This window comes from Drosophila tropicalis, unplaced genomic scaffold, assembly GCF_018151085.1.
Source record: "Drosophila tropicalis isolate 14030-0801.00 unplaced genomic scaffold, ASM1815108v1 contig_393, whole genome shotgun sequence".
NCBI classification, from domain to species: Eukaryota; Metazoa; Arthropoda; class Insecta; order Diptera; family Drosophilidae; genus Drosophila; species Drosophila tropicalis.
In genome coordinates, this window is record NW_027172855.1 from 5,026,024 (window position 1) to 5,082,839 (window position 56,816).

Below are 56,816 nucleotides of genomic sequence, written 5' to 3' on the forward strand. Positions count from 1 at the left end.
GATCGGACCACTATATCATATAGCTCCCATACAAACCCCAAAGTCACGAACAGTGACTTTTCTCAATAACTTCGTTATTTTCTATGCTATTATCGTGAAACTTAATATTAGAGAGTTTACTACGCCTATAAGCGACTATGCCAAATTTGATCAAGATCGGGTGACTATATCATATAGCTCCCATACAAACGGCCAAGTCACGAACAGTGACTTTCTCAATAACTTTGTTATTTTCTGAGCTATTGTCGTGAAACTTAATATTAGAGAGTTTACTACGCCTATAAGCGACTATGCCAAATTTGATCAAGATCGGGTGACTATATCATATAGCTCCCATACAAACGGCCAAGTCACGAACAGTGACTTTCTCAATAACTTTGTTATTATCTGAGCTATTGTCGTTAAACTTAATATTAAAGAGTTTACTACGCCTATAAGCGACTATGCCAAATTTGATCAAGATCGGGTGACTATATCATATAGCTCCCATAGGAACGATTGGTCGAAAACAGTGACTTTTGTAAATAACTTCGTTACTTTTAACGCGATTGCTTTTAAATTAAACATGTCTTAATTTAATATATATGTTAATGACTGTGCCGAATTTGATAAAGATCGGGTGACTATATCATATAGCTCCCATAGGAACGATCGGTGGAAAACAGTGACTTTGATCAATATCTTCGTTATTTCCTATGATTGTAGGCCATTCTTTCGCAAGCATAGATAAAACGTTCTTCCACATTGATGGCTAATAGGTAAGGAAAGAGTTACCAAAAAGTTGCAAGGGTATACAAACTTTGACGCGTTCGAAGTTAGCCCCGGCCCTCTGGTTAGTTGTCGCTTATCTGGCCTACGCATCAGCCTATCGATCAGGACATTGGTCATTTGGAATTGGCCGATCAAAATAAGAAATAAAAAAATTATTAAATAACATAGAAAGCTTTAGATTGATATTTTTACAAAAGTCTTTTGGATTTCAGTGAATATCTTGAACACCATATTTATTGTATATTCAGCAAATGGAAACGCTTTAATAACATTACACGGCCTTTTAGAACTAGAATTAACTTTCTTCAAAAGTTTAAAATAATAAAAATGGCAACGCAGCGGGAACTGGATCACCTTATTATGAATTTGCTAATAGTAGTCCTTGTGATAATTTCCGCACTTGGAAATCCTTCAAATTACCTCGACGAACTGGAACAAAGTCCTGAAGAACCTTTAAGAGAACAAAGACCCAAAAGATCATCATCACTTATGGAATTGGGATGCCGCGGTCAGTTAAAAGCTCCATCAAAAAGAAGTCTATTCTGTAGCTACAATCTTACAACAACTCCCTTTCTGCGATTGGCTCCCTTTAAAACGGAACAGATTAGCCTGGATCCATTTATATTACTATTTCACAATGCCATCTACGATAATGAAATATCATATTTTACCAAGGTCAGAAGAAAGGATATGAGAGAAGCTCATACAGACAACTATACCACGCCGAATAAGGAGTATCGCATTATGCAGGTGAAAGTTTACGAGGGAATCGGTGATAAAATGGATAAAACTCTACTTGAACGTTTAGAAGATATATCTGGCCTTATTGCCGGAAACAAATCAGAATTGGCCGCTGGAAATTATGGCCTGGGTAGTTATTTTCCTGAGCATTCTGATTATAGGGACATTAAAGTATCTCCTGTAAGTAAAGTCTTGCTTATCCAAGAAAATTTATAATGTATTAAAAATTTAGCAACTGAATGAGACAGGGGACCGACTAGCCACAATTTTGTTTTACGTAAGACCAACTGAATTTTTCTTATACTTTTAATAGTTAATAAAAACCTCCTCTTCTTCTTCTTCTTCTAGCTTTCTGATGTGGAACAAGGTGGTCAGACCATATTTCCACTTGCCAATGTCACTGTGCAGCCAAAGAAGGGTTCCGCTTTGTTTTGGTTCAATTTGCATAACGATGGCGAACCGAATATAAAGAGTTTACATGGAGTCTGTCCTATAATTGAAGGCAACAGATGGAGTAAGTATTAATGATATAACCATGAAATCTTCTGGTAAAAAAAAGCGTTGAAATTGACCTTTAAAAGCCCTATTGCGTTTTGCTGCCAGATCGATAATGCAAATTAACAAAAAGAACATACGCAGAAAGAAAAAATGTATCCATTTTTATAATAACGAAAGGAAACTTTATCTAAGACCGGGGCTAACTTCGACCGTTAAAGATTACATACCCTTTCCTTACTCTTTCCTTACCTAAAGCAGTCAAAGGGGGAAACAATTTGTATTTAAAAAGTCTAATGTTTGAGAAAGATCTGTAATCTTAGCACAGGAAATGACAAAGTTATTGATTAAAGTCACAGTTGAACATGGATTGTTTCTATGGGAGCTATATATGATACAGTCGCCCGATCTTGAACAAATTTGGCACAGTCGTTTATAAATGTAATAAACTCATCTTTATTAAATTTCAGAGAATAGCTCAGAAAATAGCGAAGTTATTGAGAAAAGTCACAGATTGTGACTTTGCCGTTGGTATGGGAGCTATATGATATAGTAGTCCGATCCGGCTGAAACCGAAAAACTGTACAATATATACAAAATTTCAATCCTGTAGCTCTAACGGTCTATCAGGACTTCGCGTTGAAACAGACGGACGGACATGGACATAGTTATAAACTATCAACCTAACTATATTTTACAAGCACTGGCAACTAAGGCCTTCGGCTTAGACGAAAACTGCATCCATACACTAGCCTGGGATTCGAACCTAGGTCCTCGTTGTTCAGTTGCCCAAATGACTGGGTCACTTAGACAACTCATCTACCGAGGACTGCGAGAACTGATCTAAAACAAGTGAAGCTTCATTTGAGCGAACTTATTTTCGGGCAACTATTCGATTTTATCTTGAAGCCTTGAAAGTTTCACTTTTGACTTGCCCGACATTTATGTTCTCTCAAAAATATTCGTCAAGGGTTTCTGTTTGTCGTGTTTTCCGATTTTGAAAAGGCCAACTGAGTCGATACACAAAAAAGAGCACCTTTTATGCTTTCTTTATAGAGACCATTCGCCTAATGTAAAATTTTAAAAAAAAATATAAAGATTGCAATAATATATATTAGTTTTTTAGAAATACTGAGGCGAATGAAGTAACACAATAAAATATGTCTTATAGAATTCGTGACCATGGGCAACATTGTGTGAATCATGGCTACTCCTGGCATTCCTTTATAATACATCCTCTTTTATCTCAGTAATGCGATCGATTCTGAAGTTAGAAGAGAGGAAATATTTTGAAAATAACACTTATATTAATTTCTATTCATATCGATCTATTTTCAGTATTGACCACGACGTTTTTTGAGTGGGATCAAATGTTCAGGAAACCGTGCTATAAATAATTTATGTAATTTAACTATGAAATTCTAGTAGTTTTATTTCCATTAAATTTCTATTAAATGAGCTTAAAAACATATAAATATTAAATACAATTACGATTACTGATTGTGAGACCTAGTTGACTTACTACGTATGTATGTTAAAATGTAAAATATATTAAGTGAGAGAAGTCTTATTATATGATGTAAGTATTTTACACGAGATATTAGTAAAAAATTTTTGGCAGTGTCTTTGATATATTATTTCTTATGAGTTAAAACTCTAGATCTCTGCACTTTGGTTGGCGGTGCTGGTATCCAAAGTCTTGGGATTGGGTGGCTTATAAAACCACCAGGCGCATAAAAAGAAGATGACCGAGCTTAGCTTACAAATCAAAGCCAAAAGCCACATATATCTAGAATTGAAAAAAAAAACTAATCAAATTAATGATTTTGCATATAGAAATTTTGTTAAAGACTTGCCGACTGATGTAGAAATTGTCATAGACCAAACAGGCGCCGCCTTTCTCTGTATCACAGGATTCATGCCACAATATGCAAGATTCATCAATTAGGGCGCCAAAAATCAAAGGAGCTGGAATGGTGCCAAGTAAACGGACTTTGATCCATTGCAATCCCAAGGCGAAAGAACGCTGCTCATCTTGAACACATCTGTTAAGGGAATATAAATTGCAGATTAGCCAATTTATTATCAGTTAGTTAGTTTACCTCAAAGTAGCCGAAAGGGCTGGCATGGTGGCCACAAAGGTGAAGATCATCAATACAAAGCAGAGACCCACAAATACGGGTAAACTGTCACAAGTCGAGTCGCACATTAAGTTTGTGGCATCTGGCAGATCCGCGAAATCCTTTAATCCTCGCTCAATGCAACTGCAATTATGATAGTGTTTCACCATATCCACTTGAGACTCCCTTTCACAGCCAGCAAAACAGGGGCTGTAGTACATAATTCCATCGATGCCACAGATTGGATCATAATTCGAGCGAGTGCATCCACAATTCTCATTACATTTGGCCTCCAAACTGAAGCCGGAACTGCTTGGGTGATCATGTGATGTAGTGACACCAGCAAATGGAGGATTCGGGCATGAGACCAAGAAACAGAATGTAAACAAACTGGCTATCAAACTGGCCAATAGACACATCTTAATGATGCCATTGCAAGCTAGCTGCCATTTCTTGACCAAGTAGCCACCCAGAAATGTTCCACCACCGCCAGCTGGGACGGTAATTAGGCCCATAACCAAGGCCGACAACATGGGTGAAATACTAAATTGATTCTCAATTTGTTTTGGTAAAAACGCTGCAAACCCGGCAATAACCAGACCCTCGGTAGCTCCAGCCAGGTTAAGAAAAAAGAAAGTGGGATTCTTGAGTAGTGCTAATACAGCTTTGGGCAACTCTCCCAAACGGCGTTTGCTGCCCTCTTTGGTTTCCGTTGTTGTCTTTTCCTTGGTTGTGACATGGGCCTCTGATATCTTAGCCAATTGCAATTTCTCCGAGCCAGGCAAAGATTTTGGATAACCAAAGATGGGTATGGCTATGAGAACACAAATGAAAGCTGCAAAAATGAATCCCATCCACCAGGCTCCTATCCAAACTTTACTCTCACTGGTTAAACTAAGTCTAAAAAAAAGACATAGAAAGGAAAAAGTAATTATGTCACATTACGTTATAAAAGTTTAAGTAATTTAAACAATTTATTGGGAATTTGGTATATTTTCAAATGGTATCAACCACTTGAATAAGATGATCATGTATACATCAGGATTTTTCGAGATTTTTCTTACTGTGACCGATCTTGAGAGTAGGTCGCTCTTCCGGTGAAGTAAGCAGAAACGGGTTGGTTAAAAAGCTTGGCAGAAAAGGTCAAGCATCAAAGTCCTTACTCCAGGTATAGGAAGTCGTTAAGGGGTCACAATTAACCTAAGCTTATGGGATGTGTGAGTTGTTACCGCGACTTTTAATAAGGGCGGGTATACTACCCGGAACTCAGGATTTAGCGGTTTCTGGTATTGCGTTCCATTTACGTCTCTCTATATCATAATTTCTTTGAATCCTTGCGAGTTGTTGAGGATTTTAAAATTAACACTTGGTCTTAAAATTAGTTTCTTAAACGGAGAGAACGTTCTAAACAAAGCTTTTTGGTTTCTTATAGAAGTAAAAATAAGGACAATAAGGAATCTGGGAACTACATATTTATAATAATAAGGAATCTGGTAACATAATCTTTATAAATCACGTTCCATAGTAATTGATCCCTTATTAAGGATTCATTAGTTAAAAAAGTTGCAGTTATCAAATTTTTGTTATATTATAAAACAAAAACAAAAAAGGTAAACAAAATATAGCTTTCCTGAAACAACAATCAGAGTCATGGGAGTCATCATAATCATGTTTTCCTTTCATGAAGTATTAGAACATAAATTAACTGTGAATGGGAATTTATTTTGTAAGCATCAGAGACCCTTAAAAAATGCCCGCAAATAATATTAAGCTTATAAAAACAAATGGCATACAAACAAAGAAAGCAAAAAACCAAAAATAAAACAAAACAAAACATAAAAAAATAAACATAAACCAAATTTTCATGTATTTCGCATAATTTACAGCAACAACAAGCAAAGAGCGGAGGCAAAAAGTCACTCCCAACATTATGACTTATGGCGTCACCTTGACAATAAGCCATGCGGTTTATTTACACACTCCTGGCCCAGGACCTGATCCTGAATGTTGAATGCTGGGTGACCCACCCACCCCATATATTTATTTCTCTGCAAATGTGAATCAAACAAATGCTCTCCGAGTCTCTCATTCGCACCTTATTTCCTCGTTGTCAGCACGAAATGTTGTTTTATTAGTCTCTGGAGATATTTACCCTGCATCGTGTACTCTACGCCTTGTGGGCATGTTACAGCGCCAAGGTTTCCAAGGTAACAAATAAGCTTCAGCTCTGCCATCCCTCTACCCACTATTTCTTCTCTTTGATTCACATCTACCTTATGTTGTTTGCCTCTGTTTGAACACTCAACACCCCTTCATCATCATCATCATCATCATTACTATCATCGTCTGGTTTGATAAGTTGTGCAATTTATAACAACCATTATCAGCTTATCAATTTGGTACTCACTGAGTTGGATCCACGGTCATCCAATCGGTATAAATGAGCAACAATTGTCCACCAAGCACATAGCCAATGGCTGGTCCCACAGTAGCCATGGTATAGTAAATGCCTAGGGAAAAGGATTTGAATTAAAAGTTTCAAATTGCTTAAAGATATTAATCACTAAACATAAGCTAAGATAAAGGGGTTTTTGACACTTTGCAGATTTCTAAAACGCCGAAGTAAACCGACTGCTTAGAATAATAAATATGACTCCGTTTAATACCACTGACACTAGTCACTCTTATACTCATAAGGATTTCCAATTTTTAATTCACAAAAGCGGAAAATTTATATTGTCAATATGTGAAACAATGATTACCTTCTTTTTAATAAGCCCGAAGGAGTAAAACAGTCAAATTTATAATAATGAATCATAATATTATTTATTTTTGGGATTCATAATTTAAACTTTATACCATCTTCAGATAAACGTACATTATCTATGGTAGGACTGAACACTATCCCATTGCTCACTCCATTGGTAAACTACCTTTCCTATCTTAATTTATTTAATTTATTTCATACACTAATTGAAACTTTTCAGTAAGTAAATGATTATTTTCTTTATTCAATATTATCGTCAAGAATATTTTCTAATATGGAAAAGAAAACTATTAAAAGAAGTGGACTGTGCTCCTGTCAGCTCCTTTACCAAACTTTCCACATCTTTTAAGTAGTTGTGATTCCCAACTAGTTTATCTATACGGTCTTTAAAAATGTCTGCTAATGACAGTTTTTGGTGCATTATAAAATAGTTAAGCTGCTGAAAAATTTGTACTTGGTAAGATGAGCCTTGGTAAGATTGCTCTCGATCCAACCTAAGTTTTTGTCTAACTTGTATGTACAGTATTAAATAGCCTAGGATATATCTTATGTATCCTTGTATAACTCCATACCTATAAACGAATTCAGAAAACAAGCCTATACTTCTTCTATTGAAATTTCAAGATCGTAGATGCATAAATTAATGGGTTTCGGTATTTTGAAATACCCAACTAACTATGAGCGAAATGAAGTTGGTAGTTCAATTAAAATTTAACGTACCGCATTATATTTAGGTTTAAAATAAAACTACTCCAAAAAAATATGTTAAAATCTGTGAAAGTTTCTGATCAAAGTGTTTATACAGGATTAAGGGCAAGGCCCATTACCTTAGTTTCGTTAAATCAAAAAATAATTTCAATAGATTGCCTAAATTCTTCTGTCTTACCCATAATGGGCAATCCTGCTTATTAATGTCAACTAGACTCTAATATGTGTATCCTATCATATGACTGCATCTTAATTTGCATGCCAAAACTCCACAAAATGACAACCAACGGGCATAGAGCAAAAGGGCAAAGCCTTCCAACCTTTGATCTCTGACAAAGATAGGGTCTGAAGCTGGAGATACAAATAAATTGAGAAAAATGCCAGAAACCAATTTCAATTGTCTTTCAAGGAGTCAGATGAAGCAGCTAAAACTGAAACTGAATGGCTTTGATAATTTGCTTGACGTCTTTGCTTTCTTTTTGCACGATAAACTTAACTAAGAGGCAATAAATTTAGCTGGCGTTTACTTGTCTCCCTTCTGTATCCTTATGGCCCGCCTTAGTCAGCAGCTCTTTAAAATTGGGTCAACAAGGGAAAGACGATGCAGACGATGTCCTCATACTTATACCCGGAAGGGCTGTACGGAATAGTGTACACAGTATTTACATCTCTTTGTAGCCCGACAAATAAAAATAAATATGCATGTGTGAGTAACTGATACTGTTTGATATGTCTAGCCCGGTCTAAGCTCCCCTTCGCCCCTCTAACCATTGCCACTTTCTGAGTAAGACAAAAGTTTTTATCAATGGAACTGCGAACTTGCTGTTTAGTAACTTACCCAAGTAAACAGATGACATCTTCTTGGAGACATTCTCATCGATATATGTAACGCCCAATGTAAATAATGGCGAAGCTCCGGCTCCATGCAAAAGTTGAGCACCAAAGAATAACCACACGGTCCAACTTAAACTCTCGTTCGCCTCCTGTTCCATCCCCATGTCCTCGCGCGGTTCACAGGAGTGCTGCTGCTGCCAATACAAATATTTCCGATTACGTTGCAAAGCAATTCGATTTCTCTTTCAACTTTACCATTGTCTGATTTGGATTTAAGTTCCCCATTTCACAGACATTTGCCTCGGCTATGGTGGCCCGATAATTGCCAACCAAGAAATTTGGCATAAGAAAAACCAACGAACCAAGTCCCATCACCAACAGTCCAATAGCTATGAAACGCGGCTTAGATGCTCCTTTTCGTCCGCCATAATATGTAACCGGCACCAGGCAGACAAACGAGGCCAAGTCATAACCACTGGCCACCAAACCCATTTGCCTCGACCGCAGTCCAAAACGTCTCTCAATTGTGGATATCGAGACATTAATCAGACCATTTACAATTAAACCTGTAAAAGAAATGTTCAAACTTAATACCAAACTGAATTCAATTATTAAAAGTTAAAGTTAAGCTGCTTAGCTGATAGCTTCAAAAATAAAAGCCCTCTTATTACTCATTTATAACCCATAATATTAATTCATATTTAGTATTTGTTATAGTAAATGTAAGTTATATTTTTTGGACCACTTGAAACATTCAATCTGATAGTAAAAAACGACAGACAGTTATCCAAAATCACTGATTAAGAGGTAACTATGGAGGACAACTAAATTGATCTCATAAACTTCTTTATCGCAAGTGGATTCAATACAGTTTATAATCTGTTGATTAAAATTAAAAAAATTATTTGCATAAATTTTCTGATAGTATAATACAGTATAAAAAAATTTCAGTTCCTGATTCAATCTAACAAACTTTTTATTATTCAGCGAGAATTGAATATTGAAATTTGTGCACTTTTTTTGGTTTTGATCAAAATATAGCTTTGGTTTTCTTAAGTTTCCGAAAAACTAGAGTTAATCGAGAAAAACCAGTTGTTTGCTTATTTGGTTCATAAAGTTTCATATCCAAATGAATCCAAATTCATTGACCACAAACTACCCTAAAACAGGATACTAGATCCTGGGTGGCTGGTTTATTAATAGTTATTGAACTGTCAGAATATCAATAATACAAAAGATTTAAACCTAAAAAATTAACTCTATTAACACACTTAAAAAAATAATGAAACAATGGAATATATTTCCTTAAAAAAATTTATGAATTCTTTTTTTCCAAATGAAATCCAGTTAAGCTTTTTCTATTTACAAATACCTATTCTAAATTAGTTGATAACAATTATTGCCAATATCTGAAGAAGTCTGTTTATGAGTTTTCTTTCAGCTCAATAGCAAACCATTAAAATGATACTTAATCTATATAGCCTCATGAGTCGATCAATTTGGGATATTCTATTCATAAATATTTGATAGCTCGTTTCTCTTTAATTATTGACTTGGCTAATTAAAGGAAATTTCACACATGCCAATAAATGTAAAAATAGAAGATTGTCACGTAGGCGTCAGCACTTCACTTGAAGGCAAAGGTTAGCTACATAGTATACCCCTTCTCATCGTCATCCCCCCCACACTCATTTTCCCTTCATCCCCAGCTTTTAGCAGCTTCTTTACTTTAGCTCTAAGGAAATTGAGCAATATTATATTATTGCACTTACTTCATGGGGTAAACGACTTGTGAGTACTTTTTCCTTTCTTCCACTTTTGCCCCCCTCAGTCTAGCAACTCATTTTGGAGTGGGGAAGTCCTAGACCTGTGTCCAGTATCAAGCAGGTCGATTATTGAAAAATAAATTGAATTTGTTGTTGAAAAAAAAAAAATAAAATCATATTCTATGCAACACAATAGACTCTGCTTTGGAACGTGTGACAAATATTTATTTATAACAAAATATTGCCCCTAAGCGCAAAATCAATTTGTCGTAAAGATATTTAATTTATGACCCCACATCCCCGCTGTCCATTCTTCTCTTTGTACTTATTGTGTTAAGATTTGTTGTTGGTGACAACTTGCCTCTGGAGTCGTAAACTCATCGCTTCCTTTATGACTCTACCAGTCAAGGGATGATGTCCGAGATAGAGGGATGAATGAAATAGCCAAAACATCCATTTTTATCTACTAGAAATCCAGGTGAAAAATCATCTGAAAATCAATTTTGACTTCCCAATAAATTTAAGTGCAAAAAGTTTGAAACTTTTTAATTTAAGAACTTCTTTCTTTTCGGTTTTAATGAAAATTTCAGCTGTTTTTCAAATCACAGTGAAATTAGAATTAGAAGTGAACATGAAACAAAACTAAATTTAACTTCAAAGGTAAAAATTTCAAATATTTTTACGTTACAGCCTGTTTATGAATAATCAGATTGAACAAAGAAATATAAAAAAAATAAAACAAAAGTAGCTGATACAGATTAATATTTCAAGTATGGCTCAAAAAACCAAACAAAACATGCGTCCACACTCTGTGGAAAAGCACTTAAGATTGTAACAGCGGCGCGGTATCAAGTAGCCGACGCTGTGCATGAAATATAAACATTAAAATAAGCATTTTTAAGAACAATTGTCGTCTCATAGATTTTATAATTTCATTTATATACACAAGACTTTTGTTAATAAAATCAGTTCATAATTTGAATTCAAGAGATGAAGATCGTGTTTTAGTTTGTGGTGTTGAAACCCTATTCACACCCATTAACCCTATTTGCTTAATATTTTCAAATTATAAATTTAATGACATATATCAGATTGATATAAAGGGGTTAAACAAAAGTTATGAGGCTTATAAAATTTGACGGCTTTTGAATTAAAAGAAAGTAAGAAAACACTCCTTTTTACGTTGTTGATCTATGGGAACTCTTAGGGCTAGCATGACTCAAATAAAAGTCCGACTTTAAATATTATTACGGACATTCAATAGTCTAACAATAAGATGAAAACTTTAAACTAAAAATTTTAAGAGATTTTTAGATCACTTGAGAGTTAGTTAAGAAATACTTGGGTTAAGCTTTATCTAACCTTTTATTAATAAGTTGGGAATTTAGTTCTTATAAGCCAAATGCTTGGTTATTATATCTAGAATCTAGATCTAAATTGGCGATGATAATAAATTTATATTTATTAATTTAATTTCTAAATGCATTATGTATGTAGACTAATGGCCTAATGAAAGTGTTAAAACATCCTTTTATCCTTCTAAAACATCCTCTTATCCTTCTAAATAAAGAACAATATTCAATATATGTGATGGGTTTTGTTTTCACCATTTTGTATTGATTGTGTGCATCCAATTGCATCTGTAAAATAATTATTTGAGAAGTTGATGCTTTTAACTGATGATTTTAATATAAAATTTTATTCGAATTTTCATATTATTATTCTTTTTTCATTTATTGATAACTAGTTTTATTTCAGTAGCTTATAAGCTACTATTAATTAAACATTTGACAAATACGCCTATATTGACTGACTATTAACGCTGATCAAGAATATATATAGTTTATGGGGTCGAGAAAACATTCTTCTCTGGCTCTGACTAATCTTATAATACTCTGTGAAAAGGGATCAATAACAGGCTCTTTTTTTTGTAGAAAGATATTCAAATATATATATAGAAAATGGAATTACATACTGATGCACTTGCCTTAATTGGTAATTGGTAAATTGGTAATATCTCTTTCTACCACTTTGCTGTAGAATATTTTATGAGTTGTTCATGGCTAATAAATGAAAGAGCTCGCAAGAACCAACTACATCGAATGAGAAAGATTTGTTGACCAAAGACTTCAATGATTCGTATTCACACACATATACAAAAAAAAACCATTTGATCCATTTAAGATTTTCCTTCTCATTAACATAAAAAGATACATTTATGGTATGAATCTATGGGATAAACAATAAATTTGATGCACAGCGAGAGCGAGTGAACGCGGCAATTCAAAATTGCGGCGGATGATTTATGTTAATGCCATGTCAACTGATTAATATTTTCGGTCACGTGCCGGCCATCCATATCCGTGGAGTGTACAGTGTGGACAAACACCGAGGCGGAACAGGGAGGCTGGATCGGAATTGGTGTCATAGCGAAGTTTGGGCCAGATGCTGGAGTTTGGGGGGTGTCGTCACATCGAGGAACAATTCTCACGTAATGCAACAGATGCCAGGAGCCAATCCAAGCACATAAACTGCATCCAAGACATAGCTTTTACTACTACAACATCTGGCAAGAGAACAGAACAGAACAGAAATACCTCTCCTGCACTTTGCTTAACGTTAGCTAATCTCTGTAATAGAGTCTAATCTCATGGAACAGGCATCATCCGTGTGTCGTCAGTTTTTGGGTGAATTGGCGAATTTTAATTAACCGCATGTGCCCATTCCATGATTTTGCCATGGTTACCATATTTGGGAGTTGGGCACACACCGATTAACATTGTCTTGATTTATGCCCCTATGCTTCCTACCCACACTTTCTATTGCTGGAGTGTCCTACTATGACAACGTCAAGAGCCTTTTCCCTTCTCCATCTTTGCAGTTTAAACTATTCAAAGTGCTTTTTTCTCGTATTTTTTTGAGGTTAATGCATCCTCGGGCTAAACCAAGCGAGTGTCAACCTCAACACAGTGCCTGACTGCTCCTGGGCTGATATTAATTTTTAATTTGCTCCTTTTCACAAATGGGTGGAAAAAAAAAAACACCAAACCAAACTCCACTGACCTCCCACTAAACACCTCATTCAAGTGAAATTCTTATCTGTTGCACACAGACTTGGGCTTGAAGAAGAAATGCTCGGGATGCTAATGAAGCGACGCGGATGTTTCTCATCCTTGCAAGCATTCATTGTCTTAGCATAAGTTTCCAAAGCAAAAGGAGTTTCTGGTTTATGGTCCAGATATGTATGTATGTATGTATGTTTGTATGTGTGTAAATAAGTAAGTATGGCAAGCGAGCTACTCAGGTGGCTGCAAATATTCATTGGCTTAAGCCAATTCTATTAAATAACTGCCCAAGGATTTCATTTTAGAATTTTAAGAATTCTAGTAATAACAATTCAATTTTCTTAACTACATGAAGTACAATCTATCCGAATAGTTAGCTTAGCTTGGCTGCTTATTCATTTAGTTAAATACCTTTTGACCTCTAACTTCTTAAACAATTAGTTTACATTTATCCCCTATATCTTAACAGAATCTGAGTAAACCATCTGCTTAAATGATAAAAATCCTTCTATTTAAATATTAAACTTTTTTATACACATAATTTCAACTCCAGAAACACAATAGTTATCTAGTTTTTATGAAGGAATCAAACAAAGTGTCGAATTGCATTATTGAAAATGTTACTAAATGTCTTATTAGTTTTTACCCCGTAACATCTACAGTAGCTATCCAATATTGATGATCTTATGCTTAGGGAGTCAAGAAATGCGCTTAGAACTAGTTAATCGCAAAGATCTCAAAATAGATTTCACCAAAGTGGAACACTAACTTCAACTTATTAACACGAAGGTCAATATTTGGTGTAAACTGGTGTTATTGACAAGAAAGAAGACCTAAAAATCTGGGCCACATTACGAATTTTAGCAACCAGAGAAACCGTTAAGTATTTTGGCCCTAAATGGCAAATGCTCACAGAACCACTGACTTCTGAGCTTAAAGACCTTTACATATATGCTGTTTATTGCAGATAGAAATGATTCAAGTTGAAAAGGTTTTTTTTAATAACCGTTTCCAAATGAAGTATTGAAATGTTCTATGCAAATTTAAATGCCTAATATTTAAACAAAATTTAATAATCTCACATGAATTTCGAAGGTCGACCACGACTAGGAGTCATTCTATTTCTTGGAAAAACTAAAGCTTACACATAATTTTTAGTAATTTGGATTTATATTCTTAAACGGCAGAATTAACGTTATCAATAAGGCGTTGTTTAGCAGTCTGATTTATCTGAATATAGAACTTTATATCACTTGAAAAATAATTTTGGATTTTTAAAGGAAACTTCACTATTTATTATTATTATTTTAAATATTACCTTTTCTAACTAATAATTTAGCAGAATTCGCGTCGGTTTCGATGCAATAAGAAAGATTATAAACGATTAAAAAACGAGAACAAAAAACTATAAATTAATCCTTACTACAAATTTTTTAAAGGCCACAAAAACTAGTTTAATGTTCATAATAAAAAAATACTTAAAAAAAGGTTTTGTAAACTTAACAACAGCAATTTGTATATTGGAAAGTTTTGAGAGAAAACATGTGTTTTAATTTTGACCTTGAGCTATTTACAAGCGAACTAAAAACGGTGTTAAGTCTGCTAACTAAGTGTTTTTATTCTGAATTTTGAAACACAAGTGTAACGTTTATTATTATTAGAACCTGTCGGAGTATTTTTTATTATTTTATATAAGACACCGGTGAATATCTTTATTAAAGAATGAGATTAGATACGAAGAAGATACATATACAGATCGTAATACGTAAGTAGACTCTGGCGGTGATTAAGCTGGGTAAACAAAAACATCTACGATTCTCAGTTCAGAGAAATTCCACAATGAAAAATTCTTTTTTGTGTGGGTGGGCGAAGAGACGGCAGAGTTAAACGAATTAAGTGTCACGGCCCACATATGGATGTCTGTAGAGACAGAAAGTCTGAAGCGATATTACCTTGGAGAGCACCTCCCCAGCAGAGCCAGAAGAGAGCCCATTTGGCTGAGCAAAAGCATTGCAGCCACTGCGGTGAGAAATTGAACCAGCCGAAACGTTGGTCTACCAAGACGCCCTCAGCGTTCTTTTCCCGATCCGATCCCGATGATGAACTACCCACACGACTTGACCGAGCACTATTATTATTATTCACATTCGAACGTTTTGGCGGAACACTTATAGCCAATTCACTGGCATTGGCATCAGTTTCAGCATTTGGAGCCATGGTTTTCTCTTCTTTTTTATCAGCGGGAACTTTACTTGGCGTTTTGCGATCCGCAACGAACGACGCACCAACTGCAACTGAACGTAGATTTTATTTGAATGGAGAAGCGCCAGCATCAGAATCGCTGTTAACAGCCTCAAGGACTTAACATTAACAGTGCTGTGGTTGTGTGGGTGAGATGGGCGTGATGTGTGTGTGTGTGTGTGGCAGGCAAAAGCCACCCCCACTGTTAGTCGAGACGGAGAACAGCCCACTCACACACAGTCTCACTCACACACATTCATGTACTGAATCGTTTTATGAATGAAATTGTAAGCTGCCTTTTGGCACTTTTTCCTTCTCTGTCCCCCACTCTTCACACACGATTCCATTTGACGTATCAACAGTTGTCATGACTCTGTAATGACATTTAACATATTTTCACTTGCTGTTGCTCGGAAGGGTTGAGGACTTTCTTTCATTTTTTTATTATGTTTTAAGTGTATAATTTATTTTATTTTGATTAACATTTTCAGTACCATTAGAATTTAATTGAACTCTATATAAATATTATTCATTATGGAAAGCTGTATATTATAATTAGCGTTATAGGTCTTGGGCTATGAAAAGAACCCCTTACCCCTTAAAGTATGCTATAGGCTTGAAAAGTGTTCAATAAATTTATTACTTTCAATATGACTTGCAAATTTTAAATTCTTTATAAAGAATCTTTGCTATGAGGATTACATTGGATCCATAAAACATTTCAAAATTTTTTATGTAGTTTTCACACTTTTTCTTATTGCATACTTTGGGGGGCAAAGTCCACCATTTTACAGCCCTATTTCTATCATTATTATTTGCCTTTATTAAAAGTCTACTTGACTATATTCATCTCTTTGTGGCTTCTTTAAACTAGCTTCTTTCTAATTTCAATTTATTAATTATCATTTATTCCATTTAATTCATTCAAAAAGAGAAGTAATAATCACAAAAAGGCGGAGAATTTCATCAGGGACGGACACAGTCTTAGAGACTTCTCCGTAACTTTAGTTTGAAAGGGAATTTAATGGGTATACAAATGTATATCGAAAGGATGAAGAATATTTATTTTGTACCCTTAAAACAACCTGTTTACAGTAGAAGACTGTGATTATAAGGATATATATAGTCAAAAAGGGACAGCATTTCATGGGTCAACTTCTTCTCTTTTCAGAAATCCTTTATATGCAGAGTTTATTTGTGAAGATAATAAGAAAAATTACTTTAAGATTAATAAGGAAACTATATTTTGTCATTATTCTTTCATATTCCACTTTAAAAGAAAACAGACTGCTCATTTGCCAGCATTTCTCCATCACCTTACTCATGCTGTTTCATTCCAAAGTCCACCGCATTTCTTTGTTGTCAGCACGTAATATTGTTTTATTACACCCTGGAGATATACCATTTACTTGATGGCAGTTAAGGTTACCTGGTAACACTCAGCCACATCCCTTACCCCAGGGCCCTGGGGGGACAACATAAAAGTCACTTTTCCCTCATTCCTCATTTCGCTGATACATGATGCGTGCAATTAATAACAATCAGTTGAAGGATAACGCATTGAAGTCTCAAATTGAAAATCATTTTTACGGCTATGTTTACTCTTTGCCAATGCGTATGCGAGAAAGGCAATTGGTTAAACAAAATCCTCGATACTCGAAGTAAACATAACTTGTTCTTTTCGAGTCCTTAGAGGTGGAGGTTTATACTACTTCGATGTTACTCTCCATTACAAAAGAGCTATGACAAATGTAAATATAAGTTCCAGCTTAAATTGACTCAAAATTGATCCTTCTTGGCAATGAAGACATAGGATGTCCCCTCTGGATATTCTGTTAGTTGCTTACACATGTATACATTCCTTTTTTGTTTGCCAACAACAAATAAAAGAAAATATTACATATGTATTTGTCGACATTTAGCCCCCCTTATCATCTAGAGAAGTTTTTGCACATCTTCCCAAAAAAAAAAGCAGTACTAAGATTACAGATAAGAATGCACAAAATGGCACAAATAAAAATTCAGAAAATAGATTTCAACCACTCTTTCCAAATGTATATAAATTTTGTTGAATATTCTGGAAGGAATTTCTTTATGATATAAACATAAAATTAATGAGATCTAATTATCAATAAAATCGATCAAATTGTTAGTATTGTTTTGATGTTCCAAACAAAACTTGGGCCTTTAATTAAAATTACACATCCGCAGCGTGGGCCCCATATGGGCTCTGATGGTTGATTAGGCAGAATCTGTCAATGACTAATGTAATGTAATTGAAATGATAGCTTAGGCCAAATAACAAATTACATATCCTCGCCCTGGCTGAGGTGGATGAAGTTTTATGTGATGGATAAGAAGAACTGTGATTCTAATGCAAGACTAGTGAGGACCTGGCATATATTCCACATTTCCACCTAGATCCTTCAATATTTTGAAGTAATAATTATAGTTGAAACTAGCTTAATCCCTTGGTAGCGATTAAATAAAATTTACTTCGAAAAGTTTTTTTTTTAATTGTTGACATAAAATTTGACTTTCACTATTATACTAATATATACATATACTAATAAATACGTGCTACTTAAATAAATGTTATTACTATTATAAGTAATAAAATCGGTTTAAAAGATTTCATATCAGTCTTCACTTTGTTTGATTGATCCACGATTGACAACATGTGGAATTTTCTTGGGCACCATGCGGATGCAGTCGATGATGGGGCAAACGGAATGGCAGAGACTACAACCAGTACAATTATCGCCCACCAGAGGCTTGTGGGTGTCCTTATCAAAGGTGATGGCCTGATAGCCGGCATCGCAACAGGCCATATAACATTTTCCACAATTGATGCACAAATCATCATTGATTAGGGACACCTGCTGCTGTTTGACATCCAGAGCTTTAAAGGATCCAATGTGCTTTAGAGCGGCACCTCGTAACTTTGCCAACTTGGAAGCAGGTTTGGGTTCCATACACATTACAGCCAAATGCTGCTCTTCAGTAGGAGGATCAGGTTGGGTAAAATTACTTCCACATATGTCATATAGTTGCTCCATAGTCGCCTCGCGCTCACATAGATCCGCACCAAAGAAGCCTAATGGCTGATTTTTTAAGTTTCTTAGGGAAAGAATTGGTTTGCCACGCTGATGCAAGGGTTGGGGCGGACTCTGTCCATCCCAGAGGTGACCATCTCCAGGTGGAGGATTGGCTTTAAGGTAGAGTAATGCACGAAGACTACTGCAATAGTTTTCAATTATGGCAAAGTTCTGGTTCAGAACGGCTGAAGAAATTTCAACAAGTGAGGCACCAGCGTGAATGAACTGGAGAGCAGTCTCTCCCGACTGAACTCCTCCAGCTCCTAGAATAGAAATACTTGGCAGTTTTTCAGCAATCGCTGAAATAGCTCGCAAGGCCAAGGGACGAATCGCAGTGCCCGACATTCCACCGTAGGAGGTAAGTTGTTCCGCTCCCACAGCAGGCCAGGGAGATCCATCGGCACGTAGATCCATCAAGGAACTCACCGTATTGATGGCAGTCACACCATTGGCCATACCATTAACTGCTGCCTGGGCTATTTTCACAATATCCGTAACATTGGGTGTCAACTTGACATAGAACGGTATCTTGATGGCACCTCTCACCCATCTGCATATGTCGGCAACTACTTTCGGATTTTGACCCAATCTCATGCCCAAACCTTTCTCGGTCACTCCATGTGGAGAGGATAAATTCAATTCCAAGGCATCTGAGCCACAATTGGCTGCTAGTGTGGCCAACTCCACCCAATCGCTCTCTCGGTAGCCACACATTATGCTGCATATAATCCTATGCTTAGGGAAATCCTTCTTCAATTGATTTATGGCACAAAACCAATAGTCGGCTTTCTTCTCTGAAACAAGATCTATGTTCATAAATGATCCCTGTTGATGGTTGACAACTCTGGCGATTCTGGGTGAGACATTTGTCACCTCATCCTTGTCGAGCACCACTGTCCTGGTCACCGCAAAGGCCCAACCATCTTCGAAGGCTCGCCGACACATGGCCGCGCTTGTTGTCGTCGGACCTGAGGCCAAGCCAAAGGGATTCAAATATTTAAGACCATTGACCTCTACAGAAATATCCACCGTGTCGATCTCTGTGTGAAATAAAGGTAGCTCAGCTGGCTCCATTCCCAGTTTCTTTCCCTGGAGCATACAGTGTATACTACAAGCTGCCACTTTGCCATCGTTAACCGCCTCGACGACTGTGTGACCAATGCCAGCCAGATCTCCGCCGCAAAAAACTCTCGGCACATTGGTGGCCAATGTCTTGGGGTCCACCTTCACCCTACTCTGTTCATCTATTTCCACAGGATATAGGGCTTTCTTTAGTTGATTGTTGGCCAACGTTGATCCAAAAGCCGAGATCACGTAGTCGACCTGCAGACTCATTTTCTCATCTTCTACCATTTCAATGTTGCCCTCTACAGTCTGAGTGGTGCGATGAAATTCCATGCCTGCTATTTTGTCATCACGAACTACTACCTTGGTGGGCATTAGATAGGGTAGCAGCTCCACATATTCCTTCTCGATAGCCTGACGCACTTGCTTGGGAATCACATGTATGTTAGATGTGCCATGTAGAAATGCCACATACACACGTTTGGCACCACAACGCAAGGCACAACGAGCACAAGAGAAGGCAGTGCGTCCGCCACCAATCACCACCACATTGCCATCTAGCTCGGGTATTTCAAACTGTATACTAGGATGGGATTAGATGAGAAATTTTATAAGAATCGTTAAACTTTCTTGCAGCCGAATACGAACTTGTTCTTCTTGCACCCGGCACACAAACCCAGCTTGGAGCCTCTGGAAACTTTAGGAAGAAACGTCTTGGATGAGTAGTAGCCCATCTGCGCAGTCAAATCCTTAAAGATGGGCAAAGATACGGGATCCGGTAGTCCTATGCCCAAATAAACAGCATCAAAACCTTCCATCAGTAATTTCTGCACACTCAAATCTTCACTTCCCAGCTTAATGCCATATTTGAATTGAACACCCAGTTGCCTAACAAGATTCACTTCGAAATTTACAACATCTATTGGCAAACGATATTGTGGAATCTCCAAGGCACTCAGTCCACCGGCATATTCATTTTCCTCGTATATGGTAATGTCCTTGTAACCCAATCGACCCAAGAAAGTGGCACAAGATAGCGAGGTGGGTCCACCGCCTATGAGGGCAATCTTTTTATCGGCATTCTTGAGATTCAAAGCCTCTGGAGGAACCACTTGACGAACACCCATGCGTCTAAATACATCGGTGGCGAATTGCTGTAGGCCACCAATATTAATGGGTCCCTCTTCCGTTGCATGGAGATTACAACTGCTCTCACAGAGATCACCAGTGGGGCACACCATGCCGCAGGTTATCCCCAAGGGGTTATCCGAGAATATAGCTTTTGCTGCTCCATAATAGTTCTTACTAGCAATGCATCCAATGAAATGGGCAATGTCTATCTGGGTTGGACAAGCCTTTTGGCAAGGAGCATCAGCACATTTAAGACAACGTGCTGCCTCCTTAAGGGCAGCCCTCTCCGAAAGTGTGGTATCACCAACAGCCTCGAAATTGTTAAGCAGTGAGGGACGCTCCTGCAAACCTTTCTCTCGCACACGCATCCAAAATTTACGTTCCTCCTTCACCTGAGCAGTGGGCACCATGCGACACTGACGTTTCGCACGGGGATTAAGCTCCAAAACTTTCTAAAAACACCAAACTAAAACATTAATACATCTTTTTGTTGAGATTAGCTCTGCCGTTCACCTTGATCTCTGGAGAATCCTTGCTGACATGATCCGAAAAATGTCTTAAACTCCAACCCTCTACAAATTTCACCTTGACTCTATCAGCGCAAAAACGGCGATACATATTTTTCCCTTCTGTGTAAATATTGTGTAAAAAAAAAAATAAAATTTATTCCAGATATAACTTAGTGTAAAGCCTTCGGAAATTGAGTCAAATCATTCCATTAAACAAATACTCAACATTTACAAAAGCAAATATTACTTTAATTGCTCCTTCTAAAACTAAATACAAACTGACAAGTTTTGAGAAATTGAATACAACAAAAAAATCAATAGTTATTAGAAGTGATTCAACTGGGCTCATAGCCATTAAAACCAAATTATAAATTTATTGGGCTCCAAGTTAAAAAGCAAATAAAAATCTGTTAAAAAAGATTTGCAAAGATAAAAGTCTTTTTTTTTTTTTTTGAGAATTTTTAAACATAAATTTTTGGTTAATCTGCCTTTTTGTCAGGCTGCTTTTTGGTTAATTTCTATTTGCTTTGTATCTCAATTATATTTTAATCATATTTTAAAATTATATTAAGCATTTGGATTTTTGAAATACATAATTCATTTCAATCTAATTTTTGTATACATGCAAATTTTGTTCGAAAATTGGTAAATATTGGTAATGAGTTCTTAAGATTTTAATGCAGAAGACAAACATTTTTCAAATACTCCGAAAACTGACTAGCTTTGAGCTTCAAAAATTCGAGAAAGTTTTCAGAATATTGTCATTGTCATTTTTTGACTCCATTATTTTGTACAGATGTACTTGAACCCTTGACAGAACATTCGAAATATGTATGTATATTAAATGATTTTTAAAGCAGAAATAATCGACATTTTAAAGTTATGATATTAAAGCCAGGAACCGTAACTGTTATAAGATATTTTTAAAAATATAAATAAATACAATACTTTTAGAAATTTGTATAAATTTGTTCAGTTGATGCAAGTTGTATACTTTTTATATTTGAATTTCCATTTCCATTAGAAATTGGTCAGAAAACGAATCAAATATTGTTTTAAAGCGAAATATCTACCCTTTAGTCTACTTTATACAAAATTTAAACAAAAGAGCTCTATAATACCGCAATTTAAGATAAGATTAGATAAGATCCCAATCGACATAAACATATCCTTTTATCCCAATATTTAACCAATTCAAAATCAAAACCAAATTTAATTATTTCATTACAACTTTCAAATATTTATTCAGTAAATTGTTTAGTAATTTTTTGTTTCTTGTTGTTTTTTTTTTTCTCTTTTAATTTTTTGTTTGTGTTGTTTCTTTTCTTATTAATTTATAATTTTCATACATTCATACATTTTGAAAATTTTTCACAATAATAATATTTTTTTTAGTATGTATTTAATATAATTTTGAAAAACACAAATTTTCACAAAAATAATTGCTGAATAGTGTAGATCTCTAGCTATAAGGCGAATTTTTAGTGGATCAAAGTGAAGTACCAAGAAACACACAAAAGAAAAAAAACGAATAAAATAAAATAAGAAGAAAAAAATTAAAATATATACACACAAATTTACACCGATATATATATATATGTATATATATTTGAAAACCCGACATTTATTTTGGTTTTTATTTTGTAAATTAAGTACGATGAAATATTAGAGTAAGTGTTTACAGTTTTCAGCATTGCATAATATTTTGGAAAAAGTTTTAAACGGAAACGAAACAAAACAAAGAAAAAAAAAAAGAAAAGATAAACAACTTATTCTTCTGTACTTTTGTTTTTTAACTACTTACATCGATATACATAGTTACAATTAGTTTATATATATATATTATAATAAGGTGGAGAACAAAAAACAAAATAAAATCCACATAACAAAGAAATAAAAACTCAAAGTTTAGATTTAGTTGTAAAATTGTTTATATGCTGTTGCTGTAGCGAGGATTATAGGATCCCCACTTAACTTATATCATAAAATAGAGTACACACACGCGATATTTACAGGAATTCCATAGAAACGAATTTGATATTCCATGAAAATTAAATATATGTATATATATTAGTTTGTAAGTGGCAAATTATCAGATGTTTCCATAAATCGAGCAATTTGAAAAGTTGTAACTAGGTTAGTATAACAGATATGCATGAGGGTTGGGGGTTTTGTGGGAGGCGGGGTGTTCGGGCGGGTCTTGTGCATCCATTAAGGTATGCACTCAACTTAGCTTTTGGTTATAGAGGCAGATACATTTCAATGTATCTTTGTATGTACGTATAGTGAACGTTTTGGGCACTACGACAAATATCACATAATGAGATCAATTGGATATATTTTGGGCTGTTTGTTTGTTTTTGTTTTTTGTGAAATGTAAAAAAAATTAACTTTTGTTTTGACTGGTGGGTTAATTATACAATAAATACCGACTATCAATCAATATTTTTCGTATCTCTCTCTTTATCTTTACATATATATATCTGTATTTTCATACTCTGAAGCTAATGCCAATTTCTTTATAGATGGAAATAAAAGTGAATTAGAAATTATGTTAAGTAATTGAAGATTGAAAATTTGAAATAATTTTAAATAATCCAAAAATTATGTAAAGGAAAAAATGTTTTCTTTTTAAAATATGCACAAACAATTAAAATGTAACATTTCCAATCTCATTATTCTAGATATTGGCATTATACTTCACAATCATGATCAAGAATACAATATATATATGACCTGAATTTGAAAGTTGCCTAGAATTAGAATTAAGCACTCGATATTTCAATATTCTTTGATTAACTTAAGTATTCCATATTTCAACATAAAGTATCTTGGCTGATCATTTCAAAAAGAATTTAAGTACAACATTTCTTTGTTTTCTTTGTTTTTGCAAATTTTCAATTTTACATTTTCGTTTTTGTTTTTTCATTGTTTTCTGTTTTGTTTTACAACTTTTCAAATTGCCAAACGATGGAGAACAACGACAAATTGCCCTTTCTGTTTAATTTTTTTATTTACCATTTGCGTGTGTGTGTTTAAGTGTTTTTTTTTTTTTATAATTTGTTTTTTGTTTTGTTTTTATACAATATAGAAGTTTTCCAGTTGGATTTTGTTTTTAATTTAATTTTAGCATTTCATATGCCGTATTTACCATTAAAATATATATTCATATTTTTTTTTTTTTTTTGTTTGCTTGTTTTCGTTTATCATAAGTATATATATATATAAAACTTAAAATGAATTTAACCAAAAAGAAAAAATATATTAATAATAATAAAAATAAAACAAAAACGTTAATAAAAAAATGTTGTGTACTTGTTTTTTGTTTTTGTTGGTATTTGTTTTTGTTGCTGTGGGCCGGAGGGGCGGGGTTGAAACCCATTCGTTTCCTTTCTTCTTTGTTGTTATTTTTGTGTTTGGTTTTCCCATTTGTTGTTTGTTTTGGTTTTTTTTTTTTTTTTCAAGGCGGGTTTTGGGTAGTGTATAAAATAAAGGAGAGACATGGGAATGCTGGGTGGGTTGCGTATTATTTGTTGTATCCTGCTGCTGAGCTAATCAACCATCGACAAGGACATCGAAAAGTTTTACAAACAAATATTTATGGCCGTTTTATAGTTCGATATTCCAATGCTTCGATTTGAATATATGTTTAACAAGAGTTTATTGATTTTCAAAATTTTGGGTAACCAATGAAATGTTTGATAATTTTGATTAATTCTCAAATCGAAAATTTTATCAAATTGTAAATAATTTCTATAATTGTTCGTATTTTGCATTAAGTTTATGACAATTATCAGTGTTTGCTTTGATAGTTAAATCAAATGATTTTTATTTCGAAAAATTGAAATGTTTGCGGAGCCATCTAAAAAGATGCATTTCTTTGGCAAATATTTCGAGTTTTCAGAATTTATCCATCGAATTTGAAGACTTTAAGTTCCGAACATGCAATTTTGATACGATTGTAAAAGAATTTAAATCAAAAATGATCGAATGTGTTGAAAAAATAAACTACATATAAATTAATGAGTTAATCAAAAAATAGATTAATTTTGAATATATCAAATGTTTTTAAACTTTCGATTGTTAGGTTAGCTCGAGCACAACATTGTCAATTGCACACTTCACATTTGTGGTCCTTATGTCCTGGCAACTAGCAACTGCAAATACATCTTAAACAGTAGTTTGTGGCGCTGCCAAATCCTCTGGTTGTTGTTGTTGTGGTTGCTGCTGCTGTTGTTGTTGAAGCTGTTGTGGTTGCTGTTGTTCGACCACTGGCAGACAATCGACCACTTCGCTATGCATGACAATCTCAATGTCGCCCAATTCAGCGGCATCCTCTGCTGCTGCTGCTGCCGCTACTGCTGTATTTGCTACCACCGTCACATCCTCCATACGTGAGAATTTCTGCAGGGTATGCAATGTCTCCTCATTAATTGTATGCTCTGGGGAAATATTCTCTTTGAGCTCTCGCTTTAGACTAGATGGCATATGCACTGTGTTACATTCCTGTGACAACGCCGGCGATGTTGGCATCTCAGCGCTTGTCGACGATAATGATGACGATGAAGTTGTGCCGCCTGGTGCCACCGATGACAATGTATTGCCATCAGTGTTTGAGTTTGCGGCAGCAGCTAAATCGCAACTATTATTGAACGACAGATTCTGGCGAAAGACTTGTTTCCCAAAATCCCGAACATGCCGTGAGGCTGACTCCAGGAATGAGGTGCTTGCCGTATTGGATCCCGTTTCTCCTTGATTTAATGCTGAATTCGTATTGCAACTCCATATGGAGGGTGGTGTGGTTTTACGTGTCGCAGATAATGAAGAATTTTGGTTTTGTCCTTGATTATCAACTCCACAGTTTCCAGACATTGTGTTATTGGTTGTATCTGTCAACAAAATAATTATAAAGGTTTTAGAAATAGTTTTTTTTTTTATTATTTATAGGAAATATTGTCAGTCTATTGTAAAAAATTCTATATTAAAAGTTTTCGTAGAGCGAAATTGTCGTTTCACTCCGATTTGGTATCGAAAATTATTATATAAAACTATTGTGAGATCTATTCCAGTTCCCAAATAATGTATGGAAATTCGAAAACTGATTCTTTAAGCCGGTTTTCATTAAGCTAGATAAACTGAATTTTAACGACTATACTCTTAAATCGAAACAAAAAAATTTATTTAAACTTTATTGTTAATTAAAAACGGCAATTATTGTTGTATCTATTTCTTTCTTCAACTACTACCGGATACTCGTATGATGATATTTTGTAGGCCCTCCTAGAAAATGGCTATAAGCATGTTATTTACAGATTGTAGGACTTTTCAGATCTAAAATAAGACCCTCTAATGAGTCTTGAACTTAAAAAAACCTTTGTCCTTTGAAAAACTTATTGACATTTTGTTCTAATTAGATGATTTCCTAATGAGTAAAATATTCAAAAGTATTATTTCTAAATGAGAATTCAGTTTTGAGTCCTTTAAAGTTGTCTGTTAGCCAAGGCTTTGGATGTCGACTTAAAATAGAAACATACTCTGTGCGTTATTTGTGGCTGTTAATGGTGGAGGTGGTTGCGCTGCTGCTGCTGTTTGGGCCTGACTATTGACCTTTGACTCTGGCGAGGAGCTGCGCTGAAATATTGTGCCCGTATTGAATAGGGTTAGCAATTTGTCCACTGCTGAAGGATTTGCTATCCATGAGGTTTTCCTTGCACGGGCCGGCTGCTGCTGCTCGGGCGTTGCTGATGCTGGTGGAGGGGGGTGGTGGTTGGGCTGCGGCTGGTTCGGGATTAATGGAGAGAGCCACCACAGCAGCTGATTCTTTGGTCAGGGTTATGTCATTGTCACCAAATACTGCCAAAGGACATGGCTTGGAGGCGGTGAAGGAGGGCGAAGATGATGAGGTGAACGATGATGTGGATGAAGAGTCGGTTATGTCGCTGCTGGTAACGGGTGAGGTGGAACTCGAACTGGATGAGTTGGTCGTAGTCGGTGATAGCTTAGCAACACTTGCAGCAGATTCTGACTCCTCCGGGGCATTTGTACTATTAATCGGTTGTGCGTCATCAAGAGGTGGCTCTATAATCACCACACTGCTGGTGGTTGTATTGGTGGCGGTGGTGGTACTGGTCAGAGGTTTAGATGCCTCTATTTCGTTCTGAGACGCTTGAATTGCTTTGCGAGCTGACTTCAGCATTGGTGTGGGTGGCAAATCCAGGGGAGGTGTATGTGGCGTTATGGGAGGCAGTTGTCGACTGCCCACTGGTACCTTGGGATCCTCATAGATGCGAGAGACATGGAAACGCGAACGCGGTGACACTGAGAGTCGCTTGATGGTCTGTGTGGATGAGGAAACAGATGCCATGGCTGGCAGAGAACTTGATGTCGGTAAGGCACCAGCACTGTCTGCTCCTCCAACGGCTCCTGGTGAACTAATGGTGGGTATGGACATGCAACTGCTGGCCGGCGGCAACTGCGCTAGAGTACTACCAGGAACACCCACTTCTGTTACACGCGACACATGAAATCGGCTGCGATTGGGCGAGGATGACGGCGATATCGTGGGCGGACTGGGACCCGGTGAGCGGAGGCGTGAACTTGTCGCTGTTTGTGCCGTCGCTTTACGCTTCACCTCCAGTTGATTGGCGGTGGTTACTGCTGCAGTTGCGGTCACTGTTCCCGTTCTCGCATCAACCAGCGGCCGGCTGTGGCAGGTCAGCGATATCTTCCGCGATCCCAAGTAGTAACCACCGCGACAACGATTGTTCCTCAAGCTGCCCACGTTCGCCGTCGTCTTCTCCGCCAGCTCCTGGGCTTGCATTTTCTCATTACGCGAGCACAGTGAGCGCACAGTGCCGAGTACTCGTGTGTAATCCAAATGGGCATCGCTACCAATCTGCAAAGATGTCAAAAAGAACAGAAGGAAAACACAATTGCTTTATAAATTGGAAACTGATAAACATTTTCTTTTTTTTTTTTTAGTGCTCAATTAAAGGTTAGCTGGTGATTCTGTAACTTTTTCAATAGCTCAAGGCAGCGAAGTGCTTTGTCAGGTTTTAGTTTAGCATTTGTTAGGCAAAGCCAAAGCCAAAGCCGAAGCCAAAGCATAGGCAAAGGCATAGGCGGCGAGCGAGCAATAGGGGAAGAGAGAGAGAGACAGTTAGGAGCGTAGCGAATTATTGAGAATTATGGTAAAGTCTAAATTACGATGAACTGAGTTTATGGAGGAGGAGGATTTCTACTTACGCTCTCCTGGGGCAATGGTGTTGGCGGTATTACATTTACTATCGGCACTATCGGTAACTTTAGAGAACAAAGATGATAGAGAGATAGAGAGACAACAGGAGGCAACAACAACAGTAACAACACGAGAATGGAAATGAAAATGATTTCAAATTAGGTAAATGAAAAGTTTTCAAAAATCAAAATAATATTCAAATAAATATATACTAACTAAAAAAACAATTAACAATTCAATTATACTAACTAAATAAACGATTAACAATTTAAGAACACATAACACAACTAACTATACGTTTTCAATTCGGCTAGATTGCAGGGCCGAAAGCTCAAATAAATGTCAATCTCAATTGATAATGGCAAAGTTTTCGCCATATCATGCATAATTAGATTATAATCAGCCCTGGATTTACAGCAGGGACAAATGCCCATGAAAAGGCTTCAAAATTTCTAGAATTTTTCTATTACTTTTATATAATATTTTCTGTAATTCAATTGTTTTTTATAATTTAGAGCTCTCTATGTTAAAAAAACGTTTTGCCAATACATATGGATCATATTTGTACAGTGTCGGATTAGCTATGTATGTATATAGCAGGATTCGAAATTTTTACGGTCCTCGCACCTTGAGTGGCTCCACTGAACCTTGACTTCATTAAGTTTTATTGTTGTTACTTTCGTGCTCTTCTAATTTTCAATACGACCCCGAAAACTACATATATTGAATTGCTACACGGTCCTGACTCAATCCGGCACTGCTTACTGTAATAATTCTTGTAAACTTTAACAAAATCCTATCCGTCTTTGGTTTTTTGTTATTGATGTTTTAGCTGTATACTTTTTCTTTCCAACGATTTAACTATTATTGCATCTTGTTTCAAATTCAACTGAATATTGCATTTTTCTTAAACAATCATAGTCCTAATAAATGAACAAGGTTTTTTATGAGCTTTGAAAAGTTTTGACCAATTTAAAACAGGTTCTTTTAAACATTAGAGAATTTCGTTCCTTACTGTTTTAAGTTTGCTGCAAACCACTATTTTAAAATGTATTTAAAGTATTTAAGATTTTATGGCTTTCAAAATATCGAAATTACGAAACGGACAAGCAGATTAATTGACCTCGCAAACATTAAAATTAAGCAATTTCTTGAAAACTTTATCCATTGAAGATTGACTTTTAGATAAACTCAACTATAGAACCTGAAAATGTCTAAGATTTGTGTTTAGATTTGAAATTAAATATTATACTGGCATTGATTATAAGTATAACTTACCGTTAGACGTTTGGGCTCATCATTGATGTCGATTTGAGTTAACGTCTTATTCGATTTGAGCACCTCGGCTATAATGTTCAGACTCTCCACCTCCAGTTTATTGTCCCTGATATCGATCCGCTGGAGCTTGCTATTGCCACCGAATGTCAGAATGGAGGATAATATCTCAATGCCCTTGGCACTGAGATGGGCACTTTGAAGACCCAAAGTGGTAAGCGTTTGATTTTTGGTCAGACTATCCTTAATAATCGAGACAAACTCATTGGATAGACAATTTTTGCCTATGTTTAGCAGCTCCAACGAAGTGGTCGTCTCCAGCAATTCGGCTATGTTGGCGGCACAATTTTTGGTTAGGTTATTGTTCCATAGGGTGAGAGCCTTCAGGCCACTAGGCGAACGTTGTGCTGCCTCAAGATTGGCATCGGCCAGTTGGCGGCGGGAGAGCGTATCGTTTTTGGTCAATTTCTCGGCAATGGCACTGTTGGCAATGCCATCAAGTGAAGTATCACTGGACAGGCTGTCTGAGCTCTGGGAACGATTGCGTGTGGACTGATTTAGGTAGGCACAACTGGATTCAGTGCGTCTGAGGCCGATGCCTGCACCTCCCGGCGATGTGGATGGTGGCGGCGGTGTGAGCGTTGGACTCGGACGTGGACTAGGACTGCTCTCATCCTTCTCTTTTATCAGACATTCCTCCGCTATGGTCACTTTGGGGGCCAGGAATGTTGCGTCCTCCTTGGGAGTAGGTGTGGAGGACGGTGTTACTGCTGCCTCCTGGGCCACCAGTAAGCACTCTGTGGACTCTGATGCTATGGTAGCTGTCTCAATGGTCATCTCCTTGGCCATATTGTCATCGAGTCTGGTGCTCTCCAGCAATACCGATAGACGACTAAATTCATCGGGCAAATGCCTGCTTATATCACCTTCGGAAGCACTTTCGAAAGCCGAATCCGTACTGTGTGTGTCTTCGAAATCATCCCCAGCCACATTGGCATTCTTATTTACATCTAAGGGACGCGATGATGCAGCTGGAACTACTCCATTACTGGCCCCACCATTGATGCAATCGCTCTCCTCTGCTGTCACCTCGTAAATGGGTGATGAGTTGGAGCATCCACTGGGACTGGCTTCAGGCGCTGGAATACCAGCTGCATCTATTTGAATTGTATTATTATTGTAATTGTTATTGGCGTTGTTGTTGTTGCTGCTGTTGTTGTGGTTGTTATTCTGTACACAGGTTTCATTGGGTTCAACGGGTTTAGCCTCTGTTGAAGGAGTAATATCTGTGAAATTGTGAAATAGTTAAATTAATCCTACTTGAAAAAGTATTTGAAATCTAATTTGAAATAGATTTTATAGTTCGGTCTTACTAACTACATTAAGTTTAGTTATTATTACCACATAAGTTGCGTTCGATTTGGGAACTTTGCTGTTGCTTTTGTTGATTTGGAGACAGCGTCTCCAAGTTTGGGCTTTCTTCGGCTTGGGAAGCCATCACATCTGCCACAACTATCGTCGGTTCAGTTTCCTCTGGTGGTGGTGCAGTTGATTCTGAACTGGAATTGGAGTTTACTATTGCCCCACTTTCTGTTGATGTTCCTGTTGTTGTTGTTATGGATGTTGATGTTGTGCTTGTTGTTGTTGCTATTGAGAGATCCTTCACTTCAGATGGGAAAATTTCATTGCTAATCTCGCTAATATCCTCGGAGCAGCAAGCAGCCAGAGTATCGGTGGATATGTTTGAATGGGCCTCATCACTGCCACTGCTGTCGCTATTCATTGAGAGCAGTTTGTCCAGCATGGATTGACCACCGCTGGAATTTTGTGTGGAATTTTTAACAGTGCGTACGGTATCCTCGGTATTATCATCATCGGGATCATTGGAATCGGTATCTAAATCAATGAGGACACCCCCGGGAGAATGCGTTGGAGTGGGAATTGTATTAGTAGTCGTAGGCAACAACAATGTCTCCTCCTCCGTCTTGGGACAATTCGGAGGTGTAACAACAACAATTTCGGTGATGGCCTCTTTGATTATCTCAGCTTTTGGAGGACTATCTTGTTCTGGTACTGATGGAATTGGACTCAGTGTGGCGGCATTTAAAGGAGACTCTGTCTCAGGCTCTTTTGTCGGTGAACCACATCCATCATCCACCTCAATGGCTCGGGCTCGCTTCAAAGCACCCAATCGACGTTCCAGTTCTGCTGATTGCAATATTAAAGCCTGCACCAGATATTGGGCCCCCTCATCTCTGATATTATTATTGCTTATATCAATTAGCTCAATGCTATGATTAAATCTCAATGTATCGGCTATATGCTGGGCATCCACACAATCCAAATCGTTGTAACCCATCCACAGTTCTTTGAGCATTTTGTTGTGATACAATCCAGTGCATAATTTTACCAATGGCGTCCCTCTAAGACCACAATGCTCCAGCTTGAGGGTATGCAAATATGATGAACGCAAAGCTCTGCCAAGGTGTTCGGCCCCTTGCATTGTGATGGGATTGCCTTCGGCATTGAGCAATTGCAACTGTTGGCTACGTTCCACCATATAGGCGCATGAGTCCCAACTGCGTTTAGTCATGGCTTCTCTATTATACGATATATCCAACTCATTGGCAGCCTCATAGTATTCAATTATCTGGCATAGCGCACTCAGGCAGCTCTCATCCAAGGGGCATTCAGAGAGATCAATGGCCTTGTATTGCAACTGTAAAGAAACATACAAGTTTAGGATTAGACAATCAATTATAATGCAAGTGCATTTTTTTTTCTTACCGTCTTAAACAACTCCTCGATGGCCTCACAGTCATTGGGCGTGAGCTGAACTCCTTTAAGCGATAACAGATTTTGTCGCGTTTGGTGCAAATCCAGAAACTTTAGGTTCTCCATTACGTTCTTCAAGGGCTCCGTATGATGCTTTCGGCAGGACTTTACATATTGATCCTCAATCTCTTTTATACTTTTCGCTTGGCAGACTGCAAATAAACATAAAATGAAATTCGATTACGTTTAGAAATATGAAATAGCGCATCGTATTTTGCATCTCATTCCTAGGTAAGATTGCATTTAATTCGTTTAAACTATTGCTCATAGCTTAAACATTTAATATAAAATTAAAATTATCTGAAAGAGTCACTGAAAAATGGAAACAATATTCAAACTATACAGGAACTATTATAAGTTTTTGGTCAACTAGAAAACAACAATTCGAAATGAGTCTACATTTAGGTTTCTTGTTTTGTTTAAGTAGTGACTTTAAATTTCTATAAGACTATTTTACTCAATTCACAGTCTATATATAGAAATCTTAAAGCTGTTTCAATTCCTAAGACAAATTGATTGTTTCTGCTGTACTTCTATTATCAATTTAATTACTTATATTTCTGTCTTGATATACACATTATACATATGTCTAATTATATCCGTATCAAATATTTATCGATCGCCAATTTCAATCAACAAAAATGGTACAAAAAAAAAAAAAAGCGAAACATGAAATTGTTGAGTCAATAAACCTTCTTCTCCCCCAGCAAGCAATGAAATGTCGCCCATATCAAAAGGCAAGCCCACTAAACATTTGTTCAGTCTACAAATATATAGTATATAGAGATGTCTACTATAAACTATGCTCAAATATGGTAAAGTGGCTCGTGCGACACAACCGCTCCCCCGCTCCCTTGGCTCCTCGCTGACATTATCAAGCATCATATCTAGAGACCTCCGCGAAATCAACGTCATCATCATTATTATCATCACATCACCATCATCATCATCATTATGATGATTGTCGGCATCATCTCTCAGACACAGTACTTAGTGAGAAGACATAGACAAATTGTTGTGCGGCAATTCTTTTGACTGGCCGGAGATGACAAATCGTGAACTTGTAATTTGCAAACTCATTTTCTCATCTATATTTAGATAACAATTTTCTATTTCTTTTCTCTTTAATTTTTGCTAGATATTGAATATGAAAAAAAGAAACCGAAATTATAATATAAAATTATCATATTTATGGTAGGTGATATTTATTTTAGGCAAAAGTCCAGAAAATCAAAATGAAATTTCTATATAAAAATATAATTGTATATACAAACAATCGTTGTAATTGCTAGTATTATAATATAGGCAATCAAATCTTAGAAATGGTCGCTAAAAACCTGCAATAAAAGGTTTTGCGTTTCTTTAATGAATTGAAGACTTTGGACAATTTAATTGAATGAAATTATATGAAAATAAAATAAAATATACATGGGAAGGGAATAGTTTAAACGTTTATTTGACAAAGTCTGATTCATATACTGCTTAGTATTCTCTTCTTACTTCTAGAGTGAGTAATTTAAATTTATATGGGAAAAAAAGGAGACATCTAACAATATTTCAATTCATAACACAAAAGGGAATACTTTTCCAATAGTTTACTGTTTCCTTATATGAGATCCAGATGTTCAGATCGGCTCTGTTTTAGGTGGTGTCCTAATCTAATCTCTTTTTTTCGATAGCATCTAAATCCAAATATCCATGGCTTAACCGAGGATGACCATTTGGGCCAGAGACCCAACTCCAGCTTTTACTTTTCCACTGACTATTTCCTATAAAATATTAAATTTTTTTCCCAATTCCAGTTTATAAAAATCAGTCAGCTGACAATCTTCATCTCTGTCCACTGATTTTTCCTGTAACTTTACATTTTATTTTTGATATCAGGGCGATTTCGTGTTAGTGCACATTGTCTACAAAATCTGGAGATATCCAGGAACTTCTCTGCGATTCTACTAAACCTTCAAAAGACTGAGAAATTTATAAGGCTATATTTCAATGAAAATAATAATGATATTTTAGTAAATTGTTTGTAATAATGTAACAAATCATACTTTAAAATAGTGGTCGGATAATAGATTCTGCATCAAAAGGCCAATTATTTATTAGAAACTATACTCTTATCAAGCCTTAGTTTGTGATAAACTGTAAAATGATGTAAAATATCTTTACTTAACCCCAATTTATATATGTATATCTAAAAGAATATAGAAGCTAAAAATAAGAGTTAATTAATTGACTAACTGGAAAAAGATGTCTCAAAGGTCCTAACTGACTGTCTTTTATTTCAAGAATATCTAGTAAAATCACATCGAGAAGTCTTCCTGAGAATACAAACAACAAAAAGGTCGCCAAAGTATGAAATTACTCCCGACACCCAATAAGTTTTTCAGTTTCATTTCAAACCAGTTCGGCTAATAGAAACTTGAGACCAATTAAACAGTTTACACGAGTATGATTTTAATGACTTATAGGAATTGCATAAAGTTTCTGTAGAAACAACCGTCTAACAGGTCCGGCCCTCCCGATTACAATAAAAATATTTCTATCTTAAAGATATACTCTATAAAAAAATTCTATTATTCTAAGAATAAAATTATATAGCTAAGCATATGTCTACATTCATACATACTTGTGCTTTTTTTCAAGGCATATCAAATTGAATTGCATTCAATTCAATTCAATTTAATTCGAAAATGTGCCAAATGCCAAGTGCAGCAACATAACTGTATACATATGTATATATACTACGTATACATATATCTTTATATTGTACCTGCATATAGAAATAGTTCTAACCAAATTCTACCCATAGTTCTTATGAAAAACGTAAACAAATTAATCTATCATTGCATTACCATGGTTTTTTATTTGCGAGGGGGGAAAAGTGGCAATTAAACGATCCATTTTAAAATCTGCCACACACAAAAGAAGAGAAATAGAAATTGTCAAGCCTTATTCTCGTTTGGCAAACAGTCAAAAAAAGTTTTCGTTTTTGGTTTGGTTTGGGTTTTGCTTTTTGTTTTGTCAAAGATCTTTTCTTTTCATTTTATAGTTGTGGCGAGGATGAGAATCAACATCTGGTTCCATATGAATCATTTTGTGTGAATTATTATGAATTTTTCTCTTTCTGCCATGGCAGACATTGCGACGACCCGGTTTTGAGACAATTTTTCCTAACCGCTTTTTTTTTCTCTTTTTGTTCTTCCAATTTGTTTGCTTAATTATATAAATAAATTGAGCTGATAAAAATTATTTAGCATTTGACAGTCTCAAGTATTTTGTGCGGTAGATAGCAAGCCGGCAAAAAAAAGGGGGAAATAAGTCGTAATAAATTTTATTTTATCTGGATCTTTTGTGTTTTTCTCTTCCCCATTTGTTTTTAAATTTCTGCTTATACGGCAAAAACATACGGAAATAGAGAAATACGTTGAAAGATTAGGAGCGAATTAAAAAGAGAGAAAAAACAGCAATGAATACAACAACAAAAATTAAGAATTAAACAATTTGAGTATCGTAAACAACTTTTGAATGTAAATAAACTACGTATGGAAATCCAAAAACAAAACAAAAAAAACATCACAATTTTATTTGTTTAAACAATAAACAGAAAAAACGAAACTTAACCACAAACTGCTATGGATTATGCTTGAATGGGTTAAATTATTTCATTCATGAGCAATTGCGATTAAGAGCTGGGATTTCTTATGAATCTTAATGTATGTATTTACATTAAATTCCTTAAATCTCTTTTCTCGCGGAGGGGGAGAGCGAACGAGGAGCGAACATCTCTATACTTTGAGCCTTGAGTCTATATGCCTAATCATTCGAAAGATCTTGCCAACATATTTCGAAGATCTTTGTCTATTGCTCTATAGAACTCAAAAGAGACCAATAAAAATTAACAAACAATTTAGAAACTTAAAAGAAGAATGAGATATTTTGTTTATATGTCTGTTTAAGTTAAGAAGAGATTAACTTACTCTATTAGTTAAAACTGTCAACTATTATTTTAAGTTTTCTTCAATTAGAGGTAAACACCTTTGGGAGCAACAAAAAGCTTCGAGTTGGCCTCTTTTTACAGAAATTTTGTGGAAATGTTTTCATTTTTTTAAAGAAAAAACCGTTGGACTGAAAAAACTCGTCTATGACAAGTGTTCTGTTATTGGAGGCGTTCGCAAGGAAAGTTTTCACTGTATTTGATTTCATAAGCAAAGGGTGATAATGTTTACTTTGATCAGCTGGGCTGAAAACAATTATGCATTTAAATTCGAAGAAAATTATGATTTAGTAAACAGTTTCAGTTGCTCAGATTCTGCCAAAGTAAACATTTAACAAAAAGCGTCATAAACAAGTGACAAAGAGTCAATTTCGATAACACAAATAATTACATCTTTCCTGGGGAACATATCCATGTTTTATTTGATATAGCCAAAGGCAAATGGGAACCCATTTTCCGTCAAAGCCGTTCGTATTTTTCGGGTTAATGAACAAATAACCCCTAAATAATTAGTTAAACTTAAAAAAGGTAATGGCTGTTTAATACAGTTCTCCAAAGATGTATTTCCGGCTCCATCCAGAGCTATGTGGAACTAAATCATCTTACAGATAGTTTTTCAAAGTATTAGTTGAAGTTTTAATTTTAAACCAACAAATTATTTTTGATCAATAATCTGAGTCATTTTGAAGAAAATAAAACATAACTGCATAAGCTCCTCCCAAATTCATTTTCCATTTCCAAAAAATCACGTCTATAAAACTATATCAATATCCAAATTATTCTCTAATCTTTTGCTTTAAACATTTTGTAGTTAATATTTGTGCATTGTATAAGAAAAGGTCTACAAACTGTAGAAGCATTCAAATAGTTTTTCTCTTCTCTGTTTTCATTCAAAGGAAAATGTTGTTCAATAGGTGGCGGAGACTTGCGCTAGAACAACTTCGATTCAAAACAAATAAATAAAAACAAATATTTTTTAATTCTTTGAATTCATAGTTTGTTTCTATGCCTAAATTGTTCTTTCTTTTCTGGCAATGGTAATTTCTATTTTTATAGTTTATTTATTTGACGAAAACAACTTTGATCCACCTGAGAATTTCTATGTAAATAAATACATATGTACATATGTATGTATTTACCCAAAATTAAAGAATTTTGTCATCGTTGTCTATTTATTTACCTGGCTGGCATTAGGAAAATGAAGAATTGCCTGACAAGTTGAATGCTGATAATAACAATTCAAAATGTCTATTTTTAATGAAACGTATTTCTACTTTTGAGGTTAACATTTCATACTAAGAAATGTGTAAATGTATTTTTCGCGATGCGATAAATTAGCAAAATGATATCTTAGATACATTTTGTATAGTCTATATATATGTAGGCACATATATTTTGTCGTATCTATGGTCATGATTATCGATCTATACAAATAAAAGAATAAGATGGAAATGCGAAACTATGTATGTATATGAAATCGCGTGCCGTCTGACATCTATTAAATGCCTTTTCAATTTTTTATTATTCTATTGATTTTTGTGACTTTTTGCCGCCCGCTGCTGACGTCGTCGTCATCGTCATCGTCGTCATCGACTCACGCAAACACAAAAGGCAACATAGACAGACAGAAAGAAAGAAATAAGAGAAAAAACAGCAACAACAACAAAAAAAATTGTTCAATTAAATTGTTGTTAATTTACTGCTAAACATTTACAATGTCGGAAACTTGTTCTCGCCATGGCTTTTATTTTTACTCTCCCTCTCTTTTTGATATATATTTTTTTTGTTTATTTTGAGTTGGCAACAACCGCAAAAGTGTTAAGACAAAAGTGAGATCGATAGGATACATGTACTTATGTATGTGTATAGGTAGATAATATACACATATGTATGTGAAACACAATCGAAAATATTGGAATTAACCTGTTAATTTATTTAGTGAAAAGAACCAATTAAGAAAAACCCGTTAAAATGCATTAGATGTTTCCATTTTAGAATCTTCGATAATATATGTATATATAAATCTACTAAATGAAGTTGCGGTTAAGAGTTATCTTTAATTAAAGGGCATATACAATAGTTAAAAAACAAATTTATATTCTTCTTAAATACTTTTAAAAATTAGTTTTTAAAAACGATTATCGCAAAAACATTTAAAGGGGAAAACACTTTTCAAAAAGCTAAAAAAAAACTTAAATTTTAAAAGAGATTGCCCTTTTAGGAATGTCAGCTGTTTATTATAAGTGAACTGAAAAGCAAAGTGCAAAAATACAATAAAATTCCCTTTTTTAATTTAATTTTTAATTTGAATTTTGACATACAAGTTGCACGATCAAGGGAAAACAGAGAAGGAGGGACAGGAAACAGGTTCAAGCGAATATTGAAAAAATATTTTTAATTAATCTCGATAAAATGGATTTGCCAAAATTGAGTGTTTGGAAGGACTATTATTTTTATAATGTTTTGAAATACACATTCCAAAATTTAAAAAAGAATACAATATTTTGGAACAAAAACTATGGTTATGTTTGAAACAAAAATCAGTTGTTAATAAAATTTTGATTACTTGGAAATTATGCACGAAAGAATAACGAAGAATAATCAAAGTTTTTAATTACGTTTAAAACTAAGAAGGGACTCTTTATATTGTTTAAAAAGAAAGTCGCTCTATTTTACAATTCATTTATTTTAAGAATAAGAATATAAATCACTTTGATTAAATGTTTGTTCTGTCTATTATTATATAATAATTGCTATGGCCTACTCAATACAATTTTGCTTACAATTTAGCAAATTTAGATATCAGAATAATTATATTAATAAATAAATTTATGTTGTTTTATAATTTTCTTTCCTTTAGATTGTTTGCATTGATAACTAAATGAAATTAGAAAATTAAAAACGTCATTTATTGTATAATGCTTATTAACTGAAAGGTGACAAATGAGTTGTCATTATCCCACACTGCTCGTTCATCATTAACATTGTAGGAGATTCAAGAAACGATATATTCATAAGATTAACTGCTACTTAAATGTTCAGAAAGTAGACAAATTTTATATTAAAAATTCAAGCGATTAGTGAAAACAAATACACATCGATTGAACATGCGATACATTATAAAAAACTGTTTCCGCAACAACTGACTGACATTTTCAAGCCAAGTGCAAACATTGTTGAATTGAGCTTACTCATATTTACTTAACTTTGTCTTTTGGATTTTTTTTTTTTTTTTTTTTTTTTGCTTAGCCTTGCTAGAATTGCATAAATTAATTACATTTAAAAAGAAAACAAAATACAAAATGACAACAACAACAAAAACATTAATTGTGCTCGTGATATTTTTTGCACTGAGTTTTGTAAGGGAAAGTCTAGAGATATAAAAGATGGGAAAAACTGGTTTAAATTGGTTTAAAGCAATTTCGTTGATTTTGAAAGCCCCTTTAAAAATTTAATCAATCAAAAGGTAAATTGGCTTACGAAAATGTTTATAAATAAAATTCAATATTAAAAAAAAAAAACTTCTTTGTTTTTTTAAAGTTTTGTACCTGTTTTCGAATCTGATTTGAAACCACTTTTCGCTCTCGATTCTGAGCCAAATTATTCGGACTTAAATCGTTGCCTTTAGTCAATGAAATAAGAGTAATTACTATTTTTTGCAAAATAAATATTAGTTACAAATAAATAATTTCCATCCTGTCATTAATTTTTTCTGTTTTCTGCAAACAAACTGAAAATTGTATTTAAAATTTAAATGAAAACTACCTATTCAATTGTGCGAAATGCTTTTTCAATATTTAAAAGTTGCCAAAAGGGCGAAGAAACAAATTTTATTCGTTAGGTTTAAAAAAATAAACAAATTAGTTCAAACCCTTTGAATTTCATTATTCATTTTTGTAGATTTTGCTGCGTGAAATTTTTGTCTATTAAAGTTGTATAACGGTTTGGAGGACCTTCTTATAAATAAAATAAATAAATTCTCAAATATGTAAAGTGAGATTCACGTGATTTATTTATATAAAATACAAACATTAATCCCAAGGACAAAATTTCACTAATTTTTTTTTAGGATCAAGCAGTTTAGATGTGGAAAATCAAAAGAGGATATATAGCATGTATGTATATAGTTCACCCCAATGTACATATATGTGTGTCATCTAAACAATATTATGTTGGTTTTGTGTTTTTATAGTTTCACAGCTGGAAATTAGAACCCATCAATGGAATAGATTTCAATCTGATTTGCGTAAATTTACGTATTAATTGTATTTCTATGCTGTTAATTGAATTTTAAATACCAACATTGTTGAATTGAATAAACAAATTTGTCGCAACGAAAATGTTGGTTTTACTGCTCTAGCTATCTATCTCCCTCTCTCTCTCAAATGCCTCTTTATACTCTTCTCAAAGGCCTTTTGTTTGTTTTTTGAGTGACAACAACAATGACATCACACCTACACAAATGGTAAAAAAATAAATATATATTATATATTTATATAATATATGTAGGTATGTATACATATGTATATTTAAATACATATGCATAAGTATATAGAAAACAAAGTATAAACAAAGGCAAGAACAGACTTCAAGCAAACAAATAAATATATCACAGAAACAAAATTTACATACACAAACACACAGGAGCGTATCAGGTTATGCAAGGGTAGTTGAAAGGTTCTAACCATAGTTAATCTTATCTTTCTTTTAACGGAATTCACATTTTCTAAAGAACATATTGCATTAATTGTTTAGAATCTCTATAAGTTTCTACTTATACTTATTTGTGTAAAATTCTGAGAAATTTCGAGGTTAACTTTTGAAAAGTAACTCAAACATCATCTAAAATAAGAATACCTAAAAGACGGCTTAGACTATATATTTTCTAAAGTCTAGTCTATTCATAAATGATCTTTTATTTTGATGAAAATTTTGACTTTTCTTTTAAACAATATGATATATGTATGTACATATGTATATAACTTGGTCAATCTAAAAAGCTAAAATAAAACAATCACCGCTTTTATAAAGTTGGTTGTTTACACATTCGATGTCTTGTCGGCCAATATCTCGGCGAATATTTATTCAATATGCTTTCAGAATATATTACAATTGCTTTTTTTCCAACCTTCCGGGTGCATAAGTATGAAACTTTTGAAATAACCGACTGAAATATCCGAATTTTCCTTTAAGAACTTCCATTATTACTTGACTTTATAAGAGTATTACGAATCTTTGAAAATATTTTAATACATACATATGTATGTACATATATCTATTGAACATTCCCTTTATTCCACCCACCATAGAATCCGCTACTGTCTACATACATATGTATATGCACATACCTACGTAAATATGGAGACAAACGTAATCGTTTGTACAAACTTATAGCCGAAGAGCAAAAGCCGGCGAATGAAACTTGTGTTGAGTGAGCGAAAGCAAAGCAAACTTGAAAAAAAAAACAAAATTAATATATACTATACACATAAATGTATATGTACATCGTAAGTACATATATACCAAACTGAACTGAGCAGTATCTTATCAGTGATTTGTTGTTATCGCTGACGCGAAAAAATACACGAACAGCAAATAAAAATCAGCACATTCATAGGTGGTACAAAATATTATTGTAAAAAAAAGAATCCAAAAAGGCGAAATGTATACGAAACGAAATTAAAGAAGTCACAAGAAAATAACGACTTCAAAATAACAAAATTCCTTCATACTACTCCCTTTTATTTACTTTAATTCATTCATATTCACCTTTGTCTGGTTTTGCAAATTGTTTTTCTGCTTGCATGGTGAAAACCAATTATTCAATAAGAGATTATTTGCCATAGTTTTCAAAATTCTGTGTCGTTGTCAATGCAAATGTTGATATATGGAACTAATAACGCCGTAGCCGTAATTATCACTCAAAGAACAGGTGATTGCAACGCAATTGCTAAAAGAATGTCTCAATGTTCAATTTAGTGAGGAAGCACTGGAATTTTTATAATTTTCTCTGCTGTTTTTTTATTTTATTTATCAGCTGAGAAAATTACGCAGCTACACAGCTACTTTTATCTTAATATAAACGTATAATTTTTGAACAATTTTCCAATTTCATCAAAGAACTTTTTTGTATCGAGAATAAAATTGACAAAATAGTTAAAAGTATGTACATACATATGTATATATATGCAAACCATTTGATTTTGTCAGCATTTGACATGGTTAGTAGGAGGGATATGCCCATTCGCCTAGTCGAGCTGACCAAAATTAGTATATCCTTTTTGCAAGGGTATAAAAATTAATCTAAATACAATTTGTGTGGGTTCTAAACATAGGGAATTTTTATAAATTTTTAATCATCGGTTTAAAAACTGTTTTGAATATAAGAATTATTATAAAAATCGGGTAGAAATTTATATTTTGACCTTGACTAAAACGAAAGTCCGATTTAAACCAAAACTCAATGTACTCTGAATATTGAAAGTATTGTAAGTATTGAATAAAGCCAAAAGTTTGAAGTATCAGCACTAACAAAACGAAAGCAAAATTAAGTATTTGTCTTATTACTTTTAAAATATCCTACAAAAATTTAAATTGCGTTATTCTTATTGTTTTGTAATCTTCATTTAAGACATTGTGAGTTGTGAAAGTAGAGAAAACTACTTTAACTCTTTCTTCAAATAAACCATTCTCTTTGCCATATTTGATGATTACTAAGTTTGTTTACTATTGAATTAACTACAATTTAAACCAAATAACTATTAAACTTAATTAAACAGTCTAGAATACAGTTATCCTAAGATCAATTCAGTCCTTTTGACCAAAAATTTTAACCAAAGGTTATTTATTATTATTTTTAATTTTAATAAAATTTTAAAAAAATATCGACTAAAAGATGCTAACTCCAAAATCTTTGTACTGATACACTTGGTTAAGTTTTCACATGGTTTGTTGGTTTAAACTTTAAGGCGTAGCTTGGACTTTATCAATTGTAATCTGGTTTTAATGTGCATGTAAGGGCTTAAAAAATACTTTGATGGTGCCATTTTTTCTGATGATTGATTCTACGCATTGTTTTCTTACTCTCGCACTCTCTTTATGTCTCATTCTTTTGTCTAGATTCTAGAATGTAATTTTACATTGGATTTCGCTTGCTTAGCAACAATAACAAATCAAAATCTAAGCATTATTGCGGTTCTGTTTAACATTTTTAAATTTCTCTTTTTTCATTCAGTGGCAAAATAAATATTTTGCGCACTTCATCGACTTGGCAGAAGTAGCCGCTGCCCCCGCCACCAGCCATACACATCCTCCCATTCCACCCAATCCCACTCTATGTAAATATTTGCCTTTTATTTTTGGTTTAGTTTTCTTATGTGTTTCTTATTTTACATTTCTTGCCTATTCTTGCTTTCTTACTCTGCTCGCATCTTTCAATTAGTCCCTTTCGCACATGGGCGGCATTATTATTGCATTGCAATTTTCAATTTTGCAATCAAATTAATCGGTTTAATTGAAATAAATCACAGGAAGTGCAAAAAAGCGACAAGTGTTAACGATGTTGTCCTCTCATCCGTCGGCTCTGTCTGCTGAATTTGTCTTCCGTGTTTGCACAGACACACACAACCAACACACACACAGAGCAAAGGAGAAGTGAACGAGAGACAGATAATGCGTTTACTGAATACGAAAATTCTCTATACTGAGAATATCCGGTGTTGTTAATAAAATACAAAAAAAAAAAAAAAACAAATGGTCTTCATATCGATCGAAAACTGTGTCTCAAAAAACACTTGAGTGTAAACTGAACTTCATTACACCAAAATTTTGATTTGTAATATATTCAATTTGAATTGAAAAAACGTTACTTTTGGTAACTTTTGTTTAAAGTCCCTCGCGAAAAACATTGATAATTTTAAAATTGTATCGTTAATTTACTAAAATTTATCTGAATTTGACAACATTTTTGAAGCTTTTGTTTACCAAGTGGCTCTTATTCACTACACATATTATAATAAAAGGCTTCCCAATTGTTTCGAGTCAGTATAGATATAGACAACTATTATTTTTGAAAACTGCATCATTAGGCAGGAAAAAAATTGTATGCGCTATTCGTGTTTTTTCAATCGAGATTGGAATGTTATCTTTCAATAACTAGAGCGGACAGCCACAGGACATGTTGCACAAAATATTTGACATTTTTTTTGCCTTTTGACGAGAGACGAGACGTGTTCAAATAGCCATGTCCGTCCGTCCGTCCGGATCAACGCAAATTCCTCCTCCAGTTTAATATAGCTATTAATGACTGATTTGATCAAGATCGAGTGACTGCATCATATAGTTCCCATAGGAACAATCCGTGGTAAACAGTGACTTTGATCGATAACTTCGTTATTTGTTACGCTAAGATTGTGCGCCGTTCTTTTGCAAACATTAGACTTTTTAGATAACACATTTTCTACTTTGGGGGCTCTAGGTAAGGAAAGAGTAACAAAAAAAACTTGCAAGGGTATACAATCTTTGACACGGTCAAAGTTAGTTCTGGCCGTTTATTACATTTTGAAAAGTTGGTCAATTGCAGTCTGCTTTGACTTTTCCTGCTTACGCTTGATTTGTGAGTTTTAAAAGCGACTGCTTAAAAGTTATTCTTTATGGTATATAAAACCAAGTCTCGTTAATCCTCTTATTCGTCCTACTTGTTGCAATGGCCGGTCGCATGTTTTTATTGAGTTAAATTTCTGTTCATTATTCTCTTCATTAGAATGTTTTCTTTTGTAGGTAAATATCCATCCACGTTTAAAAATTCTTCAAGATTTTCTGTTTTATATTTAGAAATTAAACTCAAGTTTGAAAATGTCGATAATGTCGATTCTGTCTATGGTTTTTACTTTGAATTTGCTTCACGATATTCAAATAAGACATAAAGCATTTTTAATAGAAAACATTTAGGACAAGAAAACAGACTTTAAATTCCTAAATCCACTAAATAGTTACTTAAATGATGAGAAAAAGTCGTCTTCCCGCTTGGCCCTGGCAGTATCCTTATACGGGAAAGGATTTAGTGAAAGCTGTATACGACTGAAGGGTTTCACTGTATATAAAGTGAGATTTATTTCGAAAACAAATATGCCTATTGAGTTCTTTGTCACTTTTGAATTGAAAACATCGTTCAAATGGCATTTGGAAGCAAATCAAATTGATAAAAACAAAAATTGGGAATGAATGCTACACTATTCATTCATTTCGATTCCAATCTATCGATGATCAATTGTATTGTTTATGAAATCTATAAGGATTTAAATACATACATACATACATGTTTTGATATATTATGTCAATAATAGCTTGCCCAAAATTACTGTTTAATAGTGAATATTTTGTTTTGTAATTACTTACTTTGTTTCCATGGATTGGCTGGCTCTAGATAACCGGTAACCAATTCATTTTCCGGAAATGACACACGACGAGGTATGGAAGCTGTTAGCGAGCTATCTGAAGATTTCCGTTGCATAAGACTCGATGATGATGAAACGATGATGCCTTTCATGGGATAAGCTAATGCAACGGCTGGAACTGCCTGTCTGGTTGATCCTGGATCGGATGGACATATTGTCGACATCATGGTTGAATTTGGATTTGAGGCAAGTGAATCGGTACGCCATACGGCCGTTTGTTTGGCATCGTGATAGCTCTTAATTTTCTGTCTTTGCTGTGCGCGCATCTGAATGGCGAATGAGGAGGTTGAATTTTCAGCGGCGGCGGCTGCGGACGATGATGGTGATGAACATGATGTTGCTGTTAGTGGTGGTGGTGGTGGTGGTGGTGTTGGTGAAACGGGAACATCAGCTGTTGTTGTTGCTGCTTCTTCGACAACAGCTGACAGTTCAGGAACAATGGCAACAACTGTTTCGTTTGTTTCCGCTGTTGTTGTTGCAAAGTGCGTTGCAACGTTATTTGTGGCATTTGTTGCTGTTGCTGCATTTGTTGGCTCTGTTCCATAGGCCGTTGCTGTTGTTGTTGTTGCCACTTGATTGTTGTGCAACATTGTTGCTAAGCGTTTTGTTGCTTGCTGTTGCTAGAGTTGTTTTTGTTTATTCCTAGTTTAGCTTTTTGACTTTATTTCTTATTAAAATTTTTATCATTTATAAGTTTTGTTTTTTTTTGTTTTGTTTTTGTGCTTCTCCGTTTACATTTTCGTTGGTTTTTGATAGAAATTATTTACGGGTTTTTTTTGTCTACCACTGCAAAAAGTAAAAAAATAAATAACAAAAAAAAAAAAAACAGAAACAAAGCAGAACACAAAATGTTTAAACAATTTTCAAGTATGTATGTATGTGAGTACTCTTCATTTGGTATTCTCTACACACGCACACTCATACACACACAGTCGAGCACACTTGGCTGCTTTGTTCGAAACTGTCAAATGTCTCTCGATTCCTCTTCTTCCTCCTCCACCTACTACTTAATCACCACCTTCTTCGCTCAAGCGTTCCATAATCGAAAAGAACTTTACAAAAATCATACTAAACAAAAATTTTCCGCTCAACAAAATTTCCACCATTCGACAATTGCACAGTGTCAGGAAAGTTATGCAAAATATTGGTTCAAAAATCAAAGTTTAAATTTTTTTTTTTTCTTGTTTACATATTGTGATATCATTTAATTTATTTAATTTATTAAACTGGCCTAAGATTTATTTTAAATATGTTGTGGTTAAACCTTAATTTCACTAATTAATCTTTTAGCAGGTTTATAAAATTACTTTCTTTACATTAGGAAAACTAGTTTAAGTTTTAACTTTTTAAATACGGTTTTTTTTTTTTAAATTGACTAATTTTATTTTAAACATTTTTTCTAATAATCATTATTTACGATCCTTAAAAATTACACCTGTTTATTGGATTTTTAAAGCACTGTGTCATGTAAAGTGTAAGAAAGAGAGTCAGAGCGAAAGAGAGAGAGAGAAACTGAGAGGGAGAGAAGTTCGATTGCGCTCATAGCGAATATATAGAGAAAAGAGAATGGCGCAAAAAACATTACCTAATTGTTGTTATTGTTTTTTTCTTTTCCTTCATGCTTTTGTTTGCCTTTGCATTTACTTTGCCACATGTTTTTCCTTTTGACTTTTCTTTGCATTTGCTCTTTTGGGTTTTCCTATTTTTTGAATTCCACACAAATTTGTTTCTGCAGTTGTTTTTGTTGTTGTTATCGGTTTTTGTATTTTTGTTTACAGATTGCCTTTCTCTCACGCTTCTGTTTTGTGTATTGTCATGTATGAGTATGCATGAATGCATGTGTGTGTGTGTGTGTGTGTGCGCGCTGGTGTGCGTCTAACACGCGCCCTGTTGCATGCAAAATTCAAATTAAAACTCAAATTGCAATTGGTAATTATAGAGAAGCAAGCAACTAAAATTTGATTGGCAGCCAAAAAGGGACAAACGAAACGAAAATAAAATTGCACACGTTCGTTTCATTTCAAATTTAAATATATTGAAAATTACGTCACACTTTCCCTGTGTGTGTATAAACAAAGGATTACAAGTTATCGAATACACTAGACAAAGATTTAATAGAGTATATTTTTTATATGTACATATGTATGTACATATGTATGTATTCTTATTGCTGATCAATGTCAACAGAAAAATCTTGCCACGTGTACAATAATTTTTAATACGAACGATTTCGACTATCTTTTTCAATAGGAATTATCTAACAAATTAAAAAATACCATAGATGGAGAATATGAGATATATATACATACATATCCATACATACATAAATCTATCGTATTTTAGCCAAATGGAATATAAATATCAAGTAATCCTTAATTTGTAGCAAAAGCAATTGGAATATATTTCTAATTATGTGTATAACTTCTTTGTTTTGTGTAGTTATTCTGTTTAACCATAAATAATAACAATTGTGAGGTAACAAAGCCTTTGGGTTTCAGTTATTATTCATGTGTTTATGTTTTTTGGTCATTTTTTTGTCAAATGTTGGTTAAAATTTTTAATTTTATTTTTTAAATTTGTTATCGTTATCGCAAGTATCGATAGGTTGCTGATTATGCTCTCACTGTTTTTTATTTTGCGCCTCTCGCTCACTCTCACTCTCCCTGTTGTTTTTGGTTTTACATGCACAACAACAATCAAAACAATAAAATGATATCTTCGATTTTGCTCAACTTTTTTGTGTATATATACGCACACACTCAACATGATAATAAACTAAATGGCTTTGAATTAAAACAAAAACGTGTTAAAGGATATGTCATTTTTTTTTTGCGTATTTGTTATCTCTTTTTTATTTAACTTTATCTCAAACCTCACACTCTCTCTCTCCCGCTCTGTTTTTCTCTCTCCCTCTCCTTCTGGTAATATGATGTCAGACTAATTGTAAAAAAAAACTTGAAACACATCCAAATTGCAATTGGAACCATATAAAAAGTTTGTGCAAAGGAATAAATTTTACGAAGAATTAAAAAAAAAAAATGTTGACAACTTTTTGAATGTGAGAATACACATACAGAAGCAAAACTTCAATTTTCAAGGTCACAATTCTAACACAGAACTTGCACTTTTCGTTGGCCACATTTATTTATTAGCATCAATAATGTGCACTTTTGTTTTATTTATTTTTCCTTGCGTTTATTTTTTGTCAGAACAATTTTCTTACTTCACATTTAGATTTGTTTCGAGCAATAATTTAAAAAATTATAATTCGCGGACCGCGAAACAACCTCACTTCGCAAAACAGAAAAAAAACTAGAGCTGGAAAAAACATCGATGGTACTATCGATACATCGAGGGTACTATCGATATATCAATAGTTTAGTATTTTTATAAAACATCGATGCTTGGCCAGCACTATCGATGTTTTTGAAAAATATCAGTTTTAGAATGAATGATTTGTTATTTACTAAATTTTAGCTTATAATTAAAATATAACCCCAAATCTTGCTTAGACGAATCTTTTTTATTTTGTATCGCTGTTGTTGCTATATCTCTTTATTCCATTGACATTCGCGAAATAAATGAATGATTTTAAAAATACCGCGCAAACATCGAAACATCGATGGTCCCAAACATCTAATAGCAGATTTTATGTCATTTAAATTAATGTATAAAGTTTCAATTTCTTTTGTTTACTTCATAAATATGAAATTTTGTTAAAAATATATTTATTTTTTATAATATATCTTGATATCATTATTTTCAACCACTTGCCCCGCTTTAATATCTCAATGGAAGCCAATTTTATATAAATACCATGACCATTAAGATACTTGATTTAGACTTTTTGCGCAGTGTATAAAAATCGATAAACATTACTCGCGATATTTTACTCATGTGGCAACTCCGACTCTCACCAGCTGAGATGAAAAGCCAACTCAGCTAAAGAAATTGAAGAGATTTTTATACACAAAAAATATAGTCCGTAAGTTGAGACTAATTTACATTAAGAAATACCGAGCAACAAACAATGCAAAATGCGGCCAACGAACCAGCAACGAGAAAACTTAGTGGGAATGAGTGATTTGCGAATTTTGGCCCTGCTAGTCGGACTAATCGGCCTCGTCTGTTTGCCATCGACGACGTGGGCACAAACGCCTTCGCTGGCTTTGTCCGACAAAAGACTGTGCGCTGACCTAAAATGTGAACGTAAGTATTTGGATCAGAGTCCAAGGTGAATCGTAAACTTTGGAGTTAATTCGTTGCATAATTCATTCATTCTAGAGATCATCTCGACGGGCAAAGCCAGGATCAATTATAATGCGGGTGGTGAGGGTTTGCTGTCCTTAAAGATTAATGCGCCGGTTCGCGTTCTGTCTAAAAGTGCTGGGTCAAATAAAAAAATGTGGGGCGCAGAAATTGGTGGACGTCGTGGCTATGTGAACAAGGATTTCATTATGGAGCAGAGAATTTTGATCAGAGATGCGGATCTAAAATTTGAGGTACCTGTGGTGGGTCCTGGCAGTCCCAAACCAGTCGTGGACCCTGTTTTGAATGCTTCCGAAACATCGGATGATCTGTTAACCACAACAACATCGCCGCTGGATTTGAAAGTTGATGCAATAGTAACAGAACAGCCCAAGGCGGCGACGGAGAGTAGTGTAGCAGCTGCTCCTGAGCCAAGTAAACCAAATGTTCAATTGGTAGATGGCACAGAGTTGCCTCTCGAGGCTTTGTCAGCTGTTACAGAGAGTGCAGTGGAAACTAAACCTGATGATTCATTACCAACTGAGTTAAATAAACCCGATGAATCACAACCAACTAGCACAGAAAAGGTGGAAGAACATAAGGATTCTTTGCTAGACCTCGGAACCAAGGAGCCTCTTCCAGCTGCAACAGAAAAGGTAGAGGAACCTCTGCAAACCAAGGAACCCTTACAAGTTTTAACCGAAAACGTGGAAGAAATTAAACCCGAGAACCCTCTGCCAGTTATTACAGAAAAGGTAGAGGATTTTAACACCATAAAACCTCTGCCTTTGGAAACGAAAAAAAATGAGGAATCCAAAAAGGAGGACCCAATTCCAGCAGCCACTGAAAAGCCAAACAGTTCCACGGAATCCGTACCAGTTGTCACTGAAAAGGTCATCAAGACTGAGGAAAGAAAAGCAGAAGAGCTTCAGCCCGATCCATACGGTGAATTTTCCGATGACTATGACTACGAAGAAGATGAAGACGAGGAGGCGAACGAAATAGAAAGCAATAAAGATGAATTAATAGAGAATAAGAAACCAATTGAAGTGGCTTCGTTGGAAAAGAATTTAACTGATAAAATTATAGATAAAAATGTTGATAACGTAGTTCAAACGGAAGTTCCTCAAGTTAAAGTAGACAATGAAAATGAAAAAGAAGCAGCAGCACCTTCTACTCCAATTACCACCACTGAATCCTCGACGGAAACAGAATCTAATGAAAAAATAGGGAGTGAAGAGAAAATTGCCATCCCGGAGACAAGCACAGAAAAAGTTGAGATTAAGAAATTGGAAGAAACTGCACCTCATTCAGTTGAAGGTGAGAAACCATTGTTTGAAGAAAATGTTCGACCATCTGAAGATAGCCAAGCGGACTTAAATGATTTGCAATCTAACGAGCCAGCTGCACCTCTCTTGCCCATACAACAACAACAACAACCTCAAGTCGCCGATCCCATTTTAATAAGCAATTCAGTTGAGACAAAGACTGATTCTTCCCTCAATGTTGATTCATCGTCAACATCGGAGCCCTTGCAAGTGGAGGAGATTCCAGTTAGTTTGCCTCCATTGTTTAATAAGCAGAATTTCGAGAATCCCAATGATTATTATAAACAAATGCAGGAACAACAGCTACGATTGCAACAAGAGCAGCAACAGACAACTCCCTCACCTTTTAATTCACCATACGAGGCAATTTACGATGCTGAACCCACACCAGCTCCAATTTTAGTTACCAAAGAGGAGCAACTTCCTCCTGCCATTAAGACTGAAACGTCGACAGAGCAAATTGATGACATTTCTTCAACGTTAGCAAAGTCAGCGGAAATCTCAGAGTCCACAGAGCAGGCATCAACTACACAGGAAGAAGTGGCCCAAGAACTTCCTCCTGCTCCTAGACATTACGATGATACTCCTTCTCTAGCACCACCAACTGATGGCGTTGGGTCTGTAGAACCTGTACCCTTGCCTTCTACAGCTAGCCCTCTGCAACAACCCTCTGATTTAGCGAAAGAATCAGCTGGGTTGGGTCTCTTTGCCACCATTGTGGACACTGTTAATTCATTTATATCCACTCAGGATGGTTCCAAAGAACCTGAAACTGATCGCTTGTCAGGCGGCGATGAACTCCATAGGATACTTTATTCGAATGGTGGGGAACCAGCTGCTTCAAAAGGTACAGCACGACTTATATGAAAAAAATGTTTGATTTCAACCTTTTACTTCATCTCTTGTAGAGTCTCCTGATGTTGCCGCTGAGGGGTATTGCTCTCGAAATATCAATTGTCCGCGATCCACTGCCACTGATCCAACCATAACTTTAGACAACTTTGTTGAAATTTTTGGCCTTAAGGTGTTGGAGCATTCTCAACTCTTACTGTGTGTGGTCATTGCGGCCGTATCGTCGCTGTGCTTTATCTTTACCTATTATTGTTGCTGCAATAGTAGCCAAGAGGGGGCCCTTCTGGCCAAAGTTAATCAATTGGAACGCAGTCTGTTGGCCTCGCATAAGGAAAATGCCATTATTAAACATGATCTAATGACTACACGCCAAAAATTGGCAAGCATCGAAGATAATTCATTTGGTTCCAATGATATGGTAGCCTCGCTCAAAAAACAACTGGAGACTGAACTCTATGAAAAGGCCAAACTGCAGGAGCAAGTGGGCTCGCTGGAAAGGGTAGGAAGACCTCTTAAGTAAATAGAAAATTATATTTATAAGTAATTTAAATTTTAAGGATCTGGATAATGCTGCTGAAGCTGGTTTAGAATTGAACAAAATGTTGTCGGAGGTCCTCAATAGTCAAAATGGTGATGAGGCGTTTATTAATACAGTGGATGAACTGCAGCGACAACTCAACGATCAAGAAAGTAAGTAGAATTATTTCTCTAATCTCCTTTAGATTGTATCTTTTCTTTTTTTTGTTCTTCAGAAATAATAATTGATATCAATTCGAGTCTGGCTGAAAAGAGTCGCGAGAATAGCGAACTCCAATATACATACACAGAGCATACAGCTCGTCTAACTAGCGAAATGAATACTCTACAGCAGGAGAATTATGAATTGGAAATGGAAAAGGCTAAACTTCAGACAAGTCTTGATGGCCTCAAAGTCGAATCGGAACAAGAGTTGGCCAAATCACTGGAGGCTCGTAATTATGAAATGCAAAAATTGCAAAATCAAATTCTTGACCTAAATTCCAAATGGGAGAAAGAGCATAATGATTTGCAAACGAGTATCGCCAAAATCGATGCTCTAGAAGAATGTCTTAAAGCGGTGAAGAAAGATGCCAACTTAAATGTGCAGGAATTGATAACATCGGCCAAGACGAAGGGAGAACTAAATGCGGCTCAGAAAAAGTTTTCATCACTGCAGCAAAAACTGGAGAAGGAGCTATCTGCGAAGGCGCGCCTAGAGCAGCAGCTTAAACAATCTGGCGTCGATGTGGAGCAATTGAAGCAGGACTACAATCAATCGGAACGTGATAAACTAGAGGCACAGACGCGTCTGGAAGTTCTTTCAGGGTATTTCCGCGAAAAGGAAACACAATTGCAGAAGTAAGTGAGACTGGAAACTTATGACAAAATGTCAAGTTATAATAGATAAAAATTGGATTTAAATGTAACAAATGTCTTGAAAATAGGGAAAGACAATGGTCAAAAGTCCTAAAATGTTTCTATACAGACCAACTAGCTTTTCTACAGCTCCATTACACATTAATATCTCTTTTGTTAATATTTTTTTTATCGATTTTTTAGAGAATTAAGCTTACAAGAGGCGAAATGGCTGCAACATCAAGGCGAAACAAGCAGCACCGTGGAAACCCAAACGTTAATGAAGAATGAAATTCAGTTACTTAAGTGAGTGAATCGACAAAGGATAACATTTAGATGTTTAATGCTTAACTATATACTTAATAGATCTCAAAACGACGAGCTGCGCGCTGAGATAGAGGCCCAAATAGCATCACACAAGGCCCAAATGGGCACATTGGAGAATCGTGCTCATGAATCGTGGCTGGCTGCTCGTCAATCCGAGCGTCGCTGCGAAGAAGCATTGGCAGAGGCTGCCGGTTTGCGTCGCAAACTCACGGCCATGGCTAGTGGAAGAGTGGGAGGAGGAGAAGGCGATGCAGATATAACTACATCGTCCAATGGTGGGGGCGAAACGACAGCTCCATCACCATTGCCACTTGTTGCACCCGGTTCACCATTGTTAAATATGCAAAATCCACTGCCATTCCTACCGGCCCCATTCCCACCATTCTTGGGTTTGCCGCCACCATTCCTGCCACCGAATGCAGGCGGAGGTGGTGCTCGGCCACCGCCATTGGGCCGTATGCGTTCACCGCCACCATCGGGACGTGATCGGGATCGAGATCGCGATCGTTATTCCGATTATAGTGATTACGATGATTACGATGATGATGAGGATGATCGTGGCTCGGATCATCGACGGCGGCACAGCGGCAGCTGGGGTCGTGGCAGTGGAGGAGGCGGTCGCCGTAACTCCTATGTCCACTCGCCTCGAACATATCGCTCGCTCTCACCATCGGACAGTCGTTATAACTACAATGATACTGAAACAGATTTTAGTCCTCCACCTAGTCCTCCACTTCGAACACGTCACAGGGTAGGTGGAGGCAGTGGCTCCGGTGGATCACGACCCATCAACGAAGTCTGAATAGTGATCCTTCCAAATATATTACGATGTAGTGGCTAAAACTCAAAACTAGTTCAAATGTATTCATTAATAATCGATAATTTTCGAACGATTTCGACTAAGAGCGAGAAAAAAAATAGCGAAGCGATAACGAACCCATTACCAACCGATACAAACAAAATATAGTGGCCCAATGGTGAATGATTATATCAACAGTAAAAAAAAAAAACAATTTCAATTAAAATAAACCAAAACAAAACTAATGAAAACGTCCTTTTTATTGCCAACTGGAAAGGGTTGAATTAATAAGAAATAAGTTTTTTTACTAAAACTAAAAGAATGTAATTAGATTGAAAAATTTTCAATGTAATACAAAGAGGACTTATTGTTAAAGCTTTGAAGGTAAAATTCAATTACTTATCTGAAAAAGTTTTCAATATATTTCAAGAAGGAGTTGTTGTTAAGACATCATGTCGCCTAAACTCCACTCAAAATGTTATCTATCTATCATGCTATCAGACCCACAGTTAGTTTGTCTAATTACTTTTTAAAATTTGCCCAGGTTCACGTTAGGTCTCAGATTCATTCAGTTTTCAGACTAAGCAATATACAAATAAATAATATTGCTTCAGCTTAAATATTTCATTTCTGTAATGGGTTCGGTTTTAAGTTTAGATATGGATTTAGAAGTTTTTAAATTCCGATTAGTGTTTGTATAGCATAAATGGTAAAGATTTGATTTATGTAGAAGTATTCGGTACTCCTGTGTTTATCTGGTGTGTCGTAATCTTAGTGTTATTAATGAGTTTTTAGGTATTTTGTATGCTTAGGTTGAGCTTTTTCATGTAGTCCCCGTTTTTATACTGATCGATAATACTGATCAAACTAAGATAAAGACATTCATGTAAACTTTTGGTCGTATTTTAAAACTTAATTTAACTGCCGCCGTGTACAGACGTGTTTCTTAATGCACTCCGCAAAAATTGAGTGTAAAAAAAGACCGCGTTTGCAAAAATTTGTGTAGGGCTCTCAGTCGCCCCAGAGACGCCTATTTACAATCATATTGCTATTAGATTGCTAAAATAGCAATTGCTAATAGCAATAAATACTAAGTTGCAACAACAAAGTACGTAATCTTTACAAAAGACATGTCCACCAATTCGGGCCCAAGCTCTCTCGATCCCCAACAGCAACAGCTACAAGAACTAATTCTACAACAACAACGTGAGCGTCGACTCTCGGTCCAACGCAACAACGCGTACTTTTCGGTGGTGTCGCCGACCCCACTGAATGCTAGCGTAAGCAATAACACCGAAAGTGCCAGCCACTCAGCAATCAAAAGCAACTTACCGTGGAGAGAGCAGTGTGCTTCTCCATCAATAACGATAACTGGGTCACCGATTGCACCGACCAGCACCGTCAGCTCGTTGACAGCAACTACTGCAGCGTCTGCCGAAGTATTGACCTGCCTCAAGCCGTCAACGACAAGTCGCCCTGAGTCAGCCACAATAGTAAACCCAACGACTTCTGTCCAAACTGGAATGGATAGATATATTAAAATAACTAAGCGGAAGCTAAGCCCGCAAAAGAAAAAAAGTGGCAACACGCCGAAAATAACCAAACCAAATGAACGAGTAGCACCCCTTAGCGGGAATCGTTTTAAAATTCTTGCCGATCAGCAAGATGATCAAGCCGGCGCTGTAGATAAAGTTAAATCGGCTAGACCACCCCCCTTATACATCCGTGGAGCCAACTGCAGCGCCCTGATTTCGAAGCTAGTAGAAATAGTAGGGAAA

The 56,816-nt window shown here is 35.3% G+C and overlaps 5 protein-coding genes across 5 annotated transcripts; 2 read left to right on the forward strand and 3 right to left on the reverse strand.

The window, feature by feature from the left end:
- Window positions 1-1,122: 1,122 nt before the first annotated feature.
- LOC137572937 (prolyl 4-hydroxylase subunit alpha-2) lies at window positions 1,123-3,461 on the forward strand. The gene is made up of 4 exons (XM_068284790.1): window positions 1,123-1,692; window positions 1,745-1,789; window positions 1,861-2,026; window positions 3,346-3,461. Exons 1-4 carry the CDS (start codon window positions 1,132-1,134, stop codon window positions 3,402-3,404), a joined length of 831 nt encoding a protein of 276 aa, XP_068140891.1. The 5' UTR covers window positions 1,123-1,131; the 3' UTR covers window positions 3,405-3,461.
- Window positions 3,462-3,663: 202 nt separating this feature from the next.
- On the reverse strand, window positions 3,664-15,506 carry Oatp26F (Organic anion transporting polypeptide 26F). Its single transcript, XM_068284866.1, has 7 exons — window positions 15,220-15,506; window positions 8,692-9,002; window positions 8,441-8,624; window positions 6,535-6,637; window positions 4,110-5,027; window positions 3,864-4,052; window positions 3,664-3,796 (listed from the first exon to the last, which is right to left on the reverse strand). The coding sequence occupies exons 1-7, from the start codon at window positions 15,482-15,484 to the stop codon at window positions 3,664-3,666; spliced, it is 2,103 nt and encodes a 700-aa protein (XP_068140967.1). The 5' UTR covers window positions 15,485-15,506.
- Window positions 15,507-17,975: 2,469 nt separating this feature from the next.
- On the reverse strand, window positions 17,976-21,537 carry LOC137572774 (dihydropyrimidine dehydrogenase [NADP(+)]-like). The gene is made up of 3 exons (XM_068284599.1): window positions 21,316-21,537; window positions 20,320-21,254; window positions 17,976-20,254 (listed from the first exon to the last, which is right to left on the reverse strand). Exons 1-3 carry the CDS (start codon window positions 21,418-21,420, stop codon window positions 18,148-18,150), a joined length of 3,147 nt encoding a protein of 1,048 aa, XP_068140700.1. The 5' UTR covers window positions 21,421-21,537; the 3' UTR covers window positions 17,976-18,147.
- A 2,645-nt stretch (window positions 21,538-24,182) lies between these two features.
- LOC137573101 (serine-rich adhesin for platelets) lies at window positions 24,183-49,422 on the reverse strand. Its single transcript, XM_068284965.1, is given in 9 exon segments — window positions 24,183-26,200; window positions 26,846-27,035; window positions 27,037-28,206; window positions 28,557-28,613; window positions 29,827-31,109; window positions 31,225-32,542; window positions 32,611-32,810; window positions 46,052-46,896; window positions 49,334-49,422. Coding segments are annotated over 8 exon segments (5,586 nt in total). The 5' UTR covers window positions 46,701-46,896; window positions 49,334-49,422; the 3' UTR covers window positions 24,183-25,481.
- A 577-nt stretch (window positions 49,423-49,999) lies between these two features.
- Tango1 (transport and golgi organization 1) lies at window positions 50,000-55,279 on the forward strand. The gene is made up of 7 exons (XM_068284543.1): window positions 50,000-50,319; window positions 50,395-52,533; window positions 52,595-53,037; window positions 53,096-53,228; window positions 53,291-53,915; window positions 54,117-54,218; window positions 54,279-55,279. The coding sequence occupies exons 1-7, from the start codon at window positions 50,148-50,150 to the stop codon at window positions 55,039-55,041; spliced, it is 4,377 nt and encodes a 1,458-aa protein (XP_068140644.1). The 5' UTR covers window positions 50,000-50,147; the 3' UTR covers window positions 55,042-55,279.
- The last annotated feature ends 1,537 nt before the right edge of the window (window positions 55,280-56,816 follow it).

What these genes read in the sequence shown, in the direction of transcription:
- LOC137572937 (XM_068284790.1), top strand. Translation starts at nt 1,132, where the DNA reads ATGAATTTGCTAATAGTAGTCCTTGTGATAATTTCCGCACTTGGAAAT. An exon ending in GGGACATTAAAGTATCTCCT is followed by an intron (nt 1,693 to 1,744) that starts GTAAGTAAAGTC and finishes TTAAAAATTTAG; the next exon opens with CAACTGAATGAGACAGGGGA. An exon ending in TAGCCACAATTTTGTTTTAC is followed by an intron (nt 1,790 to 1,860) that starts GTAAGACCAACT and finishes TTCTTCTTCTAG; the next exon opens with CTTTCTGATGTGGAACAAGG.
- Oatp26F (XM_068284866.1), bottom strand. Translation starts at nt 15,484, where the DNA reads ATGGCTCCAAATGCTGAAACTGATGCCAATGCCAGTGAATTGGCTATA. An exon ending in GCCCTTTCGGCTACTTTGAG is followed by an intron (nt 4,053 to 4,109) that starts GTAAACTAACTA and finishes TTCCCTTAACAG; the next exon opens with ATGTGTTCAAGATGAGCAGC. An exon ending in GACAATTTCTACATCAGTCG is followed by an intron (nt 3,797 to 3,863) that starts GCAAGTCTTTAA and finishes TTTCAATTCTAG; the next exon opens with ATATATGTGGCTTTTGGCTT.
- LOC137572774 (XM_068284599.1), bottom strand. Translation starts at nt 21,420, where the DNA reads ATGTATCGCCGTTTTTGCGCTGATAGAGTCAAGGTGAAATTTGTAGAG. An exon ending in AGGATTCTCCAGAGATCAAG is followed by an intron (nt 21,255 to 21,315) that starts GTGAACGGCAGA and finishes TGGTGTTTTTAG; the next exon opens with AAAGTTTTGGAGCTTAATCC. An exon ending in GCCGGGTGCAAGAAGAACAA is followed by an intron (nt 20,255 to 20,319) that starts GTTCGTATTCGG and finishes ATCCCATCCTAG; the next exon opens with TATACAGTTTGAAATACCCG.
- Tango1 (XM_068284543.1), top strand. Translation starts at nt 50,148, where the DNA reads ATGCGGCCAACGAACCAGCAACGAGAAAACTTAGTGGGAATGAGTGAT. An exon ending in AAGTGGGCTCGCTGGAAAGG is followed by an intron (nt 53,038 to 53,095) that starts GTAGGAAGACCT and finishes TTAAATTTTAAG; the next exon opens with GATCTGGATAATGCTGCTGA. An exon ending in ACAACTCAACGATCAAGAAA is followed by an intron (nt 53,229 to 53,290) that starts GTAAGTAGAATT and finishes TTTGTTCTTCAG; the next exon opens with AAATAATAATTGATATCAAT.